At 35.8% G+C, this 72,089-nt stretch overlaps 4 protein-coding genes and 1 pseudogene across 4 annotated transcripts; all 5 read right to left on the reverse strand.

Moving 5' to 3' along the window:
• Positions 1-4,546: 4,546 nt before the first annotated feature.
• LOC116859411 (olfactory receptor 4C11-like) lies at positions 4,547-5,476 on the reverse strand. Its single transcript, XM_032844629.1, has one exon. It carries the CDS (start codon positions 5,474-5,476, stop codon positions 4,547-4,549), a length of 930 nt encoding a protein of 309 aa, XP_032700520.1.
• A 13,431-nt stretch (positions 5,477-18,907) lies between these two features.
• On the reverse strand, positions 18,908-19,855 carry LOC116859412 (annotated as a pseudogene).
• Positions 19,856-25,217: 5,362 nt separating this feature from the next.
• On the reverse strand, positions 25,218-26,171 carry LOC116859355 (olfactory receptor 4C11-like). Its single transcript, XM_032844587.1, has one exon. It carries the CDS (start codon positions 26,148-26,150, stop codon positions 25,218-25,220), a length of 933 nt encoding a protein of 310 aa, XP_032700478.1. The 5' UTR covers positions 26,151-26,171.
• A 13,073-nt stretch (positions 26,172-39,244) lies between these two features.
• On the reverse strand, positions 39,245-40,177 carry LOC116859413 (olfactory receptor 4S2). The gene has a single exon (XM_032844630.1). It carries the CDS (start codon positions 40,175-40,177, stop codon positions 39,245-39,247), a length of 933 nt encoding a protein of 310 aa, XP_032700521.1.
• A 19,032-nt stretch (positions 40,178-59,209) lies between these two features.
• LOC116859351 (olfactory receptor 4C46-like) lies at positions 59,210-60,142 on the reverse strand. The gene has a single exon (XM_032844583.1). The coding sequence runs from the start codon at positions 60,140-60,142 to the stop codon at positions 59,210-59,212; it is 933 nt and encodes a 310-aa protein (XP_032700474.1).
• Between the last annotated feature and the right edge of the window lie 11,947 nt (positions 60,143-72,089).

Below are 72,089 nucleotides of genomic sequence, written 5' to 3' on the forward strand. Positions count from 1 at the left end.
GGGTAGAGGAAGAAGGTGAACCTCTTCAGCTGACTCCACACTGAATACCAAGCACAACTGGGCTTGATCCCATGACCATGAGATCATGACCTGAGCAGAAATCAACAGTTGGTGGCTAAACAGACTGAGCCACCAAGGGGTCCCCAATCTCCTTTGCTTCATTATAGATTAGCTTTTCTAGACATTTCATATAAAAGGAATTATACGGTATGTTTTCTTTTTTACCTGTTTCTTTCATTTAGGGTAAAGTTCTTAGCACAAGTTTTATTCACGTTGTAGAAGAATAACACTCCAGTTTATAAGTATATAATTTACACATGCAACAGTAGATTGACATGTAGATTGCTCCGCCATTTTAGCTACTATGAATAATGATGCAATGAACAATCATGTACAAGTTTTTGTGTGCATATATATTTAATTTCCCTTAGGTAAATGCCTAAGATTAATTAGAATTGCTAGGTCATTGCTATTATATGTTTAATCTCTTGAGGAGCTGACACATTGTTTTCCAAAGTAGTTGCACCATTTCACGTTACTATCAGCAATTTATGACAACTCCAATATCTCTACCACCTCAATAAAACTTGTTATTGTTTTGTTTTGTTTTGTTTTTCCTAGACATCCTAGTTGGTGTAAAGTGGTATCTCATTATGGCTGAGGTTCACACTTCCTATTACCTAAAGGGGCTCATGTTCTTTTGACCATTTGAATATTTTTGTGGAGATATGTTTACTCACATCTTTGGCCGGTTTTTAAGTTGGGTTGTTGCCTTTTTATTATTAAGTGGTATTAACAAGTTCTTTATGAAATCTGCAAATAAGTTCCTTATCTTAAACATGATTTGCAAGTATTTTCTCTCAGTTTGTGGGTTGGCTTTACACTTTGTTGATGACTTAATTTCATTACAAACATTTTTCACTTTTGTGAAATCTAAGGCAACTATTCAGAATAACTGTGGTATACTAATTTTCAATAAAATATTCATAATCTTCCACTCATGGGAGTGAAATTTTTAATGACTATCATTGTTCTGCTTCCACCCTCCAGGCAAATGATCACTAATTTGAAAGGATTTTCTTTTTTAGTGGGGGGTATATTTAGATATATTGGTAAGGTTTTGTTTTGTTTGGTTTGGTTTTAGTAATAGAATTCTTTTTCTGAGATAAATTTTACACATAATGAAATGCAGACTGTTTAAGTATATGGTTTGATGAGTTTTTATAAATGTATATACTCAAATGTATATACTCAAATAGCCATTTTTTTTCCCTTTGCAAGTTATTTTCTTTCTTTTCTATATTCTTCTGAGTAGATGATTTTTGTCTAATATTCAATTTTATATTCTTCTTAACATCTTTTTAAATAATGGACTCTTTTTTAGAGCAATTTCAGGCTCACAGGAAAATAGAGCAGAAGCTATGGCAATTTCCTTCATCTCCTCTGATTACAAAATGAGCAGAGGGACCAAGCAGATATTTTTCAGAGACTTACAAATGGCGAACAGGTGCCTCAAAGGGTGCTCAATAGCACTCATCATCAGGGAAATGCAAATCAAAATGATAATGAATTATCACATCACCTTTGTTGGACTGTCATTGAGAAGATAAGAGATACAAAATATTGCTGAGGATGTGGAATCTAGGGATCCCATGTACACTACTGATTGGCATATAAATTGGTGCAGTCATTAAACAGAATTTATTGGTTCTTCAAAAAATTGAAAGTAGAACTGCCACCCATCAATCCTAATGTTGGGTATATATCCAAATAATCTGAAATCATGATTGTGAAGGACTATCTGCATTCCTGAGTTCAATGCATCATTAATCACTGAAGCTAAGGTACAGATACAACTTCACCCCTAACTGAAGAATGAAGAGAGAAAATGCGAGATCTTTATTATTCAGACATTAAAAAGAGGAAAATTCTGCCATTTGCAGTAACAAATCAGAGCTGGATGGCACTGGGGGTCTTGATGTTAAGTGAAACATGAAAGACACAGAAAGAGAAATACTGCATAATCTCACTTATATGTGGAAATGGTATAGTTCAATTCACAAAAACAGAGAGCACAGTGGTGGTTACCAGGAGACAGGGACTGAGAAAAAGGGAGAGATGTTGCTGAAAGTGTGCAAGGTTTCAGTTATGTAGAATGAATAAGTTCTAGAGATCTAATATATAGCATGGTCACTATTGCTAACAAGACCATAATGAATACTTGAAATGGCAACAAGGATAAATTTAAATTAAGACTTCTTACACACACACACACACACACAAACACACATGCACACACACACACGTAACTATATAGAGAATATATATGTGCTAATTACTTTGTGGTACATCAAACATCAATTTGTATAACATATATATATATTTGTCCATCAACATGCCTACTTTGGACACTAGTGCAGTCATTAACTTTGTTATAACCCAGAAATCAAAAAGTAGTGAGAACATTGAAAACATGATACTTCCATGAATTTATTTTAAAATAACTTTGACAAGAGGAAACTATTGACATTAGAAAGGTTTTTCCAGGTAAATAATGGGCAACAGCATTAAAAATAAAATGGAATCTTGTAACAGTTACTAAGGATGTGGTCAACTTGAATACATGAAAGTAATGAATTTTATTTTTTATTTATTTTTCAAGTTTTTTTTTTTTAAGATTACAGTTAGTTAACGTACAGTGTAGTATGATTTCCAGGTATACAATTTAGAGATTCAACACTTACATACCATACCAAGTGCTCATCACAACATGTCCATTCCTTAATTCCCATCACCTATTTAACCCCTCCTTCTAGACACCTACCTTCTGGTAACCATCTGTTTGTTTTCTATAGTTAAGAACCCATTTTTTGATTTGCCCACCTCGCTCTGTTTTTCTCTATACTCATTGTTTTCTTAATTCCCACATGAGTGAAATCATATGGTATTTCTCTTTCATTGACTGACTTGATTAGCTTAGCCTAATAGACTCTAGCTCAAATCTTGTCATTGCAAATGGCACGATCTCATTTTTTTTAATGTCTGAGAAATACATACCCCGTGTCTATTCCATTCATCATTCATTGGAAACTTGGGCTGTGTCCATAGTTTTGCTATTGTAGATAATGCTGGTATATATATCAGGGGCATGTACACCTTTGAATTAACACTCTTGTACTCTCTGAAATCAATGAGTTAAAAATTCATGAGAAAATCTCATGGTAGCTAATCTGCTCTGTTAACTATGAACACCAAATTCTTTTTTATTTTTTTTTAAAGATTTTATTTATTTATTTGACAAACAGAGATCACAAGAGGGCAGAGAGGCAGGCAGAGAGGCAGGCAGAGAGGGAGGAGGAAGCGGGCTCCCCACTGAGCAGAGAGCCTGATACGGGAATCGAACCCAGAACCTTGAAATCATGACCTGAGCCGAAGGCAGAGGCTTTAACCCACTGAGCCACCCAGGCACCCCTGAACAATGAATTCTATTGGCAATTCTAACTTGTCAATCCACACTACTGCTTTACTAGGAAAGGACAGAGAAACAAAGTGGCTTCCTTCTACAAAAGCAGGCTCACTCTAACTCCAGGTTCACTCCAACTAGAGACATTCAAGTGAGTATTTCTGAATGTCTCTGGTAATTTCCTTTATCCCACTTATAAAACATAGCAGTAAATGAAATAATATGCTCTCCCCTTCCAAAGTGGGTTCTACTTTTCTGTATGTCAGTCTCAAAAAATATGTTTTATCTATGGTGTATTTTAAATTATTATTTAGTTTTGACAACATACATTATTTTGCTTCTTTTCCTTTTAGAGTTGCAGAATTCTCTTGTAGCTCCTATATAGAAATCATACAAATTAGCTGAATATCTCCAGAGCATGTAATGTTATATTTAAAAAATCCCATACATAAAAAATATCCCATAAATAATGCTTCAATTATCCTGATAGTCAAAGGAAAAATAAGGTGAATAGTAATAATAATTTATTATATATATATATATATATATATATATATATATATATATATATACACACACACACACACACACACGCACACACACACACACCTTTTTGGTGTTGCATTCACAATTATGGAAATCTTTAAAATGAATGAATGATATAAGAAAAATAATTCTTGACAAAGTTAGCTCCTTTGCTCTGATGTGTTCAAGAGAAAGCAGGATACCTTATTTGAAATTTTCTATAGAGAGAATTACAAATCATAGAGAATATGCTCTTTTTTATTTATGAATACTCACTGTTTGAACAGTTGTGATTGTGTATAAATATCTTTCTTCTTATCAAACCAGAGTGTAGACTGAAATGTGAGGAGTATTTCATAATCAACAATGTCAGAATTGAATTCTAAGGAGAGGTAAGAACCTGGCTGGCATTACGAGGGAAGCTACTTTGAGGGCAGAAGTACAGAAAAAAGTAAGGAATCAGGTGCATTGTAATAGAGTATGTTGGACAAGTGAGGATGTACACTATTATATTTGACATCTGTACAGATTAAAGAATCAACCAAAACCCTCAATTCATCACTTCCTTTCTGAGGTAGTTGTGATATGCCATACCTTTCTCATGGCATTTTTAACTTCTGCATTCCTCAGGGTGTAGATGAATGGGTTGAGAAAAGGGATCCCAATAGTGTAAAATACGGACACCATCTTGTCCATAGGGAAAGTGGTTGGGGGGCGTGCATATATGAATATACATGGAACAAAGAATAAGATTACTACGATGATGTGAGAAATGCAGGTGGAGAAAGCTTTTCTCCTCCCTTCTGCACTGTGGTTTCTCAGTGAATGCAAAATGACAATGTATGAAATCATCAGAAACACAAAACTGCCTGTGCAAATGCTTCCACTGTTAGACACCCATTCTATGTTGGTCATATATGTGTCCATGCATGCAAGTTTCAGCAAGGGCTGCAAATCATAGCAGTAATGATCAATCAAATTGGGTCCACAGAAAGGCAATTTCAAGGCCAGCATTACCTCAGCAATGGAATGGATAAAAGCTCCTATCCATGAAAGAATGATCAGGATTGTGCAAACCTGCTGTCTCATGATGGTTGGGTAATGTAAGGGCTTACAAATGGCCACATAGCGATCAATAGCCATGAGGATGAGAACAAAGACCTCCATGGGGCCAAAGAAATGTATTGCAAAGACTTGAGTCATGCACTCATTGTAAGATATGGTTCTTTGTGCAGAGAGTGAATCCATAATTAGTCTGGGGGCTGTGGAAGTTGAGAAGCAGGAATCAGCAAGGGACAAATAAAATAGGAAAAAGTACATGGGGCTCCCAAGTGTGCGGCTGGACTTGATGGTCACAATAATGAGCAAATTCCCTACCACAGTTCCCACATAAAATATGAAGAAGATTACAAATACCATCTTCTTTTTCATTGGATCTTGGGTCAATCCTAGCAGTATGAACTCAGTGACAGTGTTATTTTGCTTCATCATTTCAGGCCAAGTGGAGAAAATGCAGGTTAGAGATAATTAATCTGCAAAGAAAGAAATATGAGGAAATGAATACTCCATTTGTTGGTCAAATTCATATGCTTGTTCATGGAAGGGCCACTTACCTGTGGGTAATCCCTTATCTTCCGTGTTTTGTTTTCCCTTGAATAACACAGAGATCATAATATTTATTCACAATCTATTCTCCTGATTGCTTATGGAAACAAGGAAATATATTAATAATGAGAAAGTACCCAATTCTTCAGGCATAATAAACATTAATTTAATGAATTTATTATGAGAGAGTATCTTTCTGGGCTGAATATCTTTCCTTATTTTACATCATGGACCCATTAAGGTAGAATGTTGCAAAAAGGAGAAAACTCATGCATAATATAGATAACGTGCTTTCATACTTTTAGAACGTGATAGATAATTATGAAGTATCTTCTAGTGAATATTCTGAACATTCAATAAATGACACGGAAACTTTTAATAGTTTTGTTTGTTTGTTTGTTTAATGAAACCTATGAGAGAGAGAGAGTGAGACAGGGTGAGGGGAAGAGAGAAAAAGGACAAGAGAGAAATAAGCAATATTTTGGCAGTGAATGTTCAGTCAATTCGTTTAGACCATCGTTAAGTTTATTTTGATCAGTTCCCTTGACTAAATTTATTTTCTTTTATTTTGACTCTCAATAATTTATATTTGCTTACAGTTGTGATTTCAGCTTCTGTCATAACATTTTGTACTTTTTCAATTACCCTATGCTGTCCAAAGTGGAATTCTTCACCTCAGCCAGTATTTTGATGGTCCTTTCCGTATATTTTCTTTGGACACAAGGAGAAACTGAGACGAAAATAAAGGATAAGTAGGCATACTTATTTGGCATAAATCAAAATACTGCTTCACATTTCTTGTTATTTTAAGCACCAGGGATTTAGACAAGAGCTAAAGAAACTCCAGGTCATAGCTAAAACTTTTTCATATGATTCTTGGAGTATATGTTCTTGTACGTCCCATGCCCTGACTTCAGCAAAAGGTAGAAACAGGAAGAGAAACAATAATAATTTATGTATACAAAACTGGAAAAATCCTTTTCTGTCTTCATCACATATATTTCCCATATAATAGCACAATTAAATGTATAAGTGCCAAGGCATTTCAGTATATTTACAACATGTATTGCAGACAAATATAAATGGATCTCAGAGATTGAAAACACAATCCATATGGTGCCTGGGTATCTCAACCAGTTAAATATTCGAATCTTGATTTCCACTCAGGTCATGATCTCAGGGTTTTGGAATCCAGCCCTATGCTAGGTTCTGTGCTGGGGATGGAGCCTGTTTAAGATTCTATCTCTCCTTCTCCCTCTGCCCCTTCCCTTGCTTTTGTTCTCTCTCTCTCTTTCTTTCTCTAAATAAATCAACAAAATAATAATAATAAAAAAAAACATGGAAATGAAAATGGGGAAAAGAACTGATCTCAAAGGAACTCTTCTTATTAAAAATAATGTGAAAATATTATCAATTTCTTTCATAGAAAAATACATTCCATTCAAATCCAACTATTTATCTTTTCATTTAGATTAACAAAATGACAGTTTTGATAAATGTCTCTTAACAAACAGTTCTGAAAATGATGTTGGACACAATTGATTCCACACATTCTTGGCAGGAGTTTAAAGGGATACAATCTCTCCAGGGGTGATTTTTCCAGGGGTGATTTTTAGCAACTATGATATTTCATTGTCACATAGACACAGGTCTAGTGTTTGTATTTGCTGCAAATAATCTCACTCATAGGCAGGAAGATCATCAAAGCAATCCTTTCCATGTTGACCAAAGGTAAGAAACAACTTCAATACCCACCAGAAGGAAGCTAAATGATTCAGGGATGGTATTTTATGCAATCATCAAACAAAGAGAAGTGGCTATATATACAATGGTTTCTAAAATATGTTGTAAAGAGGCAGAGTTCAGGACTGTCTGCTGAAGATGGTAATATTTTCATTAACAGCATAATAAAATCACTCACACACGTGCGTGTACACACACACACAACTCATATCAATTAATTGTATTTACAAGAGTATCAAGATAGTATATTTGTGGTCTCAGGGTGGGGAAATTGTATTCTTAAAATCAAAGATAAAAGAATTACTTGCCTTTTAAATATTCCCACTGGTAGTTGATAATCTGTCATAATAATGCTGCAATAAAATAAAGCTTTTTAAATACCTTCTCTTAGTAGTTGGTTTATTACTGCCTTTGGCATATTACTGGTACATAACAACTGTATTCTGACACAGGCTGCAAAAACAGCAAGATTTCTAGGGCTAGAGCAGGATTTAAATATCTGTGTAAGAGGGTGACTCACTGCAGAGACAGTTCTGGACTCAAGGGTCTTTCCCACATTATGCCGCAGCTGCACTGCTCCCACCACACTGCCATTCACTACAGGTTCCCCTACACTCTTATGAGTTTCACAAATAGGCTCTTTGTCCAACTCTTCGGCAGACAGGAGTGAAAACTTGTCTGTGGTTTCTAACAATTAAGTATTATAAAGCGATGTCTGTCTATCCATACACCCATACACCTACCTATCAATTTACTACCTTTCTATCATCTATCTACCTATCGTCTATCAATCAATCATCTATCTTACAATGATATAGACTGAAAGATTTGTATAGTTCAAATAAGAATATATATAAGAGTGGCATACATTCTAAAGAAGCAACATAAGGAAGGTAATATTTATTTGTTCACTGTTGAATTCAAGCAGTTAGAAAAATGTACATATTTAATAATAAGTATTCATAAAGTAAATGAAAGAATTAAGAGAATCTCCTCTTGATACAATCCAATAGTGTTCAGTCCTTCAATATTCTGTTACCACTGAAAAGGGAAGCCTACTACATCCCAAGTAAAATCATTATCTCCAGGGAACATACTGGAACACTGGACTAGATACAATTTTTTTTAAAGATTTTATTTATTTATTTGACACAGAGAGATAGAGATCCCAAGCAGGCAGAGAGGCAGGCAGAGAGAGAGAGAGGCAGAAGCAGGCTCCCTGCTGAGCAGAGAACCCGATGCGGGGTTCGATTCCAGGACCCTGAGATCATGACCTGGGCTGAAGACAGAGGCTTAACCCACTGAGCCACCCAGGTGCCCCTAGATACAATTTTTATTTTTCTCTCTCTCCACCAGGAGGTACTGTGTATTTCTTTTATTCTGTCTTCTCAGTTTAGATTGTCAAGCACTTGTAGAAAATTTCCTAAACTTTCTATCCTTCCCCAAATGCCTTTTATGTGTTAGGTGTGCATTTGGCATAGATCAGATGAATTTTCTCAGAGTATGAAAAACAACTATGTTAATCCACAACACAATCTCATCAGTTGTGTTAACAGCTTATGCAAAGGGTAGGATGTTCAGTCATTCTCTTTTCTTCTCAATGTAATTTGGTCACTCTTTACTCCACTGAGAATGAAAAATATCCTTCTAAAATTCTGTCTAATCTCTTTTGATATCACTGAGGTTCAGGTTCTCACCTGCATGCCAGAAGACAAAGTTGGTCCAGGATTCTTCCCACACTTTCTGATATCCACTCTCACTTATAATTTTGATAGGGAAATATTTGTATTTTGCCTTTCCTACAACAGTATTTGAACATGAGTGATGCAAAATATAGGAATCTAGGGAGGGTCATTCCCTAAAGTGTTCCTTCCCTTTTAATTAAGACTCATGAGCTAGATGTGGCAAGAACTTTATCTTCACTATGTATTAATGGACTTTGGGGAAAAGCTGATCTTTTTTTGCAATTAAAAAGTGTTTATGTGGGCCATAAATGATGTGCTTTGACTAGAATTAAAAAAAAAAAAACACAGTGATTATCTAGTGATCTAGTGGCAGGACTTGGTTCCTGATACCTTTATCCAAAAAACTTAATTAGGATTTCTTAAACAAAAGGCTGATTCTAGGTCTCAGGTGGGGAATGTACAAGATGAACTGGTAAAAAAGTGGTGACACCACACACACACACACACACACACACACACACACAGATAACTGACATGGTGATAAGAATATGCCAAAGGGACACAAGAGCCACTGGAAAAAGCCCACAATGCCTAGAGCTAGAAAAGAATTGAGCAACAAAATAAATAACACAAATTGATATATAACTCATAGTTTAAAGATCCACTAGTTCATAGTGATCTTAAATAAATAGCTAATGAATAGGGAATAATAGACAAACTTTCCATTAAAACATTCCTAATTATTTTGGTGTTATTCTGCTCTCAAAGGGTTATAGGATAACACTCAATCTCTTATTTGTAGGCTGCACACAAGTGAATTCCTTCCAAAAGGCACATTGTGGAATCCGGCAGGGGAAATAAATTTATAGAGGAGCAATGTGACAAACACTACCTCAACCAGGTGATCAAGGTTAACCTCAAGGATGATGAGTCACATGAAAGTATGTACCCGCTGGCATGATGCGATGCAAATGACACTTTGCCTCTGTGACTCTTCTCCCAAAAGCCCAGAACTCCAGTCTGATCTTGAATAAAACATCAAACAAACCCCAAATAAAGGTTTTTATATAAAATTTCTGACTAGTTCTCCTCAAAATTTTCAAGTTTATCAAAAACAAGGAAAGTTGAGCAGAATTATTATGATGGGCACTTGTGGAATCATTATATATATTATATACATAAGTGAAACTAATATAAACTTGTATTTTCAACATAACTGAAATAAATCAATAAAAGGATATTCAAGGAAACTCTCAGTGTCTGGAGGTATTGAAGAAGACATGACAACACACAGTTTATTTCATTTAATATGTCATCAGAGTATATCTGTGTCGAGCATGGGTCAGAAATTTCTTCCTTTTCCATGCTGAATAATATTTCATTGTATGCATTCCACATTTTGTTTATACACACATTGATGGACACATGGGTTGCACATTTGGGCTATCATGACTAATGCTGATATGGACATGATATGGTCCCCACTTCCAGTGCTTTTGCTATATTCCCAGAAGTGGAAATGCTGGATCACTTGGTCATTATTGTTAACTTTCCTAAGAAGGTCTTAATTTCTTTCTTTCACAGTGGCTTCAACATTTGTATATTTTTATGGACAGTGTGCATGAGTGTGTTTAGTGATGTTTAGTATCTTTTCATGTGCTCATTTCCCATTTGTATATATTTTTGAAAAATATTTCCCATTTGTCTATATTTTTGAGAAATATTTGTTGATATTGAGTTTTAGGAATTTCATGAATTGCCTTTCATTCTATTGATTGTGGCCTTCGATGCATAAACATTTTTAATATTGATATAGTTCAATTAATTTATTTATTTCCTCTGTAACTTGTGTTTTTTTGCTGACATATTCAAGAAATTATTTCCTATGGTAATGTCCTGAAGCTTTTATTTCATTTATAATCTATTCTTTGTTGTTGTTGTTGTGTTTAGCTAGCCAACATATAATACATCACTACATTTTTCTTCTAAACATTTTATAGTTTTAGTTCTTATACTTAAGTCTTTGATTCATTTGGAGTTTACTTTGTCTATGGTATAATTTAAGGGTCCTCCTTCATTCTTTTTTAAGATTTTATTTATTGATTTGACACAGAGATAGATCACAAGTAGGCAGAGAGGCAGGCAGAGAGAGAGGAGGAAGCAGGCTCACCTCTGAGCAGAAAGCCCAATGGGTGGCTTCATCCCAGGACCTTGAGATCATGACCTGAGCTGAATGGAGAGGCTTAACCCACTGAGCCACCCAGGCACCCCTGCCTTCATTCTTTTGTGTATCTAGTTTTCTTTTGCATAACTAGATTTTGAATATCTAGTTTAGCTAAACTATTTGTTGAAAATACTATTCTTTCCTCTTGGATGGTTTTGGAATGCTTGCAGAAATTCAGTTGACCATATAAGGGATGGTGAATTTCTGGGCTCTGCAGTTCATTCCATTTGCCTAAGTCCCTGGCTTAACTACCATAGTTTTCATTACTGTAGCTTTAAAATAATTTGAAAATAAGATATGTGGGACATAGAAATTTTTCTTCTCAAGAATTTTTATTTGATTAAAGAACTCTTGAAATTCCATATGAAACTTTCAGCTGATTTTTATATGTCTGCAAAAATTGCCATTGGAGTTTTTATAGGGATAGTATAAAATGTGTATTGTTTTATAAATTATTAAAATCTGAACAATATTGAGTCTCTTGATCCATGAAGATCTGAAATCTTTCTGTACACACACACACGTGCACACAATTTGCTTTTGTATATATGGAATCTGGCAGGTGCAAAATCTGTATAATCAATGTCCCATTTTGAGTCTAAGCACAAGAAACCTCAATAAAACAGAAAAGAGTCAATGTCCTAGTTTAGGTCCATAGGCAGGAGACTAGTGTAAAATCAGGGAAGAGTTAATGTGTTAGAGGGCAAGTCATCACACAGGAAGAGCTAATGGTTGGAATAGAAGCTTGCACCACAGCCCAGACCTGTGGCAGAGCCTTGCCTTTAGTCCAAGTCAAACTAGCAGCTTTTTGAGTAACTTGAAAAATAGGCCAAAGTAAAACATCCAAAGAAAAAGTCTGTGGCCTTCCATGTCCAAAGAGTCGTTTGGGTATTGTATATCTTTTTGATGTTGGAGGCGATAAATGGGCAAGATAAGCTTTATCTTCAAAGCAATATCTTCTTTTCCCTGGTTTTATTTAAATTCAGCTTCATTAAATGTAAAGTATTATTAATTTTAGGGTAGAATTTAGTGATTCATTAGTTGCTTATAACACCCAGTGCTCCTTACATCAACTGTTCTCCTTAATATCCATCATTAAATTATCCATTTAGCCACCCTCATCTCCTCCAGCAACCCACAGTTTGTTCTCTATAGTTAAGAGACTCCTATGGTTTGTCTCCCTCTCTGCTTTTATTGTGTTTCAGTTTTCTTTCAAAAGAAATATTTTGATATGCTTTATACCCCTGGCCCTGGACATTTACCTGTGTTTCATTCCCTTGATTTTTAATTGCACTTATTTTCCATTCTCTGACAAAAATGTCTTACCAATAAATCTGGAGTAGATACGTCTTGATCATTAGATCCACTCAGCATAGTGTCACTAAAATAATGTACATAGGGGCGCCTGGGTGGCTCAGTGGGTTAAACCGCTGCCTTCGGCTCAGGTCACTATCTCAGGGTCCTGGGATCAAGCCCCACATCGGGCTCCTTGCTTGGTGGGGAGCCTGCTTCTCTCTCTGCCTCTGCCTGCCTCTCTGCCTGCTTGTGCTCTCTCTCTGTCAAATAAATAAATAAAATCTTAAAAAAAAATAAAATAATGTACATACTGGTACAGTATGGTAAAATAAAAGGCAATCGAGGTGTCTATGAACTAAATTATGACATACTGCTGGAGAGTTGACATATCCTTGTGGTAGGGCATGGAAGACATATTTCTGGCCTTGTAACCTGAAATCAAATGGCTTCTGATGGTCCTTGGGGAGATAAGAAGCAGTTGCCAAGTCAAGCACTGCATACCAAGTACCAGAAAATCTGTTAATTTGTTGAAGCAAGGAAACCACACGTGCTATAGCTATTGCAATTCTTTGAGTCTCCACCTGATTAAATTTGTAAGTATCCACTGTTATTCCCTAAAATCCATCTCTCTACTGCAATGGCCAAATAAGTAAGTTAAATGTGTGTGTTGTGGGAATTACTGTCTCTGCGTCTTTCAAGCCCTTGACGGTGGCACTAATCTTTATGATTCCTCCAAGGGGGTGGTATAGCTTTTGGTATACTACTTCCCTCAATAGAGGCAGTTCTAGAGGCTTCCACTTGGCTTTTCACCACTATAACCTCCATGTCAGGGAACCAATGCGGGAATTCTGCCAGTTGCAAATGCATCTTTTCAAATAATGTGTTCTGGAACTGAGAAAGAATACATAGGATGAGTTCATTTCCCTACCCTACTGCCTACAGTGCAGATTAGGCCTGAGCTAAAGCTCCAATGAACATTCCTTCTTAAGCTCCTGTTCTGACTGGTGTATCATACAATTGTTTTGGATTTCCTGGAACCAGTTTCAAGTCAGTATGTCCAGAAGTGCCTGAAAGACTGGTTATTTTCTTTTTTTCCAATGCACAACTTGACTGAGAGAATGCCTTAGGTCTCTCTTGGGGAAGGCTGAGGGGAAGATTGATATATAGAAATGTCCCAGGGTCTTTCATCAAGGGAATCCAATCTCCCCTTTATTCATCAAATAACATCATTAAAATTCATCAAATAAGTGCATAAACTGGTTCTAGTCTGGGAATTATTGTGAAGCCATGAATCTCTGATTTTATGATTGAGTTAGACTTCTGTTTGTTTAGCCTAGACCTTTTTTGTTACCCTGGATAAGTAAGACTTGAATATGCTTCCTCTCTATTTTATTTCTAATAATAACACTGTCAAAAACTACCCAACCCTGTTAGTCTGTTTGTATTGATTATCTCATTGGTGTATTGCATTTTTTCTCCTTTATGGGAAGCGTGCTTTCCTTCCTTCCTCAAGTTCCTTGAGGAGTTTGAGTACTACGACATGGCCACTATTATCTTAGATCAACTATTTCCCATTGTACTGGGATTTCTCATTTAGTGACACTAAAGGTCTGGTCTACAAAAAAACCTGATCATAAAGGTTTTCATGGGTGCTGGGACTACCATGCCAAATTTATTTATCACAGTCATGATAAAAGGATAAAAGGTATGTCTTTTGGACACTCCCAGATTGGTTAAGTAGATCATAAATGAAAAATCCATCCTTTATTTTATTTTATTTTTTTGTTTTGCCACTTTTTATGTATTTTTTTAATTTTTTTTTTAATTTTACTGTATTCTTTCAGTGTTCCAAGATTCATTGTTTATGCACCACACCCAGGGCTTCATGCAATATGTGCCCTCTACAATACTAGCCACGAGGATCACCCATCCCTGCATCTGTCTCCCTTCCAAAACCCTCAGTTTATGTTTCATTTCCCTCTCAGATTTATCCCAATTCACTTTCCTTTCCTTCTCCGAAAGTCATCCGTGTTATTCCTTATGCTCCACAAGTTTGTTTGGATCAACCAGGAAATCAAATAAGAGCTTAAACAATTCATGGAAACCAATGAGAATGAAGACAGATCAGGCCAAAACATTTGGGATATGGCAAGTCCTAAGGTGAAAATACATTGCCATCCAAGCCTCATTTAAAAAAATTGAAAAATATTTGAAAAATTGAAAAAATACACCAACTCTCTTTACACCTTAAAGAACTGGAAAATCAACAACAAATTAAGCCAAACCCATACACAAAAAGGGAAATAATTAAGATTAGAGCAGAGTTCAATGAGATAGATACTAGAGACACAGTAGAATACATAAATAAAACTAGAAGCTGGTTCTTTTAAAGAATTAATAAGATCGATAAACCACTGGCCAAACTAATCCAAAAGAAAAGAGAGAGGACCCAAATTAATAAAATTAGAATGAAAAGGGAGAGATAATGACTAACACCAAGGAAATAAAAACAGTCATCAGAAGTTATTATTAACAGTTCTATGCCAATAAGTTAAGCAGCCTAGAAGAAATGGATGCATTCCTAGAAACCTATAAACTTCCAAGACTGAAACCGAAAGAAATTGACAACCTGAATAGACCAATATTTAGTAATGAGATTGAAGCAATGATCAAAAACCTCCCAAAAACAAGAATCCAGGACCTGATGGGTTCCTGACGGAATTTTACGAAACAACCAAAGAAGAAATAATACCTAATCTCCTGAAGATTTTTTTCCAAAAAAAAAAAAAAAGAAAGAAAGAAAGAAAAAGAAACTGAAAGAAAACTTCCAAACTCTTTTTCTGAAGGCAGCGTTACCTTGATCCATAAACCAGGCAAAGACCTCATCAAATAGAATTTCAGGCCAATATCCCTGATGAATATCGACACCAAGATTCTCAACAAGATCCTAGCTAATAGGATCCAGCAGAATATCAAAAAGATTTTCCACCATGACCAGGTAAGTTTTATCCCTGGGATGCAAGGGTGGTTCAACATTCACAAATCAATCAGTGTGACAGAACAAATCATAAGAAAAGAGAGAAGAACAACATGGTCCTCTCAATTGATGCAGAAAAAGCATTTGACAAATCCATTCTACATTCCAGTATTCCAATGCCTTTAAATCTCTCCCTTTCCATTAAACCAGGTCATGTCTGGCAAATCTAATTTGATTAATATGAGCCACCTTTTGATTCATATATCAGCCACCAAGCAGAAAAACTGTTAACTTTTCCTGAGATCCCCAGCTACAAAATTAAAAGAAGAATCTCTGCTTTGTAAACCCATATCAAGAAATTTGACTTGATTGAATTTTATTTTTTTTTTTTCATGAGTATCCTATTTCTGTATTTATGTATTAGAAAAAACATCATTGTTTTGGAATGTAGTGTGTTCCTCATTAGTCACATCTGGAACCTCACTTTTAGTGGTCTGCTGGGACTCACATCTACTTATATCTAGGAACAAAGAGAGTAATAGGGGTGGGTCCTAAGGAGAATCACCCCCTTCTTTTAGGGCAAGTGCCTCTGGGAGACCCATTAGAGTTTCCTTAGACAATGCAGAGTTAAGCCTTCAGCCTAAGAAGGAGAAGCCACTTCAATGGGCAAAGAAGACTCATCTCTGTTCCCTTATCCTCCCCATAATCCAAGGAAGAATCTACTTTTCATCCATGGCTTCTTTGTTAATCTCCAACCCATGTCAAGTTCTTCTGTTTATACTCTTAAATATTTTTTAAACTCTTCTATCTCTCTGTGTTAGTTTGGTTTACCTAGATGTAGAATCTGAGCTGGGGATTTTCATACAAGTGAATTTAAGGACAAGGGTTGAGTGAAGTTGACTATAGTTCTAGAAGAAGATTATGGTCTCAACAGGTCCTTGGCTTCAGCCTGTAGCCATAAGAACCCTGGGGAATATATTTTAGTACAGGACCAGTTCCACTTTAGGACAAAGTGTCCACTCTGTTGTTCATTGGTTTCCACTGGGTCTTGGAATGGTGGGCAAAGCATACAATTTTTTTCTGGATCAAATGCACAGAGAAGTTGGTACTGAGCTCTGAGCTGTTAAAAGCCCAGACACACAGCAGCTGGGGCATTACAGGATTGAAGGGAAATGAGCTAGACAGAGCATGCTAGACACTCAGCATCCCCTCCAGCATCATCATACTTCAGACCTCCACCCTTTCATACCCAAGTCATTTCAGGAACATCTTGAAGTCACTCTTGTTCCCTTCAATCCATTTCACAAACTAATGACCCATACAGTTATGAAGTCAAACACAAATCAAACTCTATCACTTGCTGGATCAAAAGGCCTTCCAATGTTTACCCTCTGGTAGTTAGCAACAAACTTCAACAGGATTATGAGACAGTTCTTCTCTCTTCCTGTCTCTCCAGATTCTTACCTAATCATTACCTTGTGCTATTTTTCTAGCACACTGCCTGGCACATGGTGATAGTTCAATTAAAAAAAAAATGTTGCATGAGTAGATGAACTCACAACCATAGCCACACTGCATTCATGAGGTTTCATGAATACTGATTTCCACACCTTGGTCTTTGTTAGGTATTTTCTTTTGTAAGAATGCTCCTACTCCAACTTATGTGTACCTATTCACACTCCTGACTTGATTTCTAGTTTCAAGCTCCATTTTGTATGTCCTTTCATCTTGGAACATTTCCTGAAACCCCAGGTCTTTGCTGTGTGTCCCTCAAACATGCTTTCATAGCTCCTGTGCTGCCACTACCTTACCATTTATCACACTGCACTGTCATTTTCTGCTCCCCTCTGGCTGTCTCCCAGTGGATATGAAGCCTGGGAAAGCAAGACCAAGGTTCCTCTCTACTTACCATCATAAGTGCAGTAGCTATCAATGTGTCTGATATATTCTTTGGGCTCAAGAAATTTCTGTTGATTAATGAGTGAGGGATAGAAGGAATAAGTGGGATATATTTATACTGCCTTTGTTTTGTGTGTAGATGGAGCCACACAGTTTTAATAATACATTTGCATAATGATATGTTACCAAAATTAAGCTAACAGAAAGAGAAAAATAATACAGCTCCCAGTCATATGATGAAAACTTGCTGAGAGTAGGGAAAGTATCCAAATAAGCTATTTGCTCCTTCACTGAGAATCTTTCAATTTGTTTCTCATCACACAGTCTAAGCAGGAATTACAACAAACTGTGGTTTCTCAAAGAGATCTAGCTTGAAGTCTCAGAATCTGAATCAGATAAATAGGAAAAAATTCCTTCAACTCAGTCATTTTTCCCTGTACATTTTATTGACTTTATTCATCTCCCTTTATACTTTTATTTTTTATTCAACATTTATTATTCACTAGACATTGTACATATAGAAATTATTTTTTAGTTAGCATGCAAGAACATTATGAGATAAATATACATTGCAAAATAAAAATTCCTGTCTGACAAAATAATCCTTCATTTGAAGCACTGCATTTTCTAATGGCTTATCAGCATAAGATGGGTGATGTGAATAATACAAAATGATTCAAAGTCTACAAGGAAATTTGGAAACATGGTATAATAGTCTTCACCTACCCCTTAAAGGTTTAGTGGACCACTGTTTTTCTATTCCTAATGTAGTTACATATCCCAATATTATAGTGGATGCATTATTATCAAATATGATAAAAATGAGAAGAGTTTTAATGAAATGTCCATAGAATTTTGTTATAGATAATGAATTAATATAAATATAACATATAATTATACATACCTGTGTATAATTATGATATATCTCATATAAAATAATATAACATGTATATGTATGCTATATATAATATGTAAATATTATACTATTATATAAATGTATAATATTTTAAAATCCCCACTTCAATAAATGGTAGCTATTATAACCGTCTTTCTGTCATCATTGTCTGTCACTGTATGACAACATTGAAGAGCATGGCCTGAAAAATCTGGTAGATTTTGATCACTCTTCAGTATAGTTATTATAGGTGTTTCCTCACCTATAAAATGGGAGTAATGACAGTGGCTCCCTCTTGGATTGTTATAGAGATTACAGCTCAATTCCCATATATTTTTAATTGTTGATTTAGGATGAAAGCTTATAAATCCATATACATGAATGAAGGTAGTAAACTAAAATGAAATTTGGTAGAAATGTCCAAATATGCAAGGAATGATCTCGGGTTAAGATTATTTTTCCTTTTCTGGCACCCATTTCTTCTCTTCTCAGTGCAAAATCTATGATTTTTAGCAGTCATTTTTTTCTTCTTTTCTTCATAGGTGTTCTTTGCTGAGATCATTCAAAATGTCTTTTTGACTTTGCATGAGTTGCATCAATGGAGAACTTGAAGCACATTTAATGTGTCACCTAAAATAACTTTTATACTACACAGTTTCCTAATGGCATTTTTCATCTGGTCATTTACCAAGGTATAGATTAAAAGATTTAACATGGGCATCATTGTAGTATAGAACAATGCAATTATCTTATCAATAGATAACATAGCTGTGGGTCTCATGTACCCAGATATGCAAGGCACAAATAATAGGATGACAACTGTCATGTGGGAGACAGGTGGAGAGAGCTTTGTGCCTCACCTCCAAGTTGTGGTTCCTTACAGAGTGCAGAATGACCACATAGGAGGTTGTCAATAGAAGAAAATTTGACAGACAGATGAAACCACTCTTGGAAGCCACAAAGAGCTCTAGAGTGTGGATATCTGTGCAGGGAAGATTGAGCAAAGGGTTCAGATCATGCATGAAGTGATCTATGATGTTAGGACCATGGAAGGATAATGGGATGATAAAAAGGACTTACATGGTTGCATGTAGGAAGACTCCCACCCACACCATTCTTGTTAGCAGGCCACAAACTCATCAATTCATTATGATCATGTAGTGCAATGGCTTGCAGATAGCCACATAGCTGTCCTATGCCATCATAGTAAGCAGGATATCGTTGGCACCTCCAAAAAAATGTTCCCCAAATATTTGGGTAATATAGGCATTAAATGGTATGGTCTTCTTTTCACAGAGTGAATCTAAGATCACTGTAGAGATATTGACAGAATAGCAGGGATCAGTGAAGTAGAGAGAGGTCAGGAAAAAGGACATTGTGAACCCTGAAAATGGGCTGGCAGTGATAGAGACCACAGTGAACACATTACCTACCACAGAGATGATACAGATAACCTGAACCACAACAAACATGATTTTCTGCATTTTTGGATTTTCTGTGAGCCCCAGTAGAACAACCCTGTCAGGTTGTTCCTATTCTCCATCATTTCATATTGTGATTAATTGCATTACCTGGAAAAGAAATCCCCTTGATTAATGTAACCTTAACTTTATTAACCTTCTTCATCTTATAAATAATAAATGCATAAATTCTACTGAGTTGTGGATTCTCATGAGGTTTTTGAGATAGAACGTGGTTTTGAATTCTTGAAGAGTGTCAGTGCACACATCATTGTCTGAGACGACAAAGAGCCTATCTTGATGTAGTCCCACTGGCTCTTAATTCTGAAAATCATGGTCAGAAATGGATGCCAAAGTTATGAATATAGAGCTAGGAAATTTTCCTTTATCCTAAGTGAATGAGGACACATGGAAGGTAATTGAGAGTGTGAGTGGAAGGATGAACAGTAGTTTGAGGAAGAGAGACTCTTGCATATATGTTTGGTAAGAACTTTTTGTGCCTTGCTGAAGTCAGCTGAGGTTCAGTAGGGGATGCAAGCCAGTGACAGAAAGCCCAGTATCACACTATTTATAACAGTTGCCAAAAAGTGTAACAGGGTGTTTCTTACGAGAATGTGATAGAAGTCTCCAGGAGCTACTACAAATGAATTGATAATACATGTTGTTAAATCCAATAACATTACAATAGTTAATAAATGTGTTTTTAATGATTTATTGCTATGTGCATGGCATGGCACTAACGTGTGTAGTTAATATTATTTCATTCTTCAAGAATGAAGAAACAATTACAGAGACTGACAGTAATAGTAATAATAACATAAACTAAAATTTACTAGACACTTCTTGTGCTATGGGTTTGCAGAAGTGTGGCTGTTTAATCCTTACTACAGATCTGTGAGATAATTATCACTATGAACTTATAATTCTTTCACAGTGTAGGAGATACGTACATATAGAAGAATATAAGGATCCTGCCCAAGATGAAGCAGGTAATAAAGGGTAGAGCCAAGATTAGATCAAATTATACCCGTGACCTTTTTCCTGGAAATTTTTAATCATTTCCCTACATTGTTACGATATAATACACAGTGTTGAACTAGTAATCTTTTGATAAGATTGTAATACTTATAATGACTTTAATGCTATTTCAGACAAGTATACATGAAGCAGTTTCATGATCACACACACAGACACACACACATATTGGATCCCTAAATATTAAAACAACATGGGTGTCACTTTTATTGGAGAATACTTTTACCTTGGAATCTGATGTGGCTCCATTTCTTCCCTTCTCAATGTCCTTTCATGCTTGAGTTCCCAGATTTCTGCACAATGTTGAAAATGACTACAACAGTGGTTAAGTGTACTGTATTGGTTTGGAAAATCAGAAAGACAAGATTGGAATCTTGCTTTTGAACCTGCAACTTTTTTTTTTTTTAATCCTGGGCACATTTCTTGGCATGATATACCTTTGTTTCTACATCTATAAAGTGAGAATGATAATACAATTCTTTTTATGAGATAAATTTTAGATACAATGAAATATAGACTTTCTAAGCCTATGATTTGATTAGTTTTGATAAATGTATTTTTAATTATTTATTTATTTATTTTTCACAGAAAAAGCACAAGCAGAAAGAGTGGCAGAGGGAGAAGCAAGCTCCCCATTGAGCAGAGAGCCCAATGTGGAACTCTATCCCAGGACCCTGGGATCATGACCTGAGCTGAAGGCAGAGGCTTAAATGACTGAGCCACCCAGGTGTTTGGATAAATGTATATAGTCATACACCATTAACAGATTCAACATTTCTTCACTCAGAAATTTCTGTCATACTCCTTTTTCAGTTAATTCCCTCCAATGCAACTATTGCCCTGATTTCTCTCACTGTTTTTTTTTTTTTAAGATTTTATTTATTTATTTGACAGACAGAGATCACAAGTAGGCAGAGAAGCAGGCAGAGAGAGAGGAGGAGACAGGCTTCCTGGTGAGCAGAAAGCCTGTTGCTGGACTCGATCCCAGGACCCTGAGATCATGACCTGAGCCGAAGGCAGAGGCTTAAGCCACTGAGTCACCTAGCGCCCCCTCACAGTGTTTTAGTGTTGTCTATTCTTTAACTTCATGTAAATCTAATCACAGCATTTACTCATAGTGCATGGTATCTTTTTTCTAGAATTTAACATATTGACATGTATATCATTGGTCTACTACTTTTCTTTGCTGAAGATTATTCCATCTATCCTGTCAGATTCTGCCTTGCAAGTGCAGTGTATTTGAATTTAATGTAATTGTTAAATGTTGGGGAATAGTTCATCTTACTGTAGTTTACTTTTTTTTTTGTTTCTCTTTAACTTATTTTAATTCTTTTATATATTCTTCTGAGCTAATTGAGTAGATGACTTTTTCTAATATTATATTTTCTCTTCTTCACATATTTTCTTAATAATTGATTCTGTTTTTAAAGCAGTTTCAGGTTCACAGGAAAATTGAGCAGAAACTATGGAGATTTCCTTCATCTCTTCTGTGCAAACATAGGCAAAGGAACAAAATAGTAATTTTTCCAACAACATACAAATGTCCAGCAGGTACAAGAAAGGGTGCTCAACAATACTCATCATCAGGGAAATGCAAATCAAAATCATAATAAGATACCACTTTGCATCTGTTGGAATGACTACTATCAAAAAGACAAGAGATAAAAATGCTGGTGAGGATGTGGAGTAAAGGGATCCCATGTATACTACTGATGGGCATATAAATTGACATAGTCATTATGGAGAAGAGTATAGATGTTCCTCAAATAATTGACAGTAGAACTACCATCCATCAATCCTGCTGTAAGATATATACCCAAAGGATCTGAAATCATGACTGTGAAGGGCTCCCTACATTCCTAGGTTCATGACATCATTATTCACAGTAGCCAAAGTATGAACAAAACCTCACCCCTGACTGTCGGATCAACAGAGAAAATGTGAGATCTTTATTATTCAGACATTAAAAAGAGGAAAACTCTTGTCATTTGCAATAACAAATTGGAGCTGAATGAAGCTGGAGGACTTGAAATTAAGTGAAATAAGAAAGTCACAGAAATAGAAATATTGCATGATCTCATTTGTATGTGGAAATGATATAGTTTAATTCACAGAAGCAGTGAGTAGAATGGTGGTTACCAGGGGCCAGGGATTGGGAGAAATGGAGAGACATTGTCCCAAGGGTGCAAAGGTTTCAGTTATGTAGAATGAATAATTTACAGAGATCTAATATATAGCATGGTCACTATAGTTAACCATACCATAATGTATACTTGGAATTACAAAGAGGATAGATGTAAATTAAATCTTACAACCATACATATGCACACACATGCAATGGTAACTATATAGAAAAGATAGATGTACTAATTAGTTAGATTGTGGTGATCTTTTCATATTATATGTACATTAGAAAATCTATTTATGCAACTAAAATATATATACAACATTTTATGTCAGCATGCCAATTTGGGGACACTAGAGCAGTCACTATCTTCATAATAACCCAAAAAGCAAAAAGTAGTGAGAACACTGAAAGCATGATATTTTAATGATTTTTTTAATAGTCTTTGACAGGAGGAAACTATTGGCATTAAAAGTTTCCCAGGTAATTAATGGGGAACAGCATTAAAAGTGAAATTGTATCTTTTCACAGTTACTAAGGATATGGAACACTTGGATACACTGCAAGTAATGAATTTTATTTGTTATTTATTTTCAAGTTTTTATTTAGATTACAGTTAGTTAACATACAGTGTAATATGAGTTCCAGGTGTACAATTTAGAGATTCAACAGTTACAGACCACACCAAGTGCTCATGACAACATGTGTATTCCCTAATCCCCATCACCTATTTAACCCATCTTTCTAGCCCCCTCCCTCTAGTAACCATCTGTTTGTTTTCTATAATTGAGAACCCATTTCTTGATTTGCCCCCCTCTCTCTCTTTTCCCCTGTACTCATTTTTTTTTCTTAAATTCCACATGAGTGAAATCATATGGTATTTGTCTTTCACTGACTGACTTGTTTTGCTTAGCCTCATATTCTCTAGCTCAGACCTTGTCACTGCAAAGGGCAAGACCTCATTCTTTTTGATGGCTGAATAATATACCATTATATATATATAATGGGACTATATATATATACATATATATATATAGTGGATATATAATGGATAAAGATGCGATATATATCGCATCTTTATCCATTCATCATTCCATGAAAATGGCAACTTGGGCTGTGTCCACAGTTCTGCTATTATAGATAATGCTGATATAAACATAAGGGGGCATGGATAATTTTGAATTAACATTTTTGCACTCTCTGAAATCAATGAATTTAAAAATTCATTCTATAACCCTTGGAATGCACATATTCAATTCATGTGTGCTAATCTGTTCTGTTCACTATGAGCACCAACATTTTCTTTGTTATTCTAATTTGCCAATCCACACTATCCCTTTAGTAGGAAAGCACAAGAAGAGAAACAAAGTAGCTTCCTGCTGCAAAAGCAGGTTCACTCTAATTCCATTAAGTAGAGACCTTCAAGTGTGTATTTCTGAATGCCTCTGGTACTTTCTTTTATTCCACTGATAAAAATAGCAGTAAATGAAATAATGTGATTTTTTCCTCCCTTCAAATTGGGTTCTACTTTTTTGTACTACAATCTCAGAAAATATGTTTTATCTCTGTTGTATTTTAAATTCATATTTAGTCTTTACAATATTTTTACTTCTTAGAGTTGCGCTATTCTCTTGTTGCAGTTCCTATATTCCAATCATATAAATTAGCTGAACATTTCCAGGCTTTTGTAATACTATGTTTAAAAAATCCCATCCATAATGCTTTGATTGTCCTGATAGTCGAAGGAAACAATCAGAGAAATTGTTTATGAAATAGATGATATATAGTTTTTTTTTTTTTTTTATCTTTTTGGCCTTTGGTTCACTCATGTGGAACTTATTAAGATAAACTAATGACATAATGAAAATAATCTCTAAAGACACAATGTTAGTTTATTTGCTTTAAATGAGTTCAAATGAAAGCAGGGTACCTTACTTGAAATTTACTCTAGAGAGAATTACAGATGATAGATTACAGGCCATTCTTCATTTATGGATGCTCTCTGTTTGACCAGTTGTGATTGTATAAATATCTTTCTCCTTATGAAACCAGAGTGTAGACTGAAATGTGAGGAGTATTTCATAATCAGCAATGTCAGAATTGAGCTCTCATGAAAAGTAAGAACCAGGTTGATGATATGAGGGAAACTACTAGTTTGAGGGCAGAAGTACATAAATAAAGTAAGGAAATCAGGTGTGTTGTAAGAGAGTGAATTGGTCAAATAAGGATACACACCACTGTATTTAATATCTGTACAGATTATGGAATCTACCAAAACCCTCATTTCATCTCTTGCTTTCTGAGGTAGTTGTGATATGCCATAGCTTTCTCATGGCATTTTTCACTTCTGCATTCCTCAGTGTGTAGATGAATGGGTTGAGAAAAGGGGTCCCAATAGTATAAAATACAGTCACCATCTTGTCCATAGGGAAAGTGGTTGGGGGGCGTGTATATATGAATGTACATGGAACAAAGAATAACACTACTACAATGATGTGAGAAATGCAAGTGGAGAGAGCTTTTTTCCTCCCTTCTGCACTGTGGTTTCTCAGTGAATGCAAGATGATAATGTATGAGATCATCAGGATCATAAAACTGCCCGTGCAAACAGTCCCACTGTTAGACACCCATTCTAGATTGATCAGATAGGTGTCCATGCAAGCAAGTTTCAGCAAGGGCTGCAAATCACAGCAGTAATGATCAATCAAATTGGGTCCACAGAAAGGCAATTTCAAGGCCAGCATTATCTCAGCGATGGAATGAATAAAAGCCCCTAACCATGCAAGAATAATCAGGATGGTACAGAACTGCTGACTCATGATGGTTGTGTAATGTAAGGGCTTACAAATGGCCACATAGCGATCAATAGCCATGAGGATGAGAACAAAGACCTCCATTGTGCCAAAGAAATGTAGTGCAAAGACTTGAGTCATGCACTCAGTGTAAGTTATGGTTCTTTGTGCAGAGAGTGAATCCACAATTAGTCTGGGGGCTATGGAAGTTGAAAAGCAGGCATCAACAAGAGACAAATAAAATAGGAAAAAGTACATGGGGCTCCCAAGTGTGCGGCTGGACTTGATGGTCACAATAATGAGCAAATTCCCTACCATGGTTCCCACATAAAAAATGAAGAAGATTACAAATACTATCTTCCTTTGCATAGGATCTTGGGTCAATCCTAGCAGTATGAACTCAGTTACATTGCTAATTTTTTGCATTATTTCAGGTCATTTGGAGAAAGTGCAGGTTAGAAATAATTAATCTGCAAAAAAAAACACATGAAATTAGTACTGCATTGATCATGGAAGTGCCATTTACCATTGGGTTATCCCTTACCTTCCATGTTGTTTTTACCTGAATAAAGGGGAAATCATAATATTTATTCACAAACTCTTCACCTGATTGCTTATGGAAACAATGAAATATATCAATAATAAAAGAGTACCTTATTCATTAGGCATAGTAAATATTAATTTAGTGAATTTGAGCTGAGTGTCTTTCCTTATTTTACATCAAGGACCCATTGGGGTAGAATGTTGAAAAATGGAGAAAACTATTGCATGATATACATAATGTGCTTTCATACTTTTTGACCTTGACAGTTCATTTATAAAGTATCTTCTAATAATATTCTGAGCAATCAAGCAATGTAGAAACTTTTAACAGTTTTTTTTTTTTTTTTAATGAAATCTATGAGAGAGAGAGAAGACAAGAGTGAAATAATATTTTAGCTGTGAACATTTGGTCAATTTGTCCAATCCATCATTAAGTTTAAATCCGTTACCTTGACTAAATTTATTTCCTTTACTTAAACTCTCAACAATGTATAGTTGTTTACAGTTGTAAATTCAGCTTTTATCATACAGTTTTGCACTTTTTAAATTATACTATGTTGTCCAAAGTGAAATTCTTCACATTGTCCAGTATTTTGATGGGTCTTTCTGCATATTTTCTTAAGACACATGGAGAGACTGAGACTAAAATAAAGAATAGATAGGGAATGTTTGGCATAAATCAAAATATTGTTTTAAATTTCATGTTATTTTAAGCACCAGGGATTTAGGCAATGAGATAAAGAAACTGCTGGTCATAGCTAAAACTTTTTCATATGATTCTTGGAACATATGTTCTTGTAAGTGCCATGCCCTGACTTCAGTAAAAGATAGAAACAGGAAAGGAAGTAATACTCATTTATCTATGACAAACTGAAAAATTCCTTTTCTGTCTTCATCACATATATTTCCCATATAAAAGCACAATTAAATGTGTAAGTGTCAAGGCATTTAAGTATATTTACAACATGTATTACAGACAAAAGCATAATTTTCTCAAATATAAATGGATCTCAGAGATCAGTTTTTGAAAACACAATCCATATTGTACCTGGGTAGCTCAGCTGGTTAAACATTCGAGTCTGGATTTCCACTCAGGTCATGATCTAAGGGTTCTGGAATCCAGCCCCATGCTAAGCTCTGTGCTGCTCATGGAGCCTGTTTAAGATTCTATCTCTCCCTCTCCCTCCGTCCCTTCCTCTGCTTTTTTTTCCTTTCTCTCTAAATAAATCAACAAAATAATAATAATTAAAAAAAAACAGTGAAAATGAAAATGGGCAAAAGAACTGATCTCAAAGGAACTCTTCTTATTAAGAATAATGCGAAAATATTATCAATTTCTTTCATAGAAAAATACATTCCATTCAAATCCAATTATTTATCTTTTCATTTAGATTAACAAAATGACAGTTTTGATAAATGTCTCTTAACAAACAGTTCTGAAAATGATGTTGGACACAATTGATTCCACACATTCTTGGGAGGAGTTTAAGGGGATACAATCTCTCTGGGGTTAATTTTTAGCATTGATGATATTTCAATGTCACATAGACACAGGTCTGGTGTATGCATTTGCTGCAAATAATCTCACTCATAGGCAGGAAGATCATCACAGCAATCCTTTCCATGTTGACCAAAGGTAAGAAACAACTTCAATGCCCTCCAGAAGGAAGCTAAATGATTCAGGGATGGTATTTTATGCAATCATCAAACAAAGGGAAGTGGATATAAATACAATGGTTTCTAAAATATATTGTAAAGGGGCAGAGTTCGGGACTGTCTGTTGAAGATGGTAATATTTTCTTTAACAGCAGAATAATATCACACACACACACACAGAGTCATATCAATTAATTGTATTTACAAGAGTATCGAGATAGCATATGTGTGGCTTCAGGGTGAGGAAATTGTTTTCTTGGAATCAAAGTTAGGAGGATGACTTACCTTTTAAAATATTCCCATTGGTAGTTGAAAATCTGTCATAGTGATGCTGCAACAAAATAAAGCCTTTTAAAGACCTTCTTTTAGTAGATGGGTAATCACATTGGCATATTACTGGATGGTAACAACTGTGTTCTGACATAGACTGCAGAAACAGCAAAGTTCCCAGGGCCAGAGTAAGATTTAAATGTCTGTGTATAGGGTGAGTCACTGTAGAGACAGTTCTGGACTCAAGGCTCTTTCCCACATCATATCCCAACCACATTGCCATTCACTACAAGTTCCCCTACACCCTCAGGAGTTTGCCAAATATGCTGGTTGTCCAACTCTTCAGCAAACATTAGTGAAACTTGTTTGTGTGATTGTTTTAACAATTAAATATTATAATGAGATGTCTACCTATCAATTCATCCATACCTCTACCTATCAATCTACTATCTACCTATCGATCAATCAATCTATCTACTAGCTATCATCCATCTATCTTACAAAAATATAGACTGAAAGATTTGTATAGTTCAAATAAGAAGATATTAGAGTGGCATACATTATGAAGAAGCAACATGAAGAATGTAATATTCACTGATCACTGCTGAATGCAAACATCTAGAAAAAATGTACACATTTAATAGTAAGTATTCATAAAGTAAATGAAAGAATTAAGAGAATCTCCTTTTGATATAATCTAATAGTGTTCAGTCCTTCAATATTCTGTTACCACTGAAAAGGGAAGCCTACTATATCCCAAGTAAAATCATTATCTCCAGGGAACATACTGGAACACTGGACTAGATACAATTTTTATTTGTCTCTCTCTCCACCAGGAGCTACTGTGTATTTCTTTTATTCTGTCTTCTCAGTTTAGATGGGTAAGCACTTGTAGAAAATTCCCTAAACTTTCTATCCTTCCACAAATGCCTTTTATGTGTTAGGTGCTCATTGTGGCATTTATCAGATGAATTTTCTCTGAGTATTAAATACAACTAAGTTAATCCCCAACATAAATCTCACCAGTTTTTTTAAGAGCTTATGCAAAGGGTAGGATGTTCAGTCATTCTCTTTTCTCCTCAATGTAATTCAGTCTCTCTTTACTCCAATGAGAATAAAAAATATCCTTCTAAAATTCTGTCTGATGGCGCTCCTGGGTGGCTCAGTGGGTTAAAGCCTCTGCCTTCAGCTCTGGTCATGATCTCAGGTTCCTGGGATGGAGCCCCACAACAGGTTCTCTGCTCAGCAGGGAGCCTGCTTCTTCCTCTCTCTCTCTTCCTACCTCTCTGCCTACTTGGGATCTCTGTCAAATTAATTTAAAAAGTTAATACATACATACATACATACATACATACATAAAATAAAATTCTGTCTGATCTCTTTTGATGTCACTGAGACTCAGGTTCTTACCTGCATACCACAAGGCAAAGTTGCTCCAGGATTCATCCCACACTTTCTGATATCCACTCTCACTTGTAATTTGGACAGGGAAATGCTTCTTTTTGCCTTTCCTACAGCAGTATTTAAACATGAATGATGCAAAATACAAAAGTCTTGGGAGGTCATTCCCTAAAGTGTTCCTTCCCTTTTAATTAAGATGCATGAGCCAGATGTGATAAGAACTTAATCTTCACTATGTATTAATGGATTTGGGGGAAAAGTTGACCACTTCTTGTAATTAATGTGTTTATATGGGTCATAAAGGATGAGTTTTGACAGAATAATAAAACAGTGATCATTTAGAGATCTAGTGGCAGGACTGAGTTCCTGATATTTTTATCCAAGAAAATTAATTAGGATTTCTTAATCAAATGGCCGATTCTAGGTCTCAGGTGGGGAATGTACAAGATGAACTTGTAAGAAAGTGGTAACAGACAGACACACACACACACATGTGCATGCGCTCACACGCACACATACACACACACACAGAGGTACCTCACACTGTGGTGAGAATCTGCCAAAGGGACACAAGAGGCAATGGGAAGAGCTCACAGTGCCAAAATTGAGAAAAAAAAATTGAGCAACAAAGTAAATGGCACAAATTGATATATAATTCATAATTTAAGAAATCTACAAATAGCTATTTGAACATTTAAATTAAAAAAATAAATAGGAGATAATAGGGAAGAAAATCTCAAAAACCCTTTGAGAGCAGAATTCCTAATTATTTTGTAGGTATTCTGCTCTCAAAGGGTTATTAGATAACACTCAATCTCTTATTTGTGGGCTGCACACAAATGAATTCCTTCCAAAATTCCACATTGTGCAATGAAGCAAGGAGAGTAATTACAGAAGAGAAATGTGGCAAATTCCACCTCAACCAGGTGATCAAGATTAACATCAATGGTGATGAGTCACAACAAAATTATGTACCCACTGGCATGATGTGATGCAAATGGCACTTTGTCTCTGTGACCTTCCCCAATAACCCATAACCCCAGTCCAATCTTGAGTGAAATATCAGACAAACCCCAAATGATGGTTTTTATATAAAATATCTGACTAGTTCTCCTCAAAACATTCAAGGTTATCAAAAACAAGGAGCAGAATTATTATGATGGGCACTGAATAAGCTATAGAATTGTGGAATCACTGCATTACACAAGTGAAACTAATATAATGCTCTATGGTCAACATTACTGAAATAAATAAATAGAAGGATATTCAGAGAAACTGTCAGTGTCTAGAGATATTGAAGAAGACATGACAACTGAATGTAATGTGGTATGCTGGATGAGATTCTGGAGAAGAAAAATGGCATTAGTTAAAAACAAAGTAATATGAATAAAGTATAGATGTTAATTAAAAATAATGTGTTCACATCAGATGAATTAGTTGTGACAAATAAACCATACTATGTAAGATAGTAACAGGGGAAACCGAGTGCAAAGCATATGGGAATTCTATATCATTTCCACAATTTCTGTGTATATCTAATGCTATTACAACACATAAAATTTATTAAAAATACATTTATTTCATTTAATATGGGATCAACATATATCTGTTGTAGCATGGGTCAGAAATTCCTTCCTTTTCCATGCTGAATAATATTCCATTGTATGCATTCCACATTTTGTTTATTCATACACTGATGGACACATGGCTTGCTTACACATTTGGGTTATCATGACTAATGCTGATATGGACATGAGGGAACACATATCTCTTCCAGTCCCCACTTCCAGTACTTTTGCTATATTCCCAGAAGTGGAAATGCTGGATTACTTAGTCATCATATTGTTAGCATTCTGAAGAATGTCATACTTTCACAGTGGCTACATTTTTATATTCTTATGAACAGTGTACATGAGTGTTGTTTAGTGATGTTGAGTATTTTTTTCATGTGATCATTGCCCATTTGTATATATTTTTTGAGAAATATTTATTCAAGTCTTTTGTTGATACTGAGTTTTAGGAATTCCATGAATTGCTTTCATTCTGTTGATTGTGGCCTTTGATGCATAGAAGTTTTTAATTTTGAAATAGTTCAATTTATTTACTTATTTTTTCTGTAACCTGTGTTTTTATGGTGTCATATTCAAGAAATTATTTCGTAAGGTAATATTCTGAGGTTTTTTAAATTTATATTTTATTTTTATTGTGTTCAATGAGCCAACATATAATGCATCATTAGTGTTTTCTTCTGAACATTTTATTGTTTAAGTTCTTATACTTAGGTCTTTGATCCATTTGGAGTTTATTTTGTATGTGGTATAAGTAAGAGGTCTGCCTTCATTCTTTTGTACATGAATATCAAGTTTGGCTAAACTATTTGCTGAAAAAACTATTCTTTCCTATTGGATGGTGTTGTCACCTTTGCAGAAATTCAGCTGACCATATAAGGGATGGTACATTTCCAGGCTTTCCAGTTCATTCCATTTGTCTATGTCCCTGTCTTAATGCCATTACCACAGTTTTGGTTACTGTAGTTTTATAATGTTTTAAAATCAGGACATGTGGGACATATGAATGTTTCTTTTTTAAAATTTTTTAAATTTATTTTTTCAGCGTTCCAAGATTCATCATTTATACACCACACCCAGTGCTCCATGCAATATGTGCCCTCCTTAATATCCACCAGCAGGCCCACCCATGACACCCCCTTCCCCTCCAAAACCCTCAGTTTGTTTCTCTGAGTTCACAGTCTCTCATGGTTCATCTCCCCCTCCTATTTCCTCCAATTCACTTTTCCTTTCTTTCTCCCAATGTCCTCTGTGTATGCTGAGTGAAATAAGTCAAGCAAAGAAAGTCAGTTATCATAGGTTTTCACTTGTGGAGCATAAGGAATAACATGGAGGACATTAGGAGAAGCAAATGTTTCTTTTTAAGATTTTGTTTTCTAAAGATCCCTTGAAATTCCATGTGAAACTTTCAGCTGATTTTTCTATATGTGCAAAATTGTCTTTGGAGTTTTGATAGGGTTTCCATAAAATGCGTGTTGTTTCAGATATTATTGACATCTAAACAATATTGAGTCTCTTGATCAATGAAGATCTAAAATCTTTCTGTGCACACACACAGACACACCTACAACATATTGAAAAGAATATGCTTTTGTGTATATGGAAGATGGCAATTGGAAAAACTGCACAATGTCCCATTTTGTGTCTAAGCACCAGAAACTGCAATAAACCAGAAAGAGTTGATGTCCCAGTTCAGGTCCATAGGCAGGAGGCTAGTGTAAAATCAGAGAAGAGTTAATGTGTCAGAGTGCAAGCCATCAGACAGGAAGAGTTAAGGGTTCAGTCTGAAGGCTCTCAGGCAGAAGAATTCCCTCCTGCTCAGGGGAAGTTAGCCTTTTGTAATTTTCAGACCTTCATTTCATTAGACGAGGACCCTACATCAGTGAGAATGATCTACTTTATTCATTCTAACAATTCAAAAGTTAATATCATCCAGAAAAATCACATAGTCATAACCCAAAACAATAATTAAAGCTATATCTGAGCACCCTGTAGTCTAGGCAAGTTAGCACATAAAATTGACATTAGAAGTCCATTGATTATTCACATAGCACCTATACATTTCTGGATAAATCATACTTAATCTCCAGTAAACACTACATATGGTTATAATACCAACTAACAACATCCAACAATCCTGTATACAAACAAAAATGCACTAAAATCTCCACAAGAAGAAAATTTAAAATTTTGGGGTGGTTTTTACTTTATCCTTAATATTTAGTTAGTTAAAAAGATTGATATCCAGGATCTATAAAGAACTCCTCAAACTCAACACACACAAAACAGATAATCATATCAAAAAAATGGGCAGAAGATATGAACAGACACTTCTCCAATGAAGACATACAAATAGCTAACAGACACATGAAAAAATGTTCATCACTAGCCATCAGGGAGATTCAAATTAAAACCACATTGAGATATCACCTTACACAAGTTAGAATGGCCAAAATTAGCAAGACAGGAAACAACATGTGTTGGAGGGGATGTGAAGAAAGGGGAACCCTCTTACACTGTTGGTGGGAATGCAAGTTGGTGCAGCCACTTTGGAGAACAGTGTGGAGATTCCTCCAGAAATTAAAAATAGAGCTTCCCTATGACCCTGCAATTGCACTACTGGGTATTTACCCCAAAGATACAGATGGAGTGAGAAGAAGGGCCATCTGTAACCCAATGTTTATAGCAGCAATGGCCACGGTTGCCAAACTGTGGAAAGAACCAAGATGCCCATCAACGGACGAATGGATAAGGAAGATGTGGTCCATATACACTATGGAGTATTATGCCTCCATCAGAAAGGATAAATACCCAACTTTTGTAGCAACATGGACGGGACTGGAAGAGATTATGCTGAGTGAAATAAGTCAAGCAGAGAGAGTCAATTATCATATGGTTTCACTTATTTGTGGAGCATAACAAATAGCATGGAGGACATGGGGAGTTAGGAGAAGGGAGTTGAGGGAAATTGGAAGGGGAGGTGAACCATGAGAGACTATGGACTCTGAAAAACAATCTGAAGGGTTTGAAGAGGTGGGGGGGTGGGAGGTTGGGGGAACCAGGTGGTGGGTATTAGAGAGGGCATGGATTTCATGGAGCACTGGGTGTTGTACAAAAACAATGAATACTGTTATGCTGAAAATAAATTAAAAAAATGATTAAAAAAATAATAATAAAGGGACGCCTGGGTGGCTCAGTTGGTTAAGTGGCTGCATTCGGTTCAGGTCATGGTCCCAGCGTCCTGGGATCGAGTCCCACATCTGGCTCCTTGTTCAGCGGGGAGCCTGCTTCTCCCTCTGCCTCTGTCTGCCTGTGCTTGCTCTCTCTCTCTCTCTCTCTCTGATAAATAAATAAATAAAATATTAAAAAAAATAAAGTGAGGATACATACTCATAAAAAAAAGTATGATGGAAAATAAAAATACTAAAATGTTATGGCAGAAATTCAATATCTCTTCAGTTTCATGGTAAGATAATAAGAAAGAGAAGAAAACAAAGATATTTTATATATACATACATACATACATACATATATATGTGTATATATATGTGTACATATATATATTCAGGCACACAAATTATTCGTAATATAAGGAGTAAATACAATAATTACAGTCTTCATTTTTGTAACAATCACAGGATTAATTTATAATTACTTTCTTCTGTTACCTGTTCTGTATTCAGTATGCTTTCAGCAAGCAACAAAGCTGGTTGTTGTTCTTTAGCTGATGGAGTGACACAAACCTTCATTACTGAAGTGCCTGGGTTGTGGTCATTTTGTCCGTGAGCCCACTGGGTAATGACAGGAGTGTCTGGGAAATAGCCTGACTGGTATACCCAAATTGGGTCATTCTTTCTGCTTGACTCTTAAAATCCTCCTCTCCTAGTCATTGGTGAGCATTCACAATGGACATAAATATGTTTGTGTGGTGTTTGTGTGCTTTTACTCATTCAGAAAGGTATGGAAACATATTTCTGCCTCAAATTTTCTTGTTACCAGTTTTCCAATAATGTTTGTTTGTTTGCTTGTTTGTCTGTTTTCCAAGTACTTGATGATTCAGCCAACCTTTGGCCAAAACCCATGAATCAGTATAATTTCTACATCCAGCCATTTTTCATTCAAAGAAAGTGAACACCAGGTGCATTGTTTCAAGTTCTGTCTATTGAGAAAAACTCCCTTCACCATGGCCTTCAGGGATTTTTCCATAATGGGGATGTAGTGTTGTATGTATTCACATTTTATCTGTACCCACATATCACTGCCGAATGTTCTGTATATCAGGCCCAAATCCTTCCTTCTGTCACTTGATCATAGTGGATTCTCCACAAGGCTTTGGGCGCAGGCTGGGAGAGAGAAGGCCTGGTAGCAGAAGTGGGGACTGTGAGCATTTGGGCACTTCTTTATGTAACATTTTCTTCAGTTCCTGCTTGGGACAGATCACCTAAAACGTATCCCCTCCTTATGTGGGGGGAGTGTTGTGTATCAAGATCTCCAATGGATGCCTGAGACTATGGATATTACTGAACACTATACCTATACATGCATGCCTGTAATAAAGATTAATTTATAAATTAGACATCCTAATAGATAACAACAATATATATTTTTTTAAATTCAACAATATATTTTAACAAAAGTATCTGAATATGGTCTCCCTCTTTCAAAATACCTCAGTGTACTGTACTCCCCCTTCTTCCTCTGATGATATGTGACGATATGAGATGATCTGATGAGATGAAATGTGGTGAATGACACAGGCATTGTGTTGCTGCATTAGACTACCACTGACCTTCTGACATAATGTTAGAAGGAGGATCATCTGCTTCTGAAAATTTCCTTTTCAATTCTTTTGCATAATTTAAAAATAGTAGTTCTAGGTTTCCTATTTTTAAGTTGTATGTGTTCTTTATATATTCTAGATATAGGTCTTTTTTCATATGTGGCTAACATCAAAATAAATATAAAGTATATGTTTATATATAATTTTATATAAAATATGTATATAAATTGTATATAATATAAATGTTTATACATAAATGTGTGTCTATATATATCTTTTTTCCCTAGTCTGTGTATTGCCTTTTCTTTTTTTTTTTTAATATTTTATTTATTTATTTGACAGACAGAGATCACAAGTAGGCAGAGAGGCAGGCAGAGAGAGAGGAGGAAGCAGGCTCCCTGCTGAGCAGAGGCTCGATGCGGGCTCGATCCCAGAACCCTGGGATCATGACCTGAGCCGAAGGCAGAGGCTTTAACCCACTGAGCCACCCAGGTGCCCCTGCCTTTTCATTTTTAAAAGAGAGAACATACAATGAAGAAAAGAACTAAAATATTTAGAATTTTTTTTTAATTTTCAGTTTTTCTTATAGTTCATGCTTATTTTGTTATATTTAATAAATATTGATCTACCCTAACTTTAAAAATACTTTTTTCTACTATTTTTATAGGTTTATCTTTTAACATCTAGGTCTCTGACTTACTTTGAGTTAATTTTTGTGTATGATATAAAGTAGTAATTGAGGTTTTTTTTCTTCTCAGATGGATATCCAATTAACCTAGCCCACTTAGTTGAAAAAAAGTCTATTCTTTAACCCATTGAATTACCTTGACATTTTGTTAAACAATTACACATTTAGGTCTATTTATGGACATTCTATTGTCCAATGATCTATATGTTTAACCTTAACAGCTATACCACACAGTATTGTTTATGGAAGCTTAATATAAATCTTTTATTTAGCTAGAATAAGTTCTCTAACTGTTATCTGCCACCACCCCATAGGTTTTACCTGTAAGTGATAACATACAGTATTTGTCTTTCTCTTTCTGGCTTATTTTACATAGCATAATGCTTTCCAGATTTACCATGTTATTGCAAATGGCAGGATTTCCTTCTCTTTAATGGTGGTATAATATTTATCTTCTTTATTCATTCAACTATTGAAGATCATTTATTTTTCCTCATATCTTGGCTACATGTTCTACTGACTGAGCCAGCCAGATGGCCCCAAGATACTCATTTAGTCTTTCAAATATATCCAGAAGTAGAATAGATTTGCTATATATATACCAATTCTACTTATAGATATATCTATATGGATATCTATATATATATATATATTTCTCAGTGTATAGAACAGGGGACGGATATCTATATATATATATTTCTCAGTGTATAGAACAGGGGACAGATATATAGATATATCTATAAGTAGAATTGGTATATATAGCTTTATATAGATAGATAGATCTATCTATATATATTCTATATATATAAAATCTTTTACATTCTTAAGGATGTCAGAACTTCAATGGAACTAATGTCCCTTGGTAGTCAAGACATTAGTGCAAATCATGAATGAAAGATTGTTGTGGAGGAAAGTTACAAATAGATAATAGTCATTTATTCCACTGTTTTCTAAATTTAGTTCAAATTTATCTTCCTTTGCATCAGTTAGTAGAACAGGCAGGGGCATATATTCAAATGTAGGACTCCTGGAATTTCGTTAACTCATAGGCCTCTTGTGCTCTAAGGACATCAAGTATCCTCTAGTCTTTCTGTTTCCAAATCTAAGTGCTCAAATGTGCCACTAACTGTATAACAAGTATGATATGAGCTTGTTAAAAATATAGATTTTTGAATACCCCTTAATCATGGCCAAAGAGATTAGAAACTCTGAACACAGATACTATTATCTGTTCAAAAATCTCTCCCAATGACTCCCATGATCAAACTAGTTGGAGAAGTACTAATCTAGTCATCATTAAAAACTGAGCGAATGGAAATCCATTGAGATTCCAAACTGGGACAATAAACATGTCCCATGGTGTAGTTCCAGGGCCAGTGTTTCTTAATTATAACTTCCAATCCAGAAATGGTGCTGCTTTTGGTCTTTCTTATTTTTACCTCTGTGAATGCATCAATATCAGGGATTTTTTTTTTTTAGAGCACCATGTACAGTTCTTAATGTAAGCTACACATACCCAAAGACACACAAACTTCAACATAAATATTTACTCAAGTATAGGCAGTCAAATAATCAGATTTGCGCAAAAGGAAATGAAACAGTGGAAATGATAATCAGTGACATGTCAATTTGTTATATAGAAAAATAAAGCTCAGAGTGCATGAAGTGAGAGATGTGTGATGAATGGCTCAATGTATTCAGTTAAGCTACTTGGTTCAAACATTAGAGGAAATAGATTCCCAGCTGTGCATTTCACCATTTTATTTGCCTGTTGATTCAAGTGGTCTATTGATCACAGTTTTCTTTGTTTTCATTCAGTTTCCTTTGTTTTCATTCAGTTTCCTTTTTTTGTTGTTGTTATTGTTGTTGTTTTGTTTTGGGCACTTTATGTTAATTGGGGACCACTAACTACAGAGAAGGCAAGATTAGTCAGTTAGCAGAAGCATATGAATGAGATGTTAGCGTCACAATGGAGATGTTAGAGGTTTCCCCAATTTCCTTACTGTTTGGGTAAAGAAAATGAGTCCTAGAGAATGGAAAGCTTTCTCCCAAGAGTAGAGGAAGAGGGCAGATCTTTTGTGTTTTGAACCTATTTTCTCTTTCACGTACTGTACAAACTCCCCTCCCTTTGCAGCCTCGATAGGTTTAGTTTCCACTGTGTTTTGGAGGACTTAGATCACCAGTACTATACTTCAGATTTCTGTTAGTTTTTCCTGTATCCTTTCGTGAATGCAACGTATACATATTTGAGTACTCAATATGTTTCTATCAGAGTTCTAAATCTAGAAAATAGCCTTAAATACTTCATAGTAGACTCTCAATCAAAGGAAAATGACAGAAAGTCCAAAATGGGGAAGAGAAAATAAAAGTAGTCAGTATCATTGTCCCGAGCTTCTGTTTAATAAGATTTCTCTGGCCTAGATAATTCAGAACATTTATCTACCCATGAAATATTAGAATAAATATAATAATAATGATAAATAATACCTCAGGTATGTAGAAAGTGTTATTCTGTCTTTGTTCTTTCAAAAACCCTATGAGGTTTTCACTACTCTCTTTGTTGAACATAAGAGAAAATTTAAGATCATCCAGGTTAAATTGTCACCTTCAACTATTAACCATTAGCTTTTGAGAAAACTCTCCTGCTCCATAGTCTTTTCATTGCATTCTTCACTTCTGCATTTCTCAGTGTATAGATCAGGGGATTTAACATGGGAGTGATAATGGTGTAAAATACAGCCACCATCTTATCCTCTGAAAAGGTAGTATCAGGACGCATATACATGAACGTACAGGGGCCAAAAAAGATAATGACCACAGCAATGTGGGAGCCGCAAGTGGAGAGTGCTTTGCGCCTGCCTTCTGCTGAATGCTTTCTCAGGGATACCAGGATTATGGTATAGGAAATTATCAAGATTACAAAGCTCCCCAGAGCAATGGTACCACTGTTGGCTGTCACCACAACGCCGACAACATATGTATCCATGCAGGCAAGTTTCAGCACAGGATGGACATCACAAAAGTAGTGATCAATCTCATTGGGTCCACAAAAGGGTAACTGGACTACCAGAGCCACTTGAATAATAGAGTGAAAGAACCCACCTATCCAGGTCCCGAGTAACATTTTATTACATCTGCCCCTGTCCATGATGGTCGTATAGTGTAGGGGTTTACAGATAGCCACATAACGGTCATAGGCCATAACAGTAAGGATGAAGATCTCCGTGCAACCAAAGAAATGTACCCCAAACAGTTGCAGCATGCACCCCACATAGGAGATGGTTTTGCTCTTGGCTAATAGGTCAACAATCATCTTGGGAGCTGTGACCGAAGAGTAACAAATATCCACAAAAGACAAGTAGTTGAGGAAGAAATACATGGGAACCTTAAAAAGGTTTCCCATGCAAACAGTCAGCATGATGAGGATATTTCCCAGAAGAATGATCATGTAGAAGAAAGAAAACACCACAAAACAAACTTCTTCAACCTCTAGGTTCTGAGAAAGACCCCAGAAAATGAATTCAGTTACATTGTTTATTTTTTCCATGGAATTAGTCTAGTACAGCAAGTTTCCAAGAGACAATGAAATTATCTGAAAGAAAAATATAACAGGGAACATGTACTTATGACTCAAAATAAGCGGAGAATCATGGTAGTTGGAAATGTAAAAATGGATATTTACTGCTTCTTGGCATGTATACTTAGAGAAATTAAGGGGTATATATTTTGATCATCTTACCTTCATGTTTAGTCATTCATTTATGTTAGATGAGGAAGCAATTTAACATTAGAGCAAATTCTCTAAGTCACACATCTAATGAAGAATTTCCCACCTTTAATTTTTTTTCACTTGTTTCTCAAAATTTAGTAGTTCTTTTCTTTTAACTAATTGGTTAATCTATTTTTTGCTATGTTCAATTAGCTAATATATATTACATCATTAGTGTTAGGTTGTACAAGGATTTGTTAATTGCATTTAACATTCAGTGCTCATTGCAACACATGCCATCCTTAATATTCATCACTCAGTTTTCCCATCCCCCCACCCCCTTCCCTTTCTGTAACCTTCAGTTTGTTTCCTGGACTCCAGATCTCTCATAGTTTGTTTCCTTCTCTGATTTCTTCCATTCAGTTTTCCCTTCCTTCCCCTATGATTCTCTGTGCAATTCCTTATATTCCACATGGGAGTGATACCATAGGATAATTTACTTTCTATACTTATTTCAATTAACATAATAACTTTCAGTTCCATCCATGTTGAAGAAAATTTAGTGTTTTTAATTTTGTATAAGGCAGTCGACTTAATTTTGAAACAATTCAGTGTTGGGGAATATTATATTTTTTATATATCTAGAAAAGCTTATCTTATTTTCGTCACGGATGTGAAAACATGCCCCCATAATTTCCCTTCTGAATACTGCCATGAATGTTCAAGTAGTTGAGTGTGGATGATCTCTGCAGGTTCTCTTAGAATACTCTGATCTTTGAGTAAATGAATTTGTGTTTCCCTATTTGATATCAAGGCCTTTTACTCAAGAGGTGATGGGTATAGTTCGAAAGAGGACAAAAATGGTACATGTCTCCTTTAGAGACAACGGTGCTGAAATTTTATAAATAAATCATTCAGCTTCGTGAGTCTTCTTTTATCCCATTTGTGAAATGAGAAAATTTCAGTTTCATTACCATCTATTATATGAGCAGCTATTTCTACTATGAAATTAAATCCATTATGTCAGCCTGGAATAGCCATGAAACCCTTATGAAGAGGCAGAGACAAAAATAAGATAAAGCAATGAAGGGAACTGCAGAGACACATCAAGAACTGTTGGATTTGAAAGGAGCGGAAGTGAAATCTTGGGTGATTTCTCATCTTCAAACTCAGTTTTTGAGAATTCCTCAGGAATTACTTTTAAGCATCTGCCTGTTAACTAAAAAATGAAAAATTCAAATGGAGGGGTGGGTAGGAAGGACTCTGTCCTTAATTTCACTAATTCATTCATCATCCTTTTTTTTTTTTAAACAAGCTATAGTTCACTTTCTTTTTCTTGTATAAAACTATGTGGCAGCCACAGCTGGCGCCTGGGTCCTCCATTCATCATCCTTTTAATATTTGGGTTTCATATTGTTTATATTGGTCTCCTCGTCAGGATGCATTAGACATTTGAGGAGAACATCACTGGAAATATTTTAAATGTATTTAGGAAGAGAACAATATTGGATGCATCCTCAGGGCTGAGACTTCATGTGCTCTAGTGAGTTCACCAGAAGTTACATGTGGAAAGGAGTTTGTGTAATAGTTTTGATTGAAACGTACAAGTTCTTCCTCAAACTAAGCCACAGATACAAATAATTCCTTTAGTGGTATGTTAGGTTGGCATTGTACAGTATCATAGGCCATGATTAGGAATTTTGTCTGTCTGAGGACCTATCTCTGGGTCTGTCACATGTGACACATATAGCTTCTACTATACTCTGTCTCAGCTGTCCCTTTGCTGCAACATTGTGACTGGCTCTTCCAGCTTTTGGGAAACTGCATGGCTGTGTTTTCTCAGATCTGTGTATTATGGCTGATGGAGTAGTAATTACAAATGTGCTTTGTCTTATGTGGCATGAATTAATGATAATAGTGGTAAAGATCATAGTAGTAATAAGAATTCAAGTTTAGACTCAACTCAACTGCTTTTACATGTTCTTTCTCCTCTTTTTATCCCTCTGAATTAAAAAAGAACAAAAACTAACAAACAAACAAACAAACAAATCAATAAATAATGTCCAGCTATTTTCACTGAAAGGACCTTTCAGTTTTAAAGGTCTGAGAACTAGTAGTTTTTGATAACTGTTAATTATGTTGTTTGGCTCTCATCTACAAGAAGCTGAGCATTTAAACACAAGCCCGGGTATGGTGCTACCATTATTCAATCTATGGGGCCCTAAAGGAATTCTTACTAGTCCTTGAATTAAGACCTATCTCAAAGAATTTCTTCCTCCACTTTTTGAACATTTGAAAGATGACAGTGTCAACTTCTTTTGAAATTATTGGTATTTTCTTATTCATAATCATGCTACCCATTTTATAATCATGTATAGAGGTACTTTATTATTTGACAATCATATTAATAATTTTATTTTCCACTTATTTCTGAGACTGGTGACTTGCAATTATGTTTTAGATATTCAAAATATAGCAATTGTATTTAGTTCCTTTTTTGCATAATCCATTTTACTTTAATTTTAGAAGAAAAAAATCTCACCAATATTGTCTACAGCTCCAATTTCAATTTTTTCTTCAATATCTTCTGAGGTAATTTGATTGCAGCTATCCACAATAGATTGATGCCGTAGGGATTGCTTTGTGAATAATTATTATCAGAGAATCTCTGACCTCCAAAACTCAAAAGCTGGCAGAAGTCAGGTCTTTGTCATTCCTGATTTTTGTCTCCTACCTACTGAAATCTGAACTTTCACAGCATATTTGGCAATAAATGCTGTTTTCTCTACTTCTTATAAGGTCTGTTTAAAGAGAGTGATGCAGAACGTTAATGACCTTGGGGAAAGGCTTTCTCCCAAAGTCTCCCTCCATATTCAGAAACACAATAGACAACTAACAATGAGCTTTAATTTCAAGATGTCTTTTCAACTTGTTAAATTTTAAGGTTTTTTCCTTATTTCCTAATTTAATTAATTTGTTTATTTACTTATTTAATTTATTTATTTTTATTTCCATTACATTTATTGAAGAAATTTTAAACCTATGACACATGGGTTTTTAACAGCTTCCATTAAGTTTTTTTTTTTTCAGACTGATTTATTTTTTTAAGTTCAATTAGCCAACTTATATTACATCATTAGTTTTTTATGTAGTGTTCAAGGATTCATTTGTTGCATATAATACCCAGTACACATCACAACACGTGCCCTCCTTAATAACCATCACCTGGTTACCCCATCACCTCAATTTCCTCTCTTCTGTAACCCTGAGTTTGTTTCCCAGAGTCCAGAGTCTCTCACGGCTTGTCTCCCTCTCTGATTTCTTCCCATTCAGGTTTCCTTCCCATCCCCTAGAGTTCTCTGCTATTCCTTATATTACACATACAAGTGATACCATATGATAATTGTCTTTCTCTGATTAACTTATTTCACTTAGCATAATCCCCTCCAGTTCCATCTATGTTGATGCAAATGGTGTATATTCATAATTTCTGATGGTTGAGTAATATTCCATTGTATATATGAATCACATCTTCTTTATTCATCTGTTGAAGGACAATTTGTCTCCTTCCACTGTTTGGCTATTATGGATATTGTTGCTATGAACACTGGGGTACATGTGTCCCTCTTTTCATTATATCTATATATTTATTGTGAATACCTAGTAGTGCAATTGCTGGCTCATAGGGTAGCTCTATTTTTAAGGTTGAGGAACCCCCATACTGTTTTCCAAAGTGGCTGTACCAATTTCATTCCCACCAACAGTGTAATAGGTTTCCCCTTTCTCCACATCCTCACTAACACTTGTTTCCTGTCTTGCTAACTTTTGTCATTTTAACTGGTGTAAGGTGGTATCTCACTGTGGTTTTTATTTGTATTTTCATGATGGCTAGTGATCTGAACATTTTTTTGATGTGTCTGTTAGCCATTTATAGGTCTTTGAGAAATGTCTATTCATGTATTTTGCCCATTTCTTGAGTGGATTATTTGGTTTTGGGTGTTGAATTTGATGAGTTCTTTATACATCTTAGATACCAGCCCTTTATCTGCAATGTCACTTGCAAATACCTTCTCCCATTCCGTGGTTTGCCTCTTAATTTTGTTGGCTGTTTCCTCTGATGTGCAGAAGGTTTTAATCTTGATGAAGTCCCAAAAGTTCATTTTTGTTTTTATTTCCTTTGACTTTGGAGACATGTCTTGAAATAAGTTGCTGTGGTTAATGTCAAAGAGGTTGCTGCCTGTGTTCTCCTCAAGGATTTTGATGAATTCTTGTCTCATATTTAGGTCTTCATCCATTTTGAATTTATCTTTGTGTATGATGTAATGGAATGTTCCAGTTTTATTCTTCTGCATGTGGTTGTCCAATTTTCCCAGCACCATTTATTGAAAAGACTGTCTTTTTCCCTTTGGATCTTCTTTCCTGCTTAGTCAAAGATTAGTTGACCATAGAGTTGAGGGTCCATTTCTGGGGTGTCTATCCTGTTCTATTGATCTATGTGTGTTTTTGTGCCAATACCATGCTGTCTTGATAATCACACTTTTGTAATAAAGCTTAAAGTCAGGCATTGTGATGCTCTCAGCTTTGGTTTTCTTTTTCAACTTCCCTCTGGTGATTTGGGGTCTTTTCTGTGTCCACACAAATTCTAGGATTGTTTGTTCCAACTCTGTGAAAAATGTTGATAGTATTTTGAAAGGGATTGTGCTGGAAGTGTAGATAGCTCTGGGAAGCATTATCATTTTAACAATATTTGTTACTCCAATCGATGAACATGGTATGTTTTTCAATCTCTTCATATCTTCCTCAGTTTCTTTCATAAGTGTTCTGTAGTTTCTGGAGTACAGCTCTTTTACCTCTTTGTTTAGGTTTATTCCTAGTTATCTTATGGTTTTTGGTACAATTGTAAATGGAATCTATTCCCGAATTTCTTTCATCAGTCATATTGTTAGTGTATAGAAATGCAACTAAATTATGTGCATTGGTTCTGTATCTTGACACATTGCTGAATTGCTGAATGAGTTCAAGTAATTTGAGTGTGGAGTCATTTGGGTTTTCAACATAAAGTATCATGTCATCTGCAAAGAGAGAGAGTTTGACTTCTTCTTTGCCAGTTTGGATGCCTTTTATTTCTTTTTGTTATCTGATTACCACTGCTAGGACTTCTAGTACTATGTTGAACGATAGTGGTGAGAGTGGGACATCCTTGTCATGTTCCTAATCTTTAGGGAAAGGCTCTCAGCATTTCCCCATTGAGAATGATATTCTTTGTGGTCTTTTCATAGATGGATTTTATGAAGTTGAGGAATGTTCCTTCTATCCTTACATTCTGAAGAGTTTTAATCAGGAAAGGATGCTGCATTTTGTCAAATGCATTTTCTGCATCAATTGAGAGGAACTTGTGGTTCTTCTCCATTCTCTTATTAATTTGTTCTATCACATTGAATGATTTGTGAATGTTGAACCACGCTTGCATCCCAAGAATAAATCCCAATTGTTCATTATGAATAATCTCTTTAGTATACTATTGGATCTTATTGACTAGGATTTTGTTGAGTATTTTGGTATCCATGTTCATCTGGGATACTGGTTTATATTTCTCCTTTTCGATGGGGTCTTTGTCTAGTTTTGAAGTCAGGATAATCCTGGTCTCAGAAAAAAAAAATGGAAGTTTTCCTTCCATTTCTATTTTTTTAAACAGCTTCAGTAGAATAGGTATGATTTTTTTCTTTAAATGATTGGTAGAATTCTGCTGGGAAGTCTTTCAGCCCTAGACTCTTGTTTTTGTTGTTGTTGTTGTTGTTTGTTTGTTTTGTTTTTCTTTTTCTTTTTCTTTTTTGGAGACTTATGATTACTTTACTTGCTGGTTATTGGTCTGTTCATATTGTCCATTTATTACTGTTTCAGTCTTCATAGTTTATATGTTTCCAGGAATGCATCCATTTCTTCCAGATTGCCTAATCTGTTGGCATATAGCTGCTGATAATAAGTTCTAATAATTGTCTCTATTTCCTTGATAGTTATTATCTTTCCCATTTCCTTTATGATTTTATTAATTTGGCTCCTTTCTCCTTTCTTTTGGATAAATTTGGCCAGAAGTTTATCAATCTTATTAATTCCTTCAAAAAATCAGCTTCTAGTTTTGTTAATTTGTTCTACCATTCTTCTGGGTTCTATTTCATTAATTTCTGCTCTAATCTTTATTACTTATCTTCTCCTGCTTGGTTTAGGCTTTATTTGCTGTTCTTCCTCCAGGTCCTTTTGGTGTAAGGTTAGGTTGTGCATTTGGGATTTTTCTAATTATTTTGATTGAGGCTTGGATGGCTATGAATTTCCCTTTTAGGACCACCTTTGCAGTATCCCATAAGTTTTGAACTGATGTGTTTTCATTTTCATTGGTTCAAAAAATTGTTTAAGTTCTTCTTTAATTTCCTGGTAGACCTAATCATTCTTTAGTAAGAAGCTGTTTATCCTCAAAGTGTTTGAGTTCTTTTCAAATTTCTTCTTCTGATAGGTCCAGTTTCAAAGCCTTGTGGTCTGAAGATATGTAGGGAATAATCCCAGTCTTTTGGTATCAGTTGAGACCTGATTTGTAACCCAGTATGTGGTCTATTCTAGAAAAAGTTCCATGTGCACTCGAGAAGAATGAGTGTTCTGTTGTTTTAGGATGCAATGTTCTGGATATATCTATGAAGTTCTCCTGGTGCAGTATGTCCTTCAAAGCTCTTGTTTCTTTGCTGATCTCCCTAGAAAAACTTTCCTTTGCTGTGAGTGGAGTGTTGAGGTGTCCTACCTTTAATATATTGTTATTGATATTTCTTTATTTTGGTTATTAATTGGTTTATATAATTGGCTGCTCCAATGCTGGGGGCATAGATATTTAAAATTGTTAGATCTTCTTGTTGGATAGACCCTTTAAGTATGATATAATATCCCTCTACATCTCTTACTACAGTCTTTGGTTTAAAATCTAATTTGTCTGATATGAGGATTGCTACCCCAGCTTTCTTTTGAGGTCCATTCATGTAGTAAATTGTTCTCCATCCAATCACTTTTAATCTGAAGATATCTTTAGATTCAAAATGAGTCTCTTGTAGTAGCATATGGATGGGTCCTGCCTTTTTATTCAGTCTGAAGCCTTGTGTCTTTTGATAGGAGTATTCATCCCATTTACATTCAGAGTAACTAGTGAAAATATGAACTTAGTGTCACTGTATTGCCTGCAAAGTTCCTGTTTCTTTATATTGCCTCTGTTACTTTATGGTCTATATTATTCTTGGGGTCTCTTCACTTCCAGAATCCCCCTTAATATTTTTTGCAAGGCTGGCTTTGTGGTTAAATACTCTTTCAGATTCTTCCTGTCCTGGGAGCTCTTCATCTCTTCATCCATTCTGGATGACAGTCTTGCTGGATAAAGTATTCTTGGCTACATATTCTTCTCGTTCCATATCATGAATATGTCTTGCTAGCACTTTCTGATTTGCCAGGTTTCTGTGGATAGGTCTGATGTTATTCTGATGTTCCTCCCTCCACTGCTAAGGAACCACCTCTCCCTAGCTATCCTCAGGATATTTTCTTTGGTTGTACTATTTGCAAGCTTCATTATTGTATGTCAGGGTGTTGATCTATTTTCATTTTTTTTAACAAGTACTTTTTTTAAAGATTTTATTGATTTATTAGAGAGATGGAGAGAGAGCACAACTAGGCAGAGCAGCAGGCAGGGGGAGAGGGAGAAGCAGGCTCTCCACTGATTGGTGAACCCAATGCAGGGCTCTATCCCAGGACCCTGGGATCATGACCTGAGCCGAAGGTAGCCGCTTAACTGACTGAGCCACCCAGGCACCCCTGATCTATTTCTATTGATTTTCAGAAGGGTCTTCTCTAATTCTTGGACTTGAATGCTTGTTTTCTTCCTCAGATTAGGGAAGTTCCCAGCTATAAATGGCCCAAATATACCTTCTGGTCCTCTCTTTCTCTCTCTTCACCCCCTCAAGGATCCCAATAATTTAAGCATTGGGACATTTTATGGCATAATTATTCTCTCCAAGCCTTTTGTCATGGGCTACTAGCTGCCTATCTCTGTTTTCCTTTTCCCTTTCCATCAACTTATCTTCTAGATAATTTATTCTGTCTTCTGCCTCATTGACCCTAGCAGTTAGAGTAAGCAGTTTAGATTGCACCTCATTAATGGAATTCTTAAATTTGGCTTGAATAGATCTCATTTCTGACTTTAGAGTTTCTATATTGTCACTTATGCTTTTTTAAAGCCTAGCTATTAACTTTTTGATTTTTGTACTGAATTCTGTGTCTGACATCTTACTTATATCCATATTGATTAGCTCTGTGGCAGAGAACACGGTCTTTGGTTCTTTTTCATATGAGCTCCTCCTTCTTGTCATTCTGTCCAGAGAACAATGAGTAGATGAATGAATGGTCCAAAATATCAACCACAACCCAAGCAAGATGTACCCTAGCAAAATCCGGAGTCTTTGGAAGGCTCCATAGAATAACACCTGTTGTTCCAGACTGTATTCTGGGGGAGTATCCTGCTATACTGTTTCTCAGGTATCCCTGCTTGGGAAGACTTGTCCCACACCCTGTCAGTGGGATAGGCTCAGTGCAAACTGGTCCTCTGTGTGGCATTCCCCCCCCCACCCGCTAAAGGCTTTCTGCACCTCTTCAGAAGAACAGAGCAAAAGTGGTCAAATGCAAAACCCACCCTGACCCAGAGCAGAAAGACCATAGTCTGCCTTCTATAATAAACCCTCCAAGACAAACAGTCTTCACTTCTGTATGCACTCAAAACTGCAGCCTCTACTGTTGGGCGCCTACTGCAACTCTCTCAGAGGTAGTCCCAGGGGCCCAGGAGTACCACTGCCCTTTGTGACCCTAAAACCACAAGTGGCCATGGGCCTGTACATGCACCCAAAGCTACTGTACCATGTCTGGGTGCCACCCTAATGTCCTTTCCAGATTTCTACCACCTGCAAGTTGTTACCTAGTTGTGGGCACAGGTTCCAGTCTTTTTTCAGGTTGCTCGAGAAAATAGCCATTACCAATGGCCTGGCTTTCTATTACCGACTGACCAAAACAGAATCTCCTGGGCTAGCTGATCATAACCTGCTTCCCAGCTCCCCTGCTTGGGCACTCTACGTCTTCAGGTACTTGCATTTGCTCTGTGACTTATCAGATCCCAAGACCACAATGTCCTTCCTAGAATTCTACCTTTTAGACATCAGTTCTGCATTTCCAGATCCCCTTTCTGAGAGGGATGTCACTTACTAGCACGGATTTCTAAGGGTTCTTATTTTGCATTCAGTGTTATATCACTTTCCAGGAGCCAGCTTATAGAGAATCCCCCCCTTCCTGTTTATCTTCCAATATCTCCCCAAAGATATAAAGGTCCCCAAAGGAAGCTCGAAGTCATAGCTGAATCTTTTCAATAGAATTCTTTGTATCTATGTTTTGAGTATCCCATACCTGGATTTCAGTAAGAGAAGAGAGAAACAGGAAGGGAACTCATATTTATTTATATGTACTAAACACTGGAAAAATCCTTCTCTGATTAAACTCAAAATGGATGAAAGACCTATATGTGAGACAGGATACCATCAAAATCTTAGAGAACATTGGCACTAACCTGTTTGACTTTGGCCAGAGCACCCTATTTCAAGACATGTCTATAAAGGCAAGGAAAAAAAAAAAAAAGAACTTTTGGGACTTCGTCAATATTAAAAAAAAGCAGAGTAAAGGAAAGAGTCAACAAAATTAAGAAGCAACCTATAAAATGGAAGAAGATATTTGCAAATGACACATTAGATGAAGGAGTAGTATCCAAGATCTATAAGGAACTTCTCAAATTCAATACCCAATAAACAAATAATCCAGTCGAGAAATGTGCAGAAGACATGAACAGACACTTCTCCAAAGAAGACATACAAATGGCTAACAGACACATGAAAAAATGTTCAACATCACTAGCCATCAGGGAAATACAAATCAAAACCACAATGAGATACTGCATTACACCAGTTAGAATGGCAAAAATCAGCAAGACAGGAAACAAATGAGAAGGGAACCCTCTTACATTATTGGTGGGAATGCAAGCTGATATAGCCACTTTGGAATATAGTATAGAGGTTCCTCAAGACCCGAAAAATAGAGTTACCCTATGACGCAGCAATTGCATTACTAGGGATTTATTCCAAAGATACAGATGTAGTGAAAAGAAGAGGTACATGCATCCCTTTGTTCATAGAAGCAATGTCCACAATAGCCAAACTGTGGAAGAAGACAAGATGCCCTTCAAGAGATGAATGGATAAAGATGTGGTTCATATATACAATGGAATATTACTCAGCCACCAGAAAGGATGAGGGTAAATGGGTGATAGGCATTAAGGAGGACATATATGTGATGAACACTGGGTTCATTAGTTATGTGCAACTAATTGATCATTGAACATCACATCAAAAATTAATGATATACTATAAGCTGGCTAAGTGAACATAATAAAAAATCATTTTAAAAAATATAAACTAGGGGCGCCTGGGTGGCTCAGTGGGTTAAAGCCTCTGCCTTCAGCTCAGATCATGATCCCAGGGTCCTGGGATCGAGCCCCACATCGGGCTCTCTGCTCAGCAGGGAGCCTGCTTCCTCCTCTCTCTGCCTGCCTCTCTGCCCACTTGTGATCTCTGTCAAATAAATAAATAAAAAATCTTTAAAAAATATATAAACTAACTATAGTGAAAGAAAGTAGATTGGTGGCTTCAGGATGAAAAGATTACAAAAAGGCACAAGGAAAGTGGATGCATAATTTCACTAATTTAATGGGGTGATGGATTCACAGATGTATACATGTTTGAAAATTAACTAAATATATATACTTTAAATATATGACCTTTCTTATATGTTAAATATCTATTAATAAATTTAAACATGTACACTTCAAAAAAATCCTTGTCTTTACTCATGACATACATTTTCCATATAGTGGCACGATTAAATGCGTAAATGCCAAGTATTTGAGTAGATTTACAACATGTATTCCATACAGAAGCAAATTTTCTCAAATATAAATGAATTTCAGAGATCAGTCTTTGGAAACACAATGCATAGGGTGCCTGAATGGCTCAATCCATTTAAGTGTCTGACTCTTGATCTCTGCTCAGATCATGATCTCATAGTTGTGGAATCAAGCCACATGCCAGGCTCTGTGCTGGTCATGGATCCTGCTGTGGAGTCTGTTTGTCTGTCTCTCCTTCTGCCTGTATCCTTGCTCCACTCTCTAAATAAATAAATAAATAAATAAAGACAATTATTTAAAAAAAAAAATAAAACACAGTGCAAATGAAAATAAGTCAAGGACCTGATTTCAAAAGAAACTCTTCTTATTAAAAATAATATGGAGAGATAATTTCATCCATAGAAAATACATTCAAATTTAAATTCAATATATTTGAATGAAGCAACATAAGGAAGATAACTTTTATCTGTTCACTGTTGAATTTAAGCATCTAGAAAAAATGTACATATTTAATAATAAGTATTCATAAAGCAAATGAAAGAATTAAGAGACTTTCCTATTGATATGATCCAACAGTGTTTTATCCTATTCAATATGCAGGTACTACTGAAAAGGGAAGCTTATTCCATCCAAAGTAAAGTCATCATTTTCATTTAACATTTCCTGGAACAATATACATTGTATGCATTGTATGCATATCACAAAATCTACACAATCTGTGTCCCATTTTGGGTCAAAAGGCCAGAAACTGCTACAAGCCAGTAAAAGCTGATGTCTCAGTTCAGGTCCATACGCAGGAGCCTTCTCAAGAATCAGGGAGAGTTAATGTGTTGGTGTGCAAGCCATGGTTGTACATGGCTTATTGAGGTTGAGGAATGGTTCCGTTTGAAAGCACTGGGACAGAAGTCTCCCTTACTCAAGGGAGCTTAGTCTTTTATAATTTTCAGGCCTGCAACTGGTTGGATGAGAATGCTACTTTAATAGGAGCAACATAATTTATTCAGCCTATGAATTCAAAAGTTAATATCATCCAAAATTCTTAGTCACAACCCAAAGCAAAAGTCAAAAAAATATCTGAGCAGCCTGTGGTCTAGGCAAGTTAACACATAGAATTAACTCGTAGAAGTCAGTTGATTATCCACATAGCACCTATACACATTTCTGTAAATCATACTTAATCTCCAATAAAGACAATACAAGGTCATTAATTCCATCTAACACCATACAACTATCCTGCAAACAACTGAAAATTCACTAAAATCTCCACAAGAAGGGAAAGTCATTTTCTTGTGTGATTTTTACTTTCCTCTTGATAGTAAGTTAAATACTAGGACGGAAAATTAAAAAAATGCTACCATTCTGTGATAGAAAGTCAATATATCTTCAGTTTCATATGATAATAAGAAAGGGAAGAAAACAGATATTTGCCTTATATATATTCACACATGCAGGCATATTCATAGCATAAGAAGTAAATACAATAATTACAGTTTTCATTTTGTAACACTCAAATGGTTGCCGCTTATATTTTTTACTACATTCTTCTGTTATTCATTCTGTATTCAGTGTGCCTTCAGCAGCCATAAAACCCAGCTGTGGTTCTTCAGCTGGCAAGGAACAAAGACCTTCATTATTGAAGGGTCTGGGTCATTAGTAGGTCTGCCTGGATTAGGTTGTTGTAGTTTTCCATTGACCTTAAACACAGAGCATGGTGATACTAAGGGTGGTCCTAAGTGATCTCCTCTATTCTAGATATACGCTTCCTTATCTCCATTGTGGAGTAGTAATCCGATTTCCCCTCAGTTGCCAGGATCAATCACCCAACCAGCACAATAACTTATTTCTTTGTCTCTTGATTCAAACTCATGAACTAGCCAGAGTGGTCAGGCAGCTGTCTTAACACTTTGTTCCATAGACTCTTGTTTGTGTCTCCTTCTGGAGTCATTTTTTTCCCTTTGGAATGAGGACTTTGAAACAAGAAAATATAACTAAATGGGAATAGGAAGCAAAAATTAGTAGGTCATCAAAGACAATATAAATGGTGCCTCTCACATTTCCTACTTTGGTTACAGGTCCTGGTTGTGGGAGGAACAGCCACATACCATGAATGCTGATTCAGAGCATAAATAGGCTTCCAGGAGACTGAAGACTCTTGCTCCAACCTTGGAAGGTATCGCTACTAGCACATACTATAACTAGTTCTGCAAAAGGTCTTTCTGCCATTATCAGCCAATTACTTCAACAGGATGGGAAATATAATATCAGTCATTCCGTGAGTATAGGCCCATTGTACCAGTTCATTTTCTGTGAAGTGAGATTGTTGATCAGAAGCAATGCTGTGTGAAATGCTATGATTGTGGACAAAAAATTCTCTAAGTCTGTGCCTGGTTGTTTTATCAGAAGCATTGCCAGTTGGGAAGGAAAATCCATATCAAAAGGGTCAATGGCAGTAAGAACAAAATACTGTCCTTTCATGATGGAAGCAGTCCAGTGTAATCAATCTGTAACCAGGCAGATCATGTCAAGGAATGCTTCCATATTGGGGACTTCATGTTGTTTCTGTTACTGGAAAATTTGGCACTTAGTAGTGGACAAGGCCAGGTTAGCTTTGGTTGGTGAAAGTCTATGCTGTAGAGCTCATGCATCCTTGTCACCATGACCATTTTTTTCATGAGCCCATTGGGTGATGATAGGAGTGGATAGGGATAAGCCTGAGTTGTATGCACAAAATGAGTCATCTTATTCACTTAATTATTAAAATCTTCCTCTGCTGGTCATTTAATGGTGAGCATTCACAAGGGACATAAATATTTTTGTGTATTTTTAAGGTATGGAAACATTCCTCTTCCTCAAATTATCTTGTTACCAATTTTCCAATTTTAAGGTTTTTTTTTTTTGTCTGTTTATTTTTGTGTTTTTCCAAGTCCCTGATTATTCAGCCATTCCTTTGGCCAAAATTCATGAATTAATATATGATGTACATCTGGCCATTTCTCCTTCCAAGAATGTGAATGCCAGATGCATTGGTTAAAGCTCTACCCATTGAAATAATTTCCCTTCACCACTGAACTTTATGGGTTTTCCAGAATGGGGCTGTAGTTCTGTATCTATTCTTTCATGAGTTGCACCCACATATCAGTGTAGAATTTTCTGTAGGCCAGGCCCAAATCTTTTCTTCTTCTGTCAGTTGATCATAATGAAGCTCCATAAGACCTTGGGTGCATGCTGGGAGAATGAAGGCATTACAGGAAAAGTGGTGATCATGAACAATTGAGCACTTCTTCATGTAATTTTTCTTCAGTTCTTGCTTGGGCAGATCACCTATCAAGTTGTCCCTCCTTATGTGGGAGAAGAGATATGTTTCAAGACCTCAATGGATGCCTGAAACTATGGATAGTATTATATATACTATTTTTTCTATACATTCATACCTCAGATAAAGCATACTTTATAAATTAGACACAGTAAAATATTAACAATAATAAAAATAGAAAAAAATTCATCAATAGCTGTAACAAAAATTTTCTGAATGTGGTATCTCTCTCTCTCAAAATACCTGTTTGCACTAAAGTCACCCTTCTTGTGATGATGTGAGGTGAAAAAATACCATTGTGATGAGATGAAGTGAGGTGAATGACACAGGCATTGTGATGTAGTATTAGGCTACTACTTATTTTCTGATGATATGTCAGAAGAACGATCATCTGTTTCTAAACTTCAGGTCACTGTGTCCATGGAAAGCAAAACCATGTATAACAGGAGATTATTCTATTCCATAATGGAGTGCTGCTTCACACATCAACTGTATGGCTCTAAGGGTCTGAAAACACCAAGTTCATGACAAGAAATTCAGGTTTCATGGAAACTTGGTGGCCCATGGCTAAGCACTTAGTGTCTACCAAAGCCCAGTAGCAGACCAAGAGTAATTTCTCAAAAGAAGGATAATTATCCATAGACGATGGCAGGATTGTGCTCCAACATTCTGAGAGTCTGCACTGCAGTTCATATATGGAGGACTCCCAAGGCTTTCAACATCAACATAAAAGACTAATGTTGTACTATAAGTTAGCTAACTGAATTTAAATAAAAATACCCACTTGGCAACCTCAAAAAATATTTATTTTGAAAGAATAAATAATATAGGATAAAAACAGAGAGGGAGACAAACCTTAAACCATAAGAAAAAACTGAGGGTTTGTGGAGGAGAAGTGGGTGGCAAGATGGGATAATTGGATGATGGGTATTAAGGAGGGCACTTGATGTAATGAGCAGTAGGTGTTATAAGCAACCAATGAATCACTACATTCTACCTCCAAAATAATAATACACCATATGGTAAGGACACTAAGTGCTGCCAAACCTTTCTTCCATCAACACATTAAGTACCATTGGATTTGCTGAATCATAACACCTACGTGGAATAGAAGCTTGCACCATAGCCTGGACATGTAACAGGGCCTCTTCTTTTTTCTGAGCTCCATGGAAACCAGCAGCTTTTTGATTCACTTGTTAAATAGGCCAGAGTAAAACACCCAGAGGAAAAAATCTTTCGCAGTCCCAGTCCAAAGAGTCTTACTGGGTATTGTGTATCTTTTGATGTTGGAGGGGATAGATAGACCAAGATACCCTTCACCTTGAAAGGGACATCTTTTTTTTTTTTTTTTTTCCCCTGGTTTCATTTAAATTCATTTGGTTACTAGATGGTGTATTATTATTTTTTGGGGTAGAATGCAGTGATTCATTGGTTGCTTATAACACCTACTGCTCATTATATCAAGTGCCCTCCTTAATACCCATCATCCAATTATCCCATCTTGCCACCTACTTCTCCTCCACCAACCCTCATTTTTTTCTTATGGTTTAAGGTTTGTCTCCCTCTCTGTTTTTATCCTATATTATTTATTCTTTCAAAATAAATATTTTTAAGGTTGCCAAGTGGGTATTTTTATTTAAATTCAGTTAGATAACTTATAGTACAACATTAGTTTTTTTATGTAGTGTTTCCATGATTCATTAGGTCAGTATAACATGCAGTGCTCATCTCAACATATGCCCTCCTTAATACCTATCACCTTGGTACACCATCCTGCTTTCTTTTTTTTTTTTTTTTTTTTTTTTTTTTTTTTTTTTTTTTAAGATTTTATTTATTTGTCAGAGAGAGAGGGAGAGAGAGCGAGCACAGGCAGACAGAATGGCAGGCAGAGGCAGAGGGAGAAGCAGGCTCCCTGCCGAGCAAGGAGCCCGATGTGGGACTCGATCCCAGGACGCCGGGATCATGACCTGAGCCGAAGGCAGCTGCTTAACCAACTGAGCCACCCAGGCGTCCCACCATCCTGCTTTCTAACCTCCTCCCTCCACAACATCAGTTTGTTTCCCAGAGTCAAGGGTCTCTTGTGATTTATCTTCCTCTCTGATTTTTTCCCTTCTGGTTGTCTCTCCCTTACCCTATGGTCCTCTGTGGTATTCCTTGTATTCCACATATGAGTGAAGACATATAATGACTGTCTTTTTCTAATTGACTTATTTCACTTAGCATAATAGCCCCCAGTTCCATCCATGTCTAACCAAAAGGTAGCTTTCATCCATATTGATGGCTGAGTAATATTCCACTACATACATGAACCACATCTTTTTCCATTCAGTCATCTGTTGGCAGGCATCCCAGTTCCTCCAAATCTGGCTATTGTGGACATTGCTGCTATGAATATTGGGGTGCATGGGCCCTTTCTTTTCACTATATCTGTTTCTTTGGGGTAAATACCTAGTAGTTCAATTGCTGGGTTATAGGGTAGGTCTACTCTTAACTTTTTGAGGAAGCAGACACTTATTTAACACTAAGCTTTAATAGCTTTAATAGGATTATGAGATCTTCATCTTCCCTGTTCCTGTCTCTCTAGGGTCATACCCGGTCATTTATCCTTTATAAACTCATTGTCTAGCACACTGTCTGGCACATGGTAAGAGTTCATTAAGTAATTGTTGACTGAATAGATGAATTAGCTACCATAATCACACTGAATTCACCAGATTTCCTACAAACTGATTTATAATATGACCTTGGTTATGTAATCCCTCTCTTAGGAATGTTCCTACACCAAATGATGAGTACATATTCAAACTGTGGACAGGATTTCATGTTTCAGGTTCCATTTTTTTTATGTCATTTCATATTAGAACCATTCCTTGAACCTCTGGATCTTTCTTTTGTGTTCTTCACAACATGCTTTCATAGCACCCCTTTGCTGCCACTACCTTACCATTTATAATATGGTGTTGTCATTTTCTGCCCCCACTGGGTGTCTCTCAGGTGATCTGAAGCTCTCTGAAGGCAAGACCCAGGTTCCTCTCTATATACCATTGAGACACAACCATCAATGTGTCTGATATATTCTTTGGGATAAATAAATTTCTGTTGATATTCCTTCTGTTGAGGGAAAGAAGGAATAAATGGAATAAATTTATCCTGAAGTTGTTTTGTGTGTAGATGGAAACGTATATTTTTAAAAATATCTATTCATAATTAAATGTTACCAAAAATTAAACTAATTAAAAGAGAAAAATAACATGAACAGTTCCCAATCATATGATGAAATCTTACTGAAAGCAGGAAGAGTAGCAAGTTAAGCTATTTGCTTTTTCACTGAGAATCTGAGTTTCAATTTCTTTCTCATCACACATCTTAAGCAGGAGTTAAAACAAATTTCAGTTTCTTGAAGAGATCTAGTTAGAAGGCTCAGAGTCTGAATCAGACAAAAACGAGAAAATAATTCTATACACCCTAGTATTTTTTTTACCTTCCTTTATACTTTTATTTTTCTTTCCTCATTTATCATGGACTAGACATTGTTCTACTGTAGAAACTATTCTTTGTTAGCAGGCAAGAACTTTAAGGAGCAAAAATTTACATAAAGACTAGAAATTCTTGTATGGTACTTAAAAATCATTTATTTGAACATCACATTTTTTAATGGCTTATCAGCCTAAGATGGGTGATATGAACAATACCAAATGATTCTGAGGTCTACAGGAAATTTGGAAACATGGTATAATATTCTTATTCCTAAAGTAGTTACAAAACACAATATTACAGTGATGTGTTATCATCAACTATGATAAATAAAATTAAGCAGAGTTGTTAATGGAACATCCCTAGAATTTATTTCTAGTCACAAATTAATATAAATATAATACACAATTTTATATAACTATATATCACTATGATATATATATAATATATGTATATATAATAATATAACATGTATATGCATGCTATATATAACATTATAATACATATATATTATAATATATATTACATATAATATGCGGTATGAGGCACAATCCCCAGTTCAATATATGGTAACTATTACAATCATTTTTCTATCATCATTGCCTTGCATTGCGTCATAGCATTAAAGAGCATGGCCTGAGAAATCAGGTAGATTCTGATTACTGACTCTTCGGTGTCCTTATTTTGAGACTTTCCCCTTTCTGCTTCCTCTCCTATAAAATGGGGATAACGCCACCCTTTTTGAGTTGTTATAGAGATTGCTGCTTAATACCAATATATTTTTAATTATTAAATGAGGATGAAAACATATGAATCCATATACATGAATGAAGCTAGCAAAACTAAGCCCCAGTTTGGTAGAATTATCCAAATATTCAAAGAGTGATCCTGGCTTAGGGTTATTTTTCCTTTTCTTGTGCCCATTTTGCTCTTTTCAATGCAAAGTCTATGATTCATATCATTCATATTTTTTTCTTCATTCCATAGGTGTTCTTTGCCAAAACCATCCAAAATGTCCTTTTGACCTTTGCTCAAGTTGAATCAATGTAGATCTCCAGGCACATTATTTGGCATCTGAAATAGCTTTCTTACTACACAATTTTCTAATGGCATTTTTCATCTGATCATTTCTCAAGGTATAGATTAAAGGATTTAACATGGGTGTTATTGTAGTATAGAACACAGCAACTGCTTTATCAATAGATAAAGTAGCTGCAGGTCTCATGTACACAAATATGCAGGGCACAAAGAATAGGACAACCACTGTGATGTGGGAGACACAGGTGGAGAGGGCTTTGCGCCTTGCCTCCAAGCTATGGTTCCTTAGGGAGCGCAGAATGACCACATAGGAAACCATCAAGAGGAGGAAGTTTAAGACACAGATGAAACCACTGTTGGCAGCAACAAAGAACCCTAGAGTGTGGGTATCAGTGCAGGCAAGATTGAGCAAAGGGTTCAGATCACATATAAAATGATCTATGATATTAGGGCCACAGAAGGGTAATGGGATGATAAAGAGGATTTGTATGGTTGCATGTAGGAAGCCTCCCACCCATACCACTCCCATTAGAAGGCTGCACACCTGCCGATTCATGATGGTCATGTAGTGCAATGGCTTGAAGATGGCCACATAACGGTCATAGGCCATCACAGTAAGCAGGATAACATCAGCACCTCCAAAGAAATGCTCCCCAAATATTTGGATAATACATGCATTGAATGGGATGGTCTTCTTTTCACGGAGTGATTCTATGATCAATGTAGGGGTATTGACAGAAGAATAGCAGGCATCAATGAAGGAGAGATAGGCCAGGAAAAAGTACATGGGGGACCCTGATAATGGGCTGGCAGTGATAGTGACCACAGTGAGCACATTTCCTGCCACAGAGATGATGTAGATGACCAAAAACACAGCAAATATGATTTTCTGCATCTTTGGATTCTCTGTGAGCCCCAGTAGAACAAACTCTGTCACGTTGTTCCTATTCTCCGTCATTTCATTTTATGATTAATTATGTTACCTGAAAAAGAAATCCCTTTTGATTAATGTAACCTTGACTATATTAAGCTTATTACCTAGTAAATAATAAATGCCTAAATTCCATTGAGTCATGAATTCTCATGCTGTTTTGACACATAAAGTAAGTTCAAGTTCTTGAAGATCATCTGTGCACACTTCATTTGAGATAACCAAGAGGCTATATTGATGTAGTCAAGGCTATAAGTACAAAGCCAGGAATTTTTCCTTTATCCTTAGAATTGAGAATATGAGTGGAAGGATGAACAGGAGCTGGAGGAAGGATGCCACTTGGATAAAATTCTGGTAGCGATCTTTGTGTGTCTTGGATAAAGTCAGCTGAGCTCCAGTAAGGGGATGTAAGCCAGTGACAGAAAGCCCATTATCAGACTATTTAAAGAGTTGACAAAAACTGTAATAGGATATTTCTTATGGGAATGTAATAAAAGGCTACAGAAGCTACTATAAAAAATTGGTTGTAATCGTGTAAAAACCCAGGAACTGGAGGGTATAGGCTTAGTGAAATGAGTCAATCAGAGGAAGACAATTATCATGCAGTTCACTCATATGTGGAATACAAAAAATAGTGCATCAGATCATAAGTGAAGGCCAGGAAAACTAAATGGGAAGAAATCATGAGAGATTATTTTTTAAGATTTTATTTATTTATTTGACAGAGAGAGAGATCACAAGTAGGCAGAGAGGCAGGCAGAGAGAGAGAGAGGGGGAAGCAGACACCCTGCTCAGTGGAGATCCTGATGTGGGGCTCAATCTCAGGACCCTGAGATCAGGACCTGAGCTGAAGGCAGAGGCTTAACCCACTGAGCCACCCAGGCACCCCAGGACTTTTAACTCTTGGAAACAAGCTGAGGGTTGCTGAAGGGGAGATTGTAGGGGGATAGGGTAGCTGGGTGATGGGCATTTAGGAGGGCAAGTAATGTAATGAGCACTGTATGTTATAGGCAACTGTTGAATTATTAAACACTACATCTAAAACTTATGATGTACTATATGTTAGATAAAAAGTTAAAAAAAAAAAAAACCTCCAGGAACAATATACCAGCTAATAAATACGTACTTCTAATAATTGATTGCTACGTGCATGGATGGTATGGTAGTAACCTGAATGCTTAGTATTACACCACCAATTTTGCAAATGAAGAAACTATTGCAGAACTGATGGAAATAATAATAATAATAATAATAATAATAAATACAATATCAACTAAAACTTACTAGACACTTACCAGGCTCTGTTTTTATAGAAATGTAGTTCTTTAATCCTCACTACAAACCTGTAAGATGATTACCACTATTTTTATACTTCTTTTACACAGTAGAAGATACAAACATAGGGAAGAATTAAGAATCCTGGCCAGATCCAGCAGATAATAAAGAGTAGAGACAAGGTTAGATCAAATTATACTTGCTACATTTTTTTTTTGCTCCAAATTTTTAATCCTTACCCTACCTTGTCATGTTCTAGTAAACAATCCTGAAGTAGTAATCTCCTTTTCACAAGACCATAATAATTATAATGACTTTCATGCCATTTTGGAGGCAAATATATATGAAGCAGTTTCATCAAAACACACACATATACACATTGGAATCCCTAAATATTAATAAAAAATGTGGCACTGCTTTCATTGAGGAGCACTCTTACTTTGTTCTCTTGTGCAGCCCCATTGGCTCCCTTCTGAATCCCCTTACAAGCATAGGTCCCCAGATTTTTCTGCACAACGTTGAAAATGACTACCAGAGTGGTTAAGTGTACTGTATTGGTTTGAACTTTAGAAAGACTAATAGATTAGAACATTGCCTTTTACACTTGCAACTTCCTTTATTCAGGGCATATTTCTAGACAATGTACATCCTTGCTTCTTCATCTATGAAGTGAAAATGATCATATCCATATCCTAGGTGTTACGAGAATTGATTGAGGAAACATATACACATGCCCACCACATTAAGAGGGGCACATAAGAACTTTCAGTTATTTTTGTGACTGTGTATGCAACTAGGAGATTTGAATAATTGGTATTTTAGTGACGTATGCATAAACCTTTAAAAATGCAATCAGCTCACAAAGGTTCATCTCCAATTTTACTTCTCAAGAAGCCACAGAGACTCACATTATCCATAACAGTTAACCTCAGGAAGGAGTCTTCCTGGTCTTGCATCGACTAAATGACTGTGATTTATGCCATTTATTACTCATATTTTTGTATTTTCTGTGTGTGTGTGTGTGTGTGTGTGTGTGTGTGTGGAGTGTATTTACATTTGATTTTCATTCTTGTGATTAGTCTTGAATGGGAAAGGAGGTGTCTCATGGCAAAAAGAAAAGCACCTGGTGTCAGAGAGCTGGTCCTACAAATTGTATAATCTCTATGAGCCTCAAAGCTTACATTTGCCAAATTAGGTTAATGACATTTGCCAAGTATCTATTGGATAATTAGTGTGAGGATAAAATATTGTTATGTTTGACAAGTTTTGAAACATAATGATTACTACATATAGAAAGGACCAATCTTTAAGATGTTTCAACACTAATGAAAAACTTACCTTATAGACTTAGATGATTTTAATGATATTTAAAGGCTTTCAGAAATAATTCCATCTTCAAACTGATGTCTTCTTGGATAGGGAACTTTCAATATGAAAGATATGACACACTCAGACATGGACTATTTAGGTAATTTGATAACCAATGAACAGTTCTTGAGAAAGTAGTTTCTATTAGTCTAAAACTTTCCTCCTAGCCTAAAGCCTCAAAATTCTTCTCAGAAAAATTGAGATTTGAATTTAGAATGGATTACAGAAGTGAGTTACAGGCACTTAGTGTTGCCACACTGGTGTGTGGCCACCTGCTGTGGGGCTCGGGTTCCAGACACAGCGCCTCCAGCTCTGGCTCTGACACGCATGCCCGAGTCCAGCCAGCCTGGGCAGGGCTGCAAGGCCACGGCCACCAACTGAACCCTTTCCCTGAGGACTTCTTCCAGCTTCCCTCTGTCACCAAACACCCCCCAGCATTTCAAGGTCCTAACAAACTTAAGACATGCCCAAATAAGTTCCTTGATCTACTAAAGAAAGATGGACAGATGGGTGGATGGAGGACAGACTGACGCTGTTACCATCAGGAGTCCTGGCACTGAGCCTGCGTGGGGTCCCACAAGTGTTTTCCAACAGGGGGGAGCATGTTTTCTCATGAGAGAGGAGACACTCTGTGGAGAAATGATCTCCAGATGGCTCTGGCCCCATAGGCAAGAGGCAAGAAATGTGGAGGCAACACTTTCAAATGGGTCATTCCTATCATAATGGATCTTGCTCTGGAAAGGTGAACACCCCACAACACTTTCATCTGGCACTGCATGGATATTTAAAGAGGTTTGTAGAAAGCTTCAAGGACCTTGGCTTATAGCTATTGCTTTCTCCCTCTGGAATTAATTATCCCTTCTGATGGAAAGGGTTTTTCTTAAAAACAGGTGTTCTGAAGAGACGTGTTTGAGAAACATGCAATTTCAAATAGGGAATTATATTCCCTGTACTTGGAACCCAAAAAAAATTTCTCTTTGGGGAATTTGGTTCCTCTTCTTTCCTTTTTTGAAATATTTAATTAATTAATTAATTTATTTATTTACTTGACAGAGTGCAAGTAAATATTTTATTTATTTACTTGGCAGAGTGCATAAGCAAGGAGAGCAGGAAAGGAAAAAGCAGAAGACAGACAGTGCTCACCAGGGAGCATAAGGTTTTGTTCAATCCCAGGACCCTGGGATTATGACCTGAGCCAAAGGCAGAAACTCAACTGACTGAGCCACACAGATGTCCCATGAACTTTGGTTTCTTAGAAAGCTAAATGTCATGTAAATAGGAAAATGGCATAATTTCATTGTGGGGACTGTGATATACTTAACCTGTTGACTGCAGATCCAGAGAGAACTGCTTCCTTAACAATATTAAAACTTTTCTGGTTACCTGCTATTGATTGCATCTGAGTTTGAGCAGTGAGGACATAAAAAATGGAAAGGTAGCCATTAAAATTCTTGACTCCAAAAGCTATTTTACACACTCATTAGAGAGCTAGGAAAGTAAAAAGAAACTTTAATAGGATCCCAATTAATAATCTCTGGAATTCATGATCTGGTCAGTAAGAAATACTAGATAACATTAAAATTGTGGCAAGACATCAAAACATAAGCAGGAAGTTGTAATTTTAACCAGAAGAATTGTTCCACATTCTTGTCACGTGATATTGTTGCTCATTTTTCTTTTAGGCATCCAAGGAGTTATGTGGTAATATAGTATTGTGGTTTTAATTTGCTTTCCCTGCTGACTAGTGATGTTGGACATTTTTTAATGTTATTATTGGATATATAATATATATTATATATAAATGTCTTCATTTAAATTCCAGTTAGTTTCCATATAGGCTAATATTATTTTCATGTGTACAATATAGTGATTCAACAATTTGATATAATGCCTAGTGCTCATCACAAGTGCTCTCCTTAATCTCCACCAGTTACTTAACTCATCCCCTACCCACCTCCCTTATAGTGACCATCACTTTGTTCTCTAGAGTTAAAAGAGTCTGTTTCTTGCTTTGCCTCTCTATCTCTCTCTCCACTACCCCCCCATACTGGTTTGCATATTTCTTAAATCCAAATATGAGTGAAATTATATGGTATTTGTCTTTCTCTGGCTGACTTGTTTCACTTAGCATAATACTCTCTAGCTCCATCCATGTCATTGCAAATGGCAAGACTTCATTCTTTTTGATGCCTAAATAATATGTCATCACATATCATCGCCTATTCTTTTCTTTTTTTTTATTTCTTTTTTTTTTCCATCACCTATTCTTTATCCATTCATCAGATAATAGATATTTGGGCTGTTTCCATAATTTAGCTATTGTAAATAATGCTGCTATAATCAGGGATGCATGTATTACTTTGAATTAGAATTTTTTCTATTCTTTGAGCAGATATCTATGAGTGCAATTTCTGGATTGTTGGGTAGCATCATATATATATATAATATATATATATATAATATATATATTATATATATATAATATATATATATAATATATATATATATAATTATTAAACTCAACACCCAACAAACAAATGATCCAATTAAAAAGGGGCAGAAGACTTGAATACGCATATTTCCAAAGTAGATATACAGATGGCTGACAGACACAGGAAAAGATGCTCAACATCACTGATCATCAGGAAAATACAAATCAAAACTACAGTGAGGTATCACTTCATACTTGCCAGAATAGCTAAAATCAACAATGGAAGAAACAACAGATATTGGTGAGGAAAGAGAACACTCTTGCACTGTTGGTGGGAATACAGTTTGTAGCCACTCTAGAAAACATTACAGTTTCCTCAAAAAGTTAAAAATAGAACTACCCTATGATCCAGCATTTGTACCTTACTTTGAGAATTTCTTTTCAAGTCCTTTGTAGAGTATAAAAATAGTAGTTCTGGGTTTCTTATTACTTAACTGTAAGTGTTCTTTATATATTCTAGATATAGGTATTTTTGTCATATAGATGTTTTACACATTAAAAAATAAATAAAAACAAATAAATATAAACCATATATTTATATATAATTCAAATACACAATTGCATATAATATAAAATGTTTATACATAAGTGTGTATGCTGTACTTTTTTCCTAGTCTGTGAATTGCTGTTTTTAATGACATCCAATGAACAAAAGACTTAAAATACTAACTAGTTTCAATTTTCAGTTTTTCTTGTAGTTTTGGCTTATTGTGCAATATTTAATAAAAATAATCTTTCTAGTATTTTTATAGGTTTAGCTTTAAAATCTATGTATCTGCTTCATTTTGAGTTAATTTTTGTGTATGGTGTAAGGTAGTAGTCCATGTTCATTTTTTTTCTCATGGGTATCCAATTGACCCAACATAGTTAGTTGAAAAAAACGTCTATTTTTTCTCCCATTGTATTATCTTGACATTTTGTAAAAAAAAAAAAAAAAAAAAAAAAAAAAAAAATCTCACATTTAGGTCTATTTATGGATATTTTATTTTTTCAATGATCTATATATTTATCCTTATAGCAATACCACACAGTGTTGTTTATGGGAGATTTTATATATATACATATACACATAGTTTAGCTAGAATAAGTTGTCTCTCTCTCTTTTTTTTTAAGATTTTATTTATTTATTGGACAGAGATCCCAAGAAGACAGAGATGCAGGCAGAGAAAGAGGAGGAAGCAGGATCCCTGCTGAACAGAGAGCCGGATGCGGGCTCTATCCCAGGACCCTGGGATCATGACCTGAGCTAAAGGCTGAGGCTTTAACCCACTGAGCCACCCAGGTTCTCCTAGAATAAGTTCTCTAACTCTTCTCTTTATTCCTCTGAGATTTTACATACAAGTGGTATCATAGTATTTGTCTCTTTTTTTCCATTTAAAATTTTTTTTTAATTTCTTTTCAGTGTGCCAGAATTCATTGTTTATGCACTACCTGCAGTGCTCCATGCAATATGTGCCCTCCATAATACCCACCACCAGGCTCACCCAATCTCTCACCACCCTCCCCTCCAAAATGCTCAGTTTGTTTCTCAGAGTCCACAGTCTCTCATGGTTCATCTCCCCTCCAGTTTCCCCCAATTCACTTCTCTCCATTTCCTTTCTTTTTCTGGCTTATTTTACTTAGTATAATGCTTTCCAGATTTATGATGTCTTTGTAAATGGCAGGATTTCCTTCTTTTTAATGGCTGAATATTATTTATATTCTTCATTCATCTATTGAAGGACATTTATATTTTTCCCCATAGCTTGGCTATTGTAAATAATGTTAGCATAAATGTGGGTGTGTAGATATCTCTTTAAGATACTGGTTTATTTACTTACTTTGATCAGGTAGACTCCACACCCAACACAGGACTTGAGCCTGAGGTCCTGAGATCAAGAGCTGTACGGTCTATGGGCTGAGCCAGCCAGCCACCCCCAAGATGCTGAATTAAGTCTTTCAAATATACCCAGAAGTAGGATTGCTAAATCACATATAGAGTAGCTCATTTTTTTAAATTTTTTGAATTATCACCATATTGTCTTCCATAATGGCTGTGCCATTTTACATTCCAACGAACAGTGTATAAGTGTTTCCTTTTGCCCACATCCTTGCTAACATTTGTTATCTCTTGTTTTGGTTTTATAATGACAATCTGAATAGGTGTTCAGTAATATTCTCTTATGGTTTTGATTTACATTTCCCTGATACCTAGTGATGTTGAGTACCTTTTCATATATCCTTTGCCCATTTATATATCTTCTTAAAAAAAAAAAAGAGGGGCGCCTGGGTGGCTCAGTGGGTTGGGCCTCTGCCTTTGGCTCAGGTCATGATCCCAGGGTGCTGGGATTGAGCCCCACATCTGGCTCTCTGCTCAGCAGGAAGCCAGCTTCCTCCTCTCTCTCTGCCTGCCTCTCTGCCTACTTGTGATCTCTGTCTGTCAAATAAATAAGTAAAAAATCTTAAAAAAAAAAAAAAGACTATTCAGGTCTTTTGCCCAATTTTAATTGGATTATTTATTTATTTATGTATTTATTTAGTATTATGTTGTATGAATTTATTATGTATTTTCTTTTCTTTCATTATTTTTAAACTTCTTATCAGATATATCTTTATTTATTTATTTATTTATTTGAGAGACCGCAAGAGAGAGCATGAGCAAGAACAAGGGAGAGGGAGAAGCAGACTCCTTGCAGAACAGGGAGCCCAATGTGGGACTTGGTTCCAGGGCTCTGAGATCATGACCTGAGCTAAAGGCAGATGCTTAACTAACTGAGTCACCCAGGCACCCCATTAGATGTTTTGTGAATATTTTTCCCATTCTGTAGATTGCCTTTCAGTGTACTGTTTTATTTTTTATACAAAATTCTTTGACTTAATGTCCCACTTTTTATCTTAGATTTTATTGCCTGTTTTATTTTATTTTTTTCTGTCCAGTCCAAGAAATACTTCACAAGAGTAGTGTCAAAAATCTCTTACCCTCTGTTTTCTTCTGGGAGGTTTATTTTATTAGGTCTTATCTGTAAGCCTCTGATTCCCACCATGTTAAGTTTGTGATTAGTGTGAGAGAGGGGTCCTATTTTATTCTTTTTCATATGGATATCCAGTTTTCTCAAAGCCATGTATTGAAGTTACTGTTCTTTATGTATTGTGTGTTTTGGTACCCTTGTCAAAAATCAGTTGACTGTATATGTGTATGTCTATGTCTGGATTCTTTATTCTGTGCCATTTTTCTATGTGCCTGTTTTTATGCCAATATCATACTGTTTTGATTACTATAGCTTTGTAATACAGCTTTAAATCAGGTAGTGGGATGCTTCAAGCTTTACTCATCTTTCTCAGGATTCCTTTGGTTTTTCAGGGTATTTTTGTGGGTCCAAAGAGAATAGGGATAATTCTTTCTCTACCTGTGAAAAAGGCCATTGAAATTTTGATCAGGAGTGCATTGAATCTATAGATTGCATTAGGTTGTGTGGACATTTTCACAATATTTAACTTTCTAATTCCCTGAGCGTGGAATATTTTTCACTTATTTGTGTATTCTTTGATCTTTTTCTAATATGTCTTATGGTATTCAGTCTAAAAGCTTTCACTTCCTAGGTTAAATCTATTCCTCAATATTTTGTTGACTCTGAAGCTATTGTAAATAGGATCATTTTCTTAATTTGTCTCTCTGTAGTTTGTTGTTAGTGTATAGAAGTGCAACTGATATCTGTCTATTGATTGTTTTATCTTGCAAATTTATTGAATTCATTTATTAGCTCTAATTTTTTTGGTGGAATCTTTAGGATTTTATACATATGAAATCATGTGATTAGTTATAGAGATAGTTTTACTTCTTTCTTCCTCAATTGGATGCTTTCATTTACTTTTTAATCTAATTTCTCTAGTAGAAACCTTTAGTAAACTGTTTACTATAAGTAATGAGAGGGAACATCCTAGTGTTATTCTGATTTTAAGTGGGAAATACTTTGTGGATTGTGGTTCTTGGTATGTTTAGTGATTTTTCTAAATTATTTTTCTAAAATCCATATTCTGTGTGGTTACAGAACTCTTCTATTAGCTTAGTGGTTAGCTAGCTATTTGACAGAGACATCTTTAAACAATTTGTACAAAAAATAATAATAACATAGGTCTAGGTCTACCTTATGTTGTGCTCAGACTTTGATGTAATGTCTCTTCAAACTACATTGAGACTTCTTCTTTTTTAATGATCTAATGCTTAATTGTGTAAATATCCTATCTATATATATATAAAAATAATGTATATTTTTGTTAGATGTATAATTTTATGTATGTGTCTACAATACTTTTAAGTTGCATTTTCCAGATCCTTTCTAGTCTCCTGACATAATGTTTGCTTTATTCATCAATAATTTAAAAAAAAGAGTATTGCAATTTTCTCCTGTGAAGATGGATTCATATTTTTTCATACGGATTTACCTAATTTTGTTTCATGCATTCTGAGGCTGTATTACTGAGTGCATATATGAATATGGGTTATGCATCAAGGGAAAGACAAATGCTATAATTTAAGGGCAGTATTGGAAGAATTTACTTTCATGATGTGGACAGCTATAGAAGAACCCAAGGAATGTATAAAATCCCAGGCTAATGAAGTTGAGTGTGTTAAAGTATGGTGGGTGCAGAGAAGGGGCAAGCAGAAGTGGAGATGAGCAATGCAGAAAGGAAAAATATGTATTAAAATAAAACCTTAGATGGACCTGGCATGAACCCAGGAGGATCATCTGCGATGTACTAAGGGCTATGATTTACTCAACCTGTTCCCGTGAGGTTCTACTGACACTCTATTTCTCTCTCACTCAAGGAGAGGGAGATAAAGCAAAGGAAGATAAAAACAAACCAAAAAAAGGGGGGAGAAAATGATTATGCACTGTGGCATTTCCAAATTCTAACAAGTGCCCAAACTAAGAAATATCCAGTAGCACAAAAAAGTTATAATTGGATTGATAAATAATTCAACATTTGTTAAATATATATTATGTATTATGATCAACAACAGAGACTTCAGTCTTCAAGGAAATTATTCTTGAAGAGGGGAGAGGGAGAAAGGGAGTGGGTTGGGGATGGAATAGCCTGGTAGTGGTATTACGGAGGGCATGTATTCATGGAGCACGGGGTGTGGTGCATAAACAATGAATCTTGGTACAGAGGAAAGAAAAAAAAAATGTTTGTAAGATGTTGATAGACTTACAAAAAAGAAATGGGCGGCAACTTCAGAGAAAAAATATATATGTACCCATAATATTACATCAGGGCTATAACATTGCAGAACTATTGAATCACTCACTAATAACTCTCACGAGATAAATGACAAAAGCCTCAAGCCCATCTATATGACCTTATAAAAATGTGGGTTTTATTTTTCAAATTATAACCACATACACACTGGCCACTGTAAAATGCCTGCGGGAGATTTTCCCTCAGGTCCTTCATGTGCTTTTAATTCAAGGTATTCCCAGTAACACTTTCCTGAAAGTTTCTTTTGTATGGAAGATTCACAGGAGAGTCAGGGACATTCCACATGTGTTTGCTATTTTATAGCACAGGCACAGAAATTAAAATAAAAACAGCACAGCCTGAAGGCTCACCCTGACATTCCAAAGAGATTTAAAATCTCACAGAAGTGAGCATCCTGATTACTATGTATGTATGTGTGCATGTGCATAATGTAATGTATGTTTATATATTAATGTATGTATATATATATAAATATGTATGTTTAAATTGGGAGGAAATAACTAGGATATTTAACAATTTATTTTACATAAAAATTCGATCTTATTGAATCCTTATCTTTAAGTTTAAATTCTTCTGGAATAAATTTTCTTGTTGGTTATTTTCAAGAGAGGTCATTCAGGATATCCAAGATAAAATCTTGATAATTGGAGGGCAAAGGGAAGGTTTAAAGCTTTTATTTATGAGAGGGTATTTAAGCAAAATCAATAAAGTATGAGCTTCCAAATCGCATTGAAAAGGTTTAGATACAGACTGCCCCCTCGTACTTGTCTAAACTTGGGTTCAAATTTCCTTATTTGCAAAACAGGGGCAATAGTACAACAATATACCTCATCAGGTCATAGTGCAGACAAAATGGCTGGTAAATGAAAAGTGTTTACTAAAGTGCCTAGAATGTATTATTATTTACCATTCTGGTTTTAAAGATTTAACTATAAGTGTGTCACATAATTGAGCCCATAAATTTCAATATCACATTTTTCTTTATTATAGATGTGATAAAGTGAACTTTATTTATTTGACAGAGAGAGACACAGCGAGAGAGGGAACACAAGCAGGGGGAATGGGAGAGGGAGGAGCAGGCTTCCCACTTAGCAGGGAGCCCAGTGTGGGGCTTAATCCCAGGACTCTGGGATCATGACCTGAGCCAAAGGCAGATGCTTAAGGACTGAGACACCCAGGTGCCCTGGATGTAATAAATAGTTTTAAAAAGCCAGAAGGATCAGGGCATTTAGGTGGCTCATTCGGTTCAGGATCTGGCTCTTACTTTCCATGCAAGTCACAATCTCAGAGTCTTGAAATCAAGCCCAGGGCAGGCTCTGCATTCAGTATGGAGTCTGAGATTCTCTTTCTCTTTTCCCTCTGCCCCTTCCCCTGCCTCTGCTTGCTTGTTCTCTCTCTCTACCTTTCTCTAAAATGAATGAATGAATGAATGAATAAATAAATATTTTTAAAAAGCCAGAAAAATCATGTCAAATTGTCCTTGATGGATTTTTACACTATCCATAGATCCTCGTGTCCTCAGTCATAATTTCCACTTCCAAATAAGCTAATGAAACTTCTTTTCCTTTTAACCTATAGTTAATATGTGTATGCAAAGAA

Source organism: Lontra canadensis, unplaced genomic scaffold (genome assembly GCF_010015895.1).
Source record: "Lontra canadensis isolate GAN:19392208 unplaced genomic scaffold, GSC_riverotter_1.0 scaffold154, whole genome shotgun sequence".
NCBI classification, from domain to species: domain Eukaryota; kingdom Metazoa; phylum Chordata; class Mammalia; order Carnivora; family Mustelidae; genus Lontra; species Lontra canadensis.

Excerpts from the sequence above, each read along its gene's own strand:
- LOC116859355 (XM_032844587.1), bottom strand. The coding sequence starts at position 26,150 with ATGCAAAAAATTAGCAATGTAACTGAGTTCATACTGCTAGGATTGACC.
- LOC116859411 (XM_032844629.1), bottom strand. The coding sequence starts at position 5,476 with ATGAAGCAAAATAACACTGTCACTGAGTTCATACTGCTAGGATTGACC.
- LOC116859351 (XM_032844583.1), bottom strand. The coding sequence starts at position 60,142 with ATGACGGAGAATAGGAACAACGTGACAGAGTTTGTTCTACTGGGGCTC.
- LOC116859413 (XM_032844630.1), bottom strand. The coding sequence starts at position 40,177 with ATGGAAAAAATAAACAATGTAACTGAATTCATTTTCTGGGGTCTTTCT.